This window comes from Pinus tabuliformis, chromosome Q (genome assembly GCF_031772625.1).
Source record: "Pinus tabuliformis cultivar Carrire ecotype Pingquan chromosome Q, CPIR1, whole genome shotgun sequence".
NCBI classification, from domain to species: Eukaryota; Viridiplantae; Streptophyta; class Pinopsida; order Pinales; family Pinaceae; genus Pinus; species Pinus tabuliformis.
The window spans coordinates 174,481,500-174,553,588 of NC_142296.1; positions in this window are offsets into that span (position 1 = coordinate 174,481,500).

Genomic DNA, 72,089 nt, shown 5'->3' on the forward strand with positions numbered 1-72,089 from the left:
ATCTGATGAATGTGCCATCCCATCTGCGCTGAGAGAGCAAGAATCGTCCGTATGGAAGAATACCTTGCGACAGGTGCAAAGGTCTCCTCATAATCGATCCCCTCAATCTGTGAAAAGCCTCGGGCAACAAATCTTGCCTTGTACTTCTCCACACTCCCGTCAGCTGCCTGCTTAACTTTGTAGATCCATCTCGAACCCACCACTGATTTCCCTTCCGGTCTAGGAACAATCTCCCATGCACTGTTTCTGACAATAGAATCATACTCTTCCACCATGGCGTCTACCCATGCGGGATCCTCCACAGCTTCCTCAAAAGAGGATGGCTCAGTCACAACACACTTGCTCATAAGAGCCATGTATCCAGTGTACCGATCAGGTGACTGTCTCTGCCTGCGTTGGGCTGTAGGTGGTCCTACAACTTTCTCTGCATCTTGAGCCAGTTGCTCAGCTTCTGTCAAGCGCTTTCGCCCTCTGATGGTTGGCGCTGCATGAGTGGTCTCTTCCACTCCATGAACCTCGTCCTGTGGCTGATCCACGTCCTGAAGCTCATCCTTAGGAACTAATAGCTCCTCATCTGCATGCAAGTGTAGCTCCCTCTCAAGCGAACACTTCATGGCTTTCTCCTCCTGAAATTTTATATCCCGTCGCACAACAGTTTTACCACTGTATGGCAAATACACACGATAGTTGTGGGGCGTATCAGTGTACCCCACAAATATCCCAACCTCTGCAGTCGGCTCCAACTTCTTTCTGGCATCCTTCGTCACATGCATGTAAACGTTAGCACCAAAAATCCTCAAATGAGAAAGATCAGGCTTCTTACCAGAATAAGCCTCCTCGGGTGTACTCATGCCAAGTATCCTATGAGGACAACGGTTCTGCACATAAACTGCTGTATTGCATGCTTCCGCCCACAAGTGAAGGGGTAGGCCCTGATCATGCAACATTGCCCGTGCAGCACCCACAATCGTTCTGTTCTTCCGCTCAGCTACCCCGTTCTGCTGTGGGTTATGGGGAGCTATGAGCTCTCTACGAATCCCTTCTGCCTTGCAGAAATCCTTGAACTCGTCTGAGATGTATTCACCACCATTATCGCTCCTAAGAGCCTTCACCTTCTTCCCCGACTCCTTCTCGACCAGTGCTTTGAATTCACAGAACTTTGAATATGTCTCGCTCTTCTTCTGCATGAAGAAGATCCAGCACTTACGAGAGAAATCATCAACAAAAATCACATAATACCTGTGTTTTGCTGTCGAAGCAACTGAGAAAGGTCCACACACGTCTGTGTGAATTCTCTCAAGGATCGTCGTGGCGCGACTATCCTTCTCGTGAAAGGTGGCTTTCACAAACTTCCCCAAAGTACACCCCTTGCATTGATCTGACTGCGCAAGTGTGCCTTTAGGAAGCCCTGTAGTGATCTGCTGCAGTATCTTCAAGGCTCCATGGTGAAGGTGACCCAATCTCCTGTGCCACAACTCGCCATCATCCCGGCTCACCAATCCTTCTGCCTTGCCTGCCATTGCTGCGCATCCATCTACATGCAACTGATAAAGGTTCCTCACTCGAACCCCTATCTTCCGGGTCTCACTAGTTGTCTTGCTGCGCAGGAAGGCCTTTCCCTCGCTGAAAACAACATCATACCCCTTGTCTTCTAACATCGCCACTGAGATGAGATTCTTCTTCAATCCTGGAACATGCATGACTTCCTTCAATACAAAGGGTTTACCAGACTCCCTCTCAAAGGAAATGGTACCGATACCGGTCGCACTGTATCTACCATCATCGCCCATCTCGATGTGCACTCCAAGATCTTTGTCCTCCAGATCAGAGAACAATTCTCTATCTCCCGTCATGTGAAAAGACGCACCACTGTCCAAGAACCACACTGATCCCATCACACTTGAAACCAAGCATGCGATCAATGAAAAATCAAGCTCAAACTGAGAAGCTAAGGCCTCTCCCCCTGCAGATCCAGCAGCTTGCTTGTTCTTCTTCTTCTGCGGACAATTTGTGGCATAGTGTCCATGCTGGTGACAGTGAAAACACTTCACTTTGGACATATCCTGCTTCTTGCCTTTCGCACCAGACTGAGAAGCTTTCTCGTTCTTCCCCTTCTTTGCTTTGGCAGCCAAAGCACAATTCTCTTCATCAGATACCTTTGATGAAGATCCATTCTCACCTTTATTGTTATTGAGTTTATCCTTGAGTGCCAGGTCGCTCTTGCTTTGGAATAACATTCGCAATCTGTTGAAAGACATTTCAACAACACTGTTGCAAATTCGAATTCCACCAGCAACCAACTCAACTGCTTCCAATCTAGAATTCGTGAGTAAACACTTCCTGAATAGTAGATCTGATGATCAACCCTCACTTGATATCCTGTAAAAATCTCTTCTACAAATCAAGCTGCTCTGATACCATGTAGAAATTTTTTTTCTACAATTATCTAGCTCCGATACCATGTAGAAATTTTTTCTACAAATCATCTAGCTCCGATACCATGTAGAAACTTTTTCTACAATTATCTAGCTCTGATACCATGTAGAAACTTTGAATAATTTAACACATATTCAACAGAGATTATCCTGATCGTACAATTTAAGCGGAACATGTATAATACATAATCTCCTCTACGTTGATCAAGAATATAGCAGCATCAATAACAATAAAACATCAAGAGCATTCACACATTAACACAGTATGTATCACGGGGAAAGCATCTCGCTAAAAACCCCACACTATCTGTATATTAATGATTGAGTCATGTAACATTACACAGCATAATACTTCTCACAAGTATCTCCACCTCTGTTACACACAATACAGCTCAGATCTGATCTCCAAATCTCTTCCACTGCTTGCCTGCCTCCACTGCTCAATACCTGCTCAAGAACTGATGAGAATAGCTTCCCAAACTCGATTTTCACCTGCAAAATAGTCACTCACTCTTTGTGGACGTGAGCAAAGGCTAAAATGTGGGCCAAATACGTGAGCAAACTCATTGGCATACTCAATCCCTTGATTGTGCAAGATCTGGTGCACAACTATAGTCACAACTGATAGCAATCTGATTCTCTACCACCTGTCCCTGTTGAACTGAACATGCACTGACATGCAACTGAGTTAACTGATGTATTCTTTAGTTGTATTATGAGTTAATAATTAGTTTAACAACTCATCATTAGTCTATCTGCAGTTAGACTAACTACAACCAGTTTAACTAAGTTAAACTGAACACAACTCCATCAACTGTACCTCCAGTCCACTAAACTCAACTCACTTGAGTTCTAACTGAAGTCATGCATGCAACAAATCAACTGACTCATAAGAAAAACGAATTTCCTTCTGACAGCTGCATGTGCCACTTCCGTAGCTCAAACTGAAGTGCTCCAAGAGAATAAGATTAAGTTTATAGTCCAAATATTATTGTGAGATAATAATATTTGACTTTTCTATTTTTGACAGCCAGTCTAAAAATAGACTTGATCACTCACACTGTGATCACTCACTTTCATCAAAAATAGAAGTCCATCTATTTTTCCCAACTTGATCAATCATCCATAAACATAGACATGATCCATATGTCTAAAAATAGACATAGTCTAAAAATAGACTTGCGCCAAAAATAGCCTGCGGGCCCACTTAGTGAAGGCGACTCTTTTCACTAAGCTCCATCATCTTGTTGCAATCTCAACAATATTTTCACTTTTCACTATCCTAAATGCAACTTTCTCGAAAGAAAACTGGTTTTACTTTACAAAGATGCACTTGTATGAATTATTATTTTGTTTTGAATTATTTGATGCACTTAATACAGTTGTTAGCTTTCAATCATCAAAAAATGTGATCTAGTTCCAATGATGAATATTAAAAAATAACTTTTCAATGCAACTAACCTAATGCATTTTCACGAAAACTAAATTTTGAAATACAAGCTAAAACAAATGCAAAATGAGTTTTTCAATGATTTCCACATAAAACAACACTCAATCAATTAGAAAAACAAGCATCTCCATGACACCAATAAGAAGTAAGTGATGACCAATTGACTAGAAACCCTAGAAATCTGTCAGATTTTGCTTCGAAGCCAATGAGACGAATTTTGCAAATTAACCAAGACAATCAATCAAAACATTAGCAAATCCAAGCATATAGGATGGGAAAAGACCTTAGGGGCCAAGATACACTGGATTCTTAGGACGAGACCTAAAAAATTCTCACATTCAAGGATCATTGCTACTTTACAAACCTAAACCCACGATTATCGCTACTTTGCATAGGCAAACCCACAATGGCACCACTACTTTGTATAGAAAAAGTAGTGATGATTTCAGCACGACCAAAAAATGAAGAATTTTTTTTCATTGTGACTGCAAAGGTAAAAACCGCAATCATCACAACTATAAAGGTAAAAACCATGATGCCATTGCAACTGCAAAGGGTAAACCTGTGATGGGCGAGGAATATGGGAAAAAACTAAAAATATTCCAAGAAACAATCCAAACTTAGCATTCTAAGGTAGTAATCAGTGATGGTATAACCCCAGACTAATGCAGACAAGCTGAAAAATCGACGATTGGTCAAATTAGTCGGAAGGTTAGGATGAAGGATTGGAAGGAAAGCGTCACAGGCTCCCCAGTGGAGACACCATTTTGTTGACAAGGTTAATTCTCTCTACGAACATAGATGATTCCTCTAGCCCAATGATTGGGTCTAGCAATTGAAGTGACAATCAACTAGACATTTTCCTAGATTATAATTGAAAAATGGAACAAGAGAGATGACCTACCTTGCTTTGATGCTATTCCGATTTCCTTTGTTGAGATCCTCAAACGGCTTGTGTCATGGACTTGTTCCTACTTCTTCCAATACTTATGTACCTACACAAGTGATCAAGAGACAAAAAAGCATGCCAAAACAAATAGAAAATGCAATAATAACCTACTTAGCTGATCAAGGAATGCCAAGCCAATACATACATGAACATATATATTTTGGGAAGATGAACCAATAGTTGTATTATTATTTAAAGAATAAATGGGAAGCTTACAACCGTAGCCTTGATGTTGAAAGGCTCTCCTTGAGTGGTAATCCAAGTCCAAGCCGAGAAATTCTATAAACACTCCTTCTTCAAGTCTAATGAATAACCTCTAAGCACAAGCTCAGCATAGGGGTGAAAATGGACATAGATCAACCATTTGGGAATGGGAGATGAGGAATTTATAGTCTGGGAGAGGGAGTTAGGACTTCTCCAAAGATAGGATTAGGCCCACATCTTAAGGATGTATCTCATATGGATGAGACCAAGAGGTCAAATTAAGACGATTCAACCTCATCTATGCGAAACCACCTCCAGCTCGCCACTCTGGAAGCTTCTAGATCATGAAGCTTCTCATCCTCTTTGGGAAAACTTCCTTTTTGAGACCATTGTGAGTATGAAAGAAATTAGAGCGATGCCATCACTGGCTTAAGATGGTGCAACAGGCGATCATCACGATTTTGAGCTTCATAAGGGCGATGACCCTCATTTTAGGGTTCCAAGAGCCATTTCTTCTGGGAAAGCTCTTGATATTTTCCAAGCAAAGTTAAAGGAGGGATTTGAGCTGTATACATGGATGAGTATACTGTCTAATGATCATGTTTTAGGCACTTCAGGGTATTTCACAGGGAAGTGCAGGAGGTATGAAAAAATACTGTGTAACAATAGGTTTACCCAAGTCTGAAGGAAAGAGTGTCATCATTGTGCTAGTTGATATACTTACCAAGTATGTACACTTTTGTGCATTATCTCATCCATTTAAAGTCAGTAAATTTTCTACTACATTTATGGAAGCAATTAAAAAGCTACATGGAAATCCAAAGATTATTGTAAGCAACAGATATCCTATTTTCACTAGAAATTTTTGGATGAAATTATTTTCTTGTCTGGGTACTCAGTTAGCTCATAGCTCATCTTATCATCCTCAATCTGATGGGAAAACAGAGAGCGAAAAAATGTTTGGAAGGATATCTTCGTTTCTTTGTATCTGATAAACATACACAATGGGTCAAATGGTTACCTTTGGTTGAATGGTGGTATAACACTTCCTTCCATACTATAACAAAAATGACCCCATTTATGGCACTTTATGGATATCATCCACCATTCATCACATCATATTTAAGAGAAAATTATAAGTTTCAAGCAGTGGAAGATCACATTGAGCATAACAAAAAAAGGTTCTCCAACCCTTAAAGGATAACCTCAGTTTGGCACAAAATAGAATGAAACAACAGGCATATCAACATTGCAATGAAAGAAGTTTTGATGTAGGTGATTGGGTATTTCTATGACAACAACCATACAAACAAATGTCCCTCAAGCAATATGATCTGTTGTTGAATGTTAGTTTTATTGCGCTAATTTCAACATCAGAATTAAAAACAACTGCTTATCATTTGCTTCATGTGCATAGGTTTTCTTTATGGTGTTTGTGACTGAACATGTAAATTTTCTCAAGTTTTATGTTGAATTCATGAGAAAAAGAACATGAAAGTAAAGTTCTTAACAAAAAATAACAAATGTACAACAAACCATCAAAATGAACACTTAACACAATGTTTTGATGAAGGAGTTCACCCCTCCTGGGATACATCTCCTTGGTCCAGCTTCCAAGGCTTGGGCCTCTGTATTAGATAAAAATGGAAAAATTTATGTTCGAAATGCTCTACTTCTCCTGAAACTTGCTTCAATGTGCTCGGAATATCAAAATCACCTAGGAATGCCTTTTTCTGATCCCAATTTGGTCGAATTTTGCAAAAGTTATGGCCAAATCAATTTCTCCTAGTAAAAGTCCACTAAAACTGGAGTTACCGCCGAATTTGAGGGACCGCCAAACTTTCCGCTGAACTAAAATCCACATTAATTAATGGAAAATTGTGTTTAATTATGGTTAAATGTGATTAACACATTAAGCGCATTTTATGGTAACCGTTGGCTTGGCGATTATGTGATATTAGACACATGATGGCATTAAATGTCAGTGGTTATGCTAACAATTACGGTTTTATGCTGGCCGCCAGTTCTAATATTTTGGTCACATGGGAGGGGGATGGCCTACGGGGCTGGCCCTATCCTCCCCCCAACTGCCATATGTTTAAAATTTAAATATGCGTTGTGACCATAGTATGTTAAGAACCGCAATGGTGGTGTACTAGTATGTCGTGGGCACTATGCAGGCATGGTCGTGGATTCAATTCCATTGAACTACCATAAAAATTTTACACTGCACGCCAATAAGTCTGAACTTTGGGGAGGGACACATGGCAGCCTCCGGGCTTGCCACTTGTCCCCTCCTCATTGTTCCATCCTTCACCAATGAAATCAAGCCAAATAATCAACCCATCGACCAACCATAATATGCAACTTGGAGAAACCTTACTGGCCCTTGACCATCCCGTTGACCTGCTCAGTCACTTGCCACGTCAATAGTACAGCCTGTTGACTATGTAGTGACTGTACCCTTTTTTTCAAAAATTCCTTTGTTTGGCAAAGAGGACAGAATGTGATATCTTCCTCATACAGGCTTGGTTTTGAGTGAAACGAGCTGTGTTGGGATCGTATCATCGAGACATATGTGTTCGTTTAGGTTTTGAGAAATTCTGAGAACTTTTATTTTTGAGCTAAATACTAAGCCCCTGAACATTCCTCCCCATTGGAAGCTTTTTGGACCCCAAAATATACTATCAATTGTTCAAAAGGTGAGGGTACAACTCCCTCTCCGTCTCGGTTTGAAACCATTTGGCCTTATAATGATTTTGTCCCTTCAGTCCCATGTAAAGGTATTCAACATTCCCTCTCTTCAAAGTTTTGGTTCCTCTGTCAAGTATGAGATCTTGTTGAAGTTCAACAACATATTCTAGGGAGAAACCATCTATTGATGGTAGTTGAACATGCTCTCCTTGATCATCAATCAAATTAGGCTCAAACAATCTCAAATTCTCAACATTAAAAATATAGTATATTTGCTTATAAGGAGGAAAATCTAGCTTAAATGCATTGTTACCAATCTTTTCCAAAATTTTGAAAGGACCATAATGGATTGGCTTAAGATTTTTACCTTCCCCTTGAGGTCTCTTTTTTCTAATATATAACCAAACTTTGTCTCCAACTTGAAATTTATGATTGACATGGTATTTTTCATGCCTTGCCTTGTAGCTACTTTGACTCTTTTCAAATTGTTCTTGCACAGTGTGATGTATCAATTGAATTTGCTCAATGAACTTCTTGCCTTATTAATGTCGCTATGACCATCGATGGTGACATATTTCTCAAATATGAAGTCTAATGGGGATCTTGGAAAGTACTCGAAACATGCCTCAAATGGCAACGTGTTTGTGGAAGAATGCTTTGCCTTGTTGTATGCATGTTGTATGTAATGCAACTGTTCATCCCACAACTTAGGATGGTTGCTGCAATATCCTCTAAGAAGATGAATGACTGTCATGTTGACCACCTTGGTTTGTCCATTGGTTTGCAGATGAAAGGTTGTACTCTTCTTCAACTTAGTGTCCTTCATGTCCCACAAATTTGACCAAAAATTCCCAACAAATTGAGAATATCAATCACTTACTGTTGGACACCTAATCCTCTAAGGGTTGGTGTGGAAGCCAAATAGACTAAGGAAGTCCAAGATACCTTGGGATGTGGAACCCAACGGTCACATGAATGTACTATAAATGTATATCATTGTCAAATAATAGATGTACTCTCCTACTTATCTCTAATATTCTATTGCTACCATGTGTGTGTTTGACATGGTATCAGAGCAGGCAATATCCTGCCCTGCTCAAGTGTGAGCCACCTATTTTTGTGGCCCTTGTAAACCAATGCTCTCCTCCTTGTGGATTTTATGCCTTTTGTTTAGATTTTCTGTTTGTAGCAAAATAGGAAAAATCTCAGCTGATGACAACAATAGGAATTCAGTTCCTAGATTAGCTCCAGGTTGTTGGGAGGGAGTTAATGCCTCCTATATTTGATGTGAGGGAGTTAATGAGGCTGTTAGATTCTCTATGCTATATAACAGGAAACCATTCGGATGGTTTGCTGAGAGTGTGAGAGTTTTGTGAGGCTTTCATGATGTAATCTCCTGATTTTATTAATAAATTCCTGATGCCTATGTTTGGTGGACGTAGCCTAGATTGGTTGGGTGAACCACGTTAAAAATTGTGTTTATGTGCTTGATATCCTGCTGTGTGTTTATTTATTTTTGTTTGCTGTGCCTCTGGATTCCAACAATTGGTATCAGAGGATGTTGGAGGTGCTGGTGTTGAGAGGATTCTCTGCGTGAGTGGATTGCTGGCAGTTTGTCTGCGTGAATAGCTGGAGCGCTGAGGGCGCGTGGTGATGGAGGTGATGATTTGTTTTGTTGCTGCGTGTGCGCGCTGAGCCATGGAGCTGATGTGTATTCTATAACAGCTGATGCGTATTCACACAGCTGATGCTCTTTCTGCGTATTCTATAACAGCTGATGCGTAGAGCAATAATACCTGTGCACATGGAGGTATGACTGTTTTGCGTTTTTTTAAAAACTATTCAAAACCAAAACGTAATCTGGTTATGTGAGGGTTATTTTTTTTAAAATCACTGTGCTGTGAGTTGCTGGACGTATACTGTTGTGTATACTGAAATCGCTGTGCTGTGAAATCGCTGTGCTGAAATCGCTGTGAGTTGCTGGATGTATACTGTAAAGTTTTGTTTTAAAAACCGATTTGCGTATACCAGTTCAGTTCTGTAATGTAAATGATAGAAAACCGATGCTGCGTGGCGTTATATGTTATAAACCATTGCTGCGTGGAGTTTGTGGCAGTTTTTTAAAGGGCCGGTTTTTTTTTAAAAGGTTATATAGTTTTAAAGGGCAGATTTTTAAAGTTATATAACATATATTTGTTAAAACAAAAAACAACAGAACGCATGTTGGAAAGTATACCATGGTCTTTCACATAAAAGAATTTGATTTTTCTCTTAGTGAGGAATATACAACGATGGATTTATGAGAAAGCACTTACATTGTTGCTTTAAAATATGTCTTTGACCATTACGCATGTGGACCATTAAGGAAGCACTTACATTGGTGTGTGGTTTGATTGTCGGTGCATGGTTTGATTGCGTGATTTGCATGAAAGGGATGTAATGCTTTCGAGTGTGATACTCAATGGCAGGAATTGTTTTTTTTGTAAAGCGAAGACAGCGAAGCATAGGCAATTTTTGTTTTTGTTTTTGTTGTGTGAAATGCAAAAGGGCAGTTTTTTGCTTTAAAGGCAAAGGCAAAAAAGGCATAGGCAATTTTTTTTAAATTGCTGTTTGGATATTGATTATTGTGTTTTTGTTGATACAAATGGCGAAAACTCAAAGTGCCCGGTTTGAAATTGAGAAATTTAATGGAAAGAATAATTTTGAGATCTGGAAGGTAAAGATGCACGATCTGCTGGTTCAACAAGGTGTGGCGAAAGCACTGTTGGGGAAAAACAAAAGACCTCCTTCCATGATGGAGGATGAATGGGATGAGATGGACGATAGAGCTCTGAGTGCAATTCGGTTATGTCTTGCGGACGATGTTCTGTTCAAAATTGTGTCAGAGAAAATCGCCGCAGGCTTGTGGTCGAAGCTTGAGAAGCTCTATATGACGAAATCGTTGACAAATCGGATTCTCCTGAAATGACAACTTTATGGTTTGCGGATGAAAGAAGGTACCTCAATTGTTGATCACCTGAATGTTTTTAATACCTTATTGGTGCAATTAGACAGTCTAGATGTGAAATTTGATTCAGAGGATAAGGCAATAACTCTATTATGTTCATTGCCTGAATCCTGGGATCACTTTGTTACTTCCATAAGCTTTAGTACATCAGATATCCTTGAGTTTGACGATGTTGTTGGAGCCTTGTTGGTGGAGGAGACAAGGAAGAGGTCGAATGCAGACACCTCTACATCAAAGGTAATGATGGCCAGAGGTCGCTCACAAGAGAGACACTCCGGGGGAAAGCATAGCGACTCTCGTTCAAAGTCCAAAGGAAAGAAGCCAAAGATGAAGTGCTGGCATTGTGGCAAGGCTGGACATCTGAAAAAGGATTGCTGGAAGCAAAAGCAGGCTACTAAAGAAGGCTCTTCGACAGAAAAGAAGGAAGCCAACACCACAGATACAGGTTCAGTATCAGGTTCAGGTATGAGTGATGAGGTATTGTCAGTTAATATTTCAAAACATGATCAACATTGGTTGTTAGATTCCAGGGCATCTAACCACATGTGTATTCATAAAGATTGGTTTAAAACATATAAATCAATTGATGATGGTGTTGTGTACATGGGTAATGATGTAACATGTAATATTGTGGGAATTGGGAGCATACAACTGCAAATGTTTGATGGGACAACAAAGATATTAACTGATGTGAGGCATGTACCAGATTTAAGGAAAAATTTGATTTCATTAGGAGCACTTGATTCAAATGGATATAAAACTGTAATTCAAGGTGGAGTTATGAATATCTATAAAGGTATCTTACTAGTGATGAAGGCTAAGAAAGTAGGAAATCTATTTCAGTTAGAAGGTAGAACTGGGTCAGATCATGTGTCTGTGTCTGAACATGACAGTAGTTCCATTCACTTATGGCATCAAAGATTGGGGCATATGAGTGAAAGAGGATTGAAAATTTTGGCTGACCGAAAGTTACTTCCTAATCTAAGATCTGGAAAATTGGATTTCTGTAAACATTGTCTATTTGGTAAACAAAGTAAACAAAAGTTTAAAACAGGCAAACATACTAGTAAAGGCATACTTGATTATATCCATTCAGATGTTTGGGATCCAACCCCTACAGCGTCATATGGTGGCTCGTCGTATTTTGTGTCATTTATTGATGACTTTTCTCAGAAAGTATGGGTTTACATGTTGAAAAAGAAGTCTGATGTTTTTACAGTTTTCAAGAAGTTTAGAGCATTGGGAGAAAACAGCACTGGTAGAACTATAAAATGTTTAAGAACTGACAATGGTGGTGAGTTTTCCTCCAAGGAGTTTGACAGCTATTGCAAGGATGCAGGGATCGAGAGACATAAGACCACGGTTTATACTCCTCAGTAGAATGGAGTTGCTGAACGCATGAATAGGACTCTTCTAGAGAGAGCAAGGTGTATGCTGAGTAACGCCGGGTTGCAAAAGGAGTTGTGGACGGAAGAAGTGGCAACAACTTGTTATGTGATAAACCGATCTCCATCAACGGCGATAGGCTGCAAGATTCCGCAAGAGGTATGGAAAGGACACCCTTGTGACTATTCTAAACTCAGAGTGTTTGGCTGTGATGCATATGCTCTAGTGCCTAAACATCAACGAACTAAACTAGATCCGAAATCGAAAAGGTATGTCTTTGTTGGGTATGGTAATGGAACAAAGGGATTTAGATTGTGGGATCCTATTACCTGCAAAATCATCATCAACAGAGATGTAAAGTTTAATGAATCCTCTCTTGTACAGTTAGATGTAGATAGAAGATTGAAACAGGATGATGTATCTGATTTCCAGCATATTCAGTTTGACAGCATTTCTAATGATAGTCATAACGACCATAGTTCAGATTCTAGTCATGAACAGGTTTCAGAATCAGATTATGAACAGGGTTCAGATGGAGGACATGAACAGGTCTCAGATGGCGATCATGAAGAAATTCCTACAGTTGATAGACAGCCAATTGTGGAAGCACCAGAAACATTCTTAAGGAGGTCTACAAGGATCAAACGCCCTCCGAGAAGGTATGATGATCATGTTACTTCAGTTGCTTTGATCGCTAATGATGATGAACCTTTGTGTTATCAGGAAGCTGTAGAAGGTTCAAATAGTGACAAATGGAAAGCAGTCATGAAGGAAGAAATGATGGCCTTAGGTAAGAATGGCACGTGGGATCTGGTTGAGCTTCCGAAAGGCAAGAAAACTGTGGGGTGTAAATGGGTTTTCAAGCTGAAACGGGGTGCGAATGATACGGAAGACAGATACAAAGCGAGACTGGTTGCAAAAGGGTTTTCTTAGAAAGCTGGCATAGACTTTCTTGAGATATTTTCACCAGTGGTTAAAATTGTTTCAATTAGAATTGTGTTAGCATTAGTGGCTTTGTTTGATTTAGAGTTGCAACAATTAGATGTTAAGACTTCATTTCTACATGGAGACTTAGATGAGGAAATATATATGGAACAACCGGAAGGGTTTGTTCAGCATCGCAATGAGAAATTTGTCTGCAGGCTCAAGAAGTCATTATATGGCTTGAAGCAGTCGCCTCGACAGTGGTATAATAAGTTTGATTCTTTCATGTTGATTCATAAATATGTAAGAAGTGAATATGATCATTGTGTTTACTTTAAGCAGTTAAATAATGGCATGTTCATTATCTTAGTGTTATATGTTGATGATATGCTTTTAGCAAGCAAAAGCATTGAAGAAATCAACAGGTTGAAGACTCAGATGGCAAGGACGTTTGATATGAAAGATCTAGGAGCGGCAAGACAGATTTTGGGCATGGAAATTTTCAGAGACAGGGGAAATGGTAAGCTATGGCTATCACAACAGAAGTATGTTGAGAAAATACTTTTGAGGTTTGGTATGAATAATGTGAAGCCTGTGACGATCCCTTTAGCTTCCCATTTTAAGCTTTCTTCGAGTTTATGTCCTAATACAGATGAAGAAAAGGATTATATGTCTCGAATTCCTTATGCCAATGTAGTAGGATGTTTGATGTATGCGATGGTGTGTACGCGACCAGATATTTCTCATGCAGTTGGGGTTGTCAGCAGGTACATGGCAAATCCGGGTAAAGAACACTGGTCAGCAGTGAAATGGGTGCTTCGGTATTTGAGAGGCACAAGTAGTTATTGTATTTCTTACAATAAGAGTAGTGAATTTGTTTGCGGATATGTTGATTCCGATTTTGCAGGTGATTTGGATAAGAGAAGGTCAACTTCAGGGTACGTCTTTACTCTTGCAGGTGGAGCTATCAGCTGGATGTCAAAGTTATAGAATATTGTTGCTTTGTCCACTACTGAAGCAGAATACGTTGCTGCTTCTATTGCTTGCAAAGAGGCGGTTTGGTTGAAAGGTTTGCTTGGTGAGTTTGGTAGGTTACAGGACAACATCAGGTTACTTTGTGATAGTCAAAGTGCGATACATTTGGCTAAGAATCCGGCCTATCATAGTAAATCAAAGCATATTCCAATTAAGTACCATTTTGTAAGACAGGTTATCACTGAAAGAGGAGTCTCTCTTGAAAAGGTGCATACAAAGGAGAACTGCGCAGACATGTTCACGAAACCAGTTTTGTTGGAGAAGCTACGCTGGTGTTTGGCTTCTCTTGGCTTGTAGAAAAGATAAAATAATAATAACAGGGCATCAGGGGAATTGTTGTCAAGGTGGAGATTGTTGAGATTTTCTGTTTGTAGCAAAATAGGAAAAATCTCAGCTGATGACAACAATAGGAATTCAGTTCCTAGATTAGCTCCAGGTTGTTGGGAGGGAGTTAATGCCTCCTATATTTGATGTGAGGGAGTTAATGAGGCTGTTAGATTCTCTATGCTATATAACAGGCAACCATTCGTATGGTTTGATGAGAGTGTGAGAGTTTTGTGAGGCTTTCATGATGTAATCTCCTGATTTTATTAATAAATTCCTGATGCCTATGTTTGGTGGACGTAGCCTAGATTGGTTGGGTGAACCACGTTAAAAACTGTGTTTATGTGCTTGATATCCTGCTGTGTGTTTATTTATTTTTGTTTGCTGTGCCTATGGATTCCAACACCTTTCTGAGCATTTGTTAGAATATAGGTGGTTAGCTCTATCATCTCTACCATTCCTTTGTTGTGAGTAGACCTTCCCCTGCGACTGCAAAGAGGAATATTTCTAGACCTGTCCCTCTCTACCAATGCAACGCTCTAACACTCTTTGTTAGTTTCATGCTCCCACTCAGACCTGTTCTTGCAAACCAACGGAAGCTGTGTGCTCTTTCTCCATTCCTCATTCAAAGGTTACCTCTGCATTAATTCCAAGTCCATACTTCTGGTGCATTTTTTGTGATTTTATTTGAAGTCCTGAGAAATGAATTGAAGCAGTTCCTGTGAAAGTCATTGAAGCAAAACATTAAATCTCTAGTCATGTCACTAGAATATATTAATCGCTGGTCATGCTATTTGGCTGCGTTGGAATGGAGCTCTCAGTAAGAAAGGGAGCGTCATTGACTAGAAATGGAGTGTTGAGTTTTTGAAGAGAAGTATCATATGTTGTTTCAAAGATTTACATTGAATGGTTCGAATTACATCTGCGTTGGCAAAAAATATCTCTGGGTGCATTGGGTATATGTATTCGTCTCTCTGCATTGAATTTATGATGGATATGGATTAGCATTGATCTTTTGGAACTCAACTAGTTTTCAAAGGCTCTTACAACTACTCTAGCAACCATGAATAGGGTTTTGGATTCAATGAATGTTCACGCATAGCAAGGAAATTATTTTCAAGCTTAAATCTTGGCAAATACGGGGGAACAATTCAGCAGGAAGCACAAAATGACACTTTCGCTTAAAGGACAGATTCGCTGACTGCCATTGATTTTCAAGACCAATGTGCCGAATGTCCTTCAAAATAAGGGGTAATTTTTTATTTTATATGGAAGAAAATTTAAGGTTGTAAGGATATGGCCACGGTTCCAAGAGGAGAACAAGTGTGAAGGTCCACTGTAGGAGGATAAAAGTATCAGAAATATTGCACATAGGGGGTGAAAAGTCATTTGTATCACTTAAGAACCACTGCACACAATCAACTCTCCAATTTATCTCATACTCCACAACCATGTATTTGGGTTGATTCCTTACCTATTAGAGTGATTGCTTTTATCCACTGGTAGCGTGACATTGAAGTTGTTCTATATAATGTTGTACAAGAGAATGATAGAGTTTAGGTTTCTACTTGCAACCATATTACGCACAAGCCGAATTTTCAGATTTGATACTCTGGAAAGCTTCTCTAACTAGTATAATATTGATGCTCCTCTAAGTTTCCACAAGTTTAGTAAGTATTTCAGAGTGAGATTGTTACTCCTATTAGTGATCCTAGAACCCCAGGTGTTAATGATCTTGGTGCACAACTTTCATAAGCATTAGGCACTGTTTATATTCTTTAAAGTTGCAGCAATTTGGCATTATTTAGGAGTTGAGCAGAAATTGTTTCAGGCGAAGACTATCCTTTGTGGATCGAATTGGTGTATTTTCTTAAAGGTTGTTCATATCAGAGCTTGCTATTGAACTAGATTGAAGTTGTTGCCAGGACAAGTTCTCCTGGATTCAAGGTTAGTACAGGAACATATCTTTTTGAGGCCCGAATTGCTTGTTGCCTTGTTGGAAGTTAAATTCTCAGGTTAATTGGAGAAAATTCATTTTTGCATGAGGATTCCATTTTCCAGGTATCACCATTCTTTGTGCGTTGAATCTATTGCAAGCTACCAAGATTTATTTGAAGTTTTTTCCATAAGTTTATATAAAAGAGCAATTGGGGTCCATCTTTTCCTCATTTTTTTACTATTTTTTTGAGATTGGCTTTCTAAAAAATGGCTCCAATTAGTGCAACCTTAGAGTTATTGGACAATCTAATACTCTCTACTATGGATAATACAGTCAAGATCAACAAGGATTTTCTCACGGATATTCATTGTTGTTTACAAGATGTACATGAAAAAAATGATTTTTTCAGCTTGAATCACAAGTACAACAAGAGGAGTTACAGAAATATAGTCATGATTCTGAACTTGTCTCAGTTCAAGACAATTCTTTGTTTGAGATGCACTCCCATCAACAACCAAAAATTGATCAGATAGTTAAGCCTCTCTTAGGAGAAGTTGTACATGCAGATGTAGAAATTCAGTTTTCAATTCCCAAGTCGATCATCAGACCTTGGGAAGAGCTTGTCCATAACAAGCACGTAACTGGTCTTGGATATGACAAGGACGTGTCCTTTCATATTCCAGACTACTCAAAGCCCATATAGTTTCAAAGTGTTGGATTCCTTCATGACAGTTCACCTTCAACTATTCCAGATTTTGCCCTTCCTCCACAGCAACAACATCAACAATAGATTGTGAAATTCCAACATTGTGAGCGAGTTGGCCATATGAAAGATCACTCTTTTGATCTTCATCCATGTAAGCATTGTCATAAAACTAGTCATTCTTCAAATATATGCTTTAGAAACAAACCTCCTGCAAGAACACAGATTCATCTTGGATGGATCACTTCCTGGCAATGGGCATCAACAACCAAGAAGATATTTCAGTCATATGTCTGAACTTGTTTTGGAGTATTGAATAGTCTTACAGTTGATTTTTCTCCATCATCTCACCTTGTATATGATAGGGGGGGAAATGATAGTCATCTACAAGCTTCAAAGCCACATCAAACGAGCTTGAGCCACAACCTGTTATACCAGATTCAGAGTTGTAGCCAGAGACAAAGATGCCCCTAAGCATGCCTTTAGTCGGTGATATCTCTTCAAATAATTAGGGACACTTCCTCTAGTAGAAGAATTCAGCTTCTTGCCAATTTTTGAAGAGTTCCAGGAATTGAATTAAGTATTCTAGAGTTGTTGGTCGTCCTTAAACCATCATAGGTTGAGACCTCCCTTTTCAGGTTGAGGTTCTCCCTTTTATGCAGGGTGGGACCTCCCTTTATTGGTTGAAGGTTTCTTGCTTCAAAACATTAGGAGCACTTCCTCTAGCAAAAGACCTGAGCTTCATGCCAGACTTGGAAGAGTTCTGGGAACTGCATTAAGCATTCCAGTGTTGGTGGTCATCCCTAAACCACCCCCCTTATACCAACATTTCAGAGAGCACATTCAGCCTAGTGTTGCCATGCATTTTTGCACATTTTTTATTACAACTCTCTTGTTGGACTCATACATAAACCTTCGGATTAAGGAGGGAATGTTGGAAACCTAATCCTCTAAGGGTTGGTGCAGAAGCTGAATAACCTAAGGAAGTCCAAGAGACCTTGGGATGTGGAACCCAACGGTCACACGAATGTACTATAAATGTATATCATTGTCAAATAATAGATGTACTCTCCTGCTTATCTTTAATATTCTGTTGCTACCATGTGTGTGTTTGACCAAAATGAACCCAAATATTTTGAAAGAAAAGATGAGTTGTTTGTTCAGCTACAATTTTCCTTTTACATGGTGTTAGAATACACATATTTTTGAACCTGTCTACAACTACATACAAGTAATCATGACCTTTCCTTGACAATGGAAGACCTCCTACAAAATCCATTGAGATACTCTCCCATGGACGTCAAGGTACCGGAAGTGGAGTGTACAATCCTAATTTTCTATTGCTAGGCTTACTTGTTTCACACAAAGAACATCCTCTAATGAAATGAGATACATTATCAAACATGCATGGTCAATAAAAATACCTATGGAGATTCGCTACTGTCTTGCCTACACCAAAGTGTCCAACAATCAATGAAGTGTATGCCTCCCTTATGATACTATTTCTTTCTCCCTGTGGAATACATAACTTGCCCAAGTGATACAACAAATTGTTATCTACATGGTAATCTAACTCTTCAGTTTGGTTTCTTTGCCTCAATCTTGCATACACATCTTGAAAGTCATTATCATATGCATATTTCTGAATGTAACTTTCATGGAAAAGAGAATTGTGCTTGAGTATAATAGATGAATTTACAATAGGCCTAGAAAGCATATCAACTACCTTATTATAGATTCCGTTTTTGTACTTGTTAACCAAATGAAACCGTTGTAGAAAACCCATCCATCTGAAGTGTTGTGATTGCTGCAACTTTATAACTGTAAGTACTGCAATGGCTAATGGTCGGTATGGATAATGGTCTCCTTCCCCATCAAGTAGTGTTTCCATTTTTCAACACTTTGTACCAATGTGTAAAGTTCTTTGTCATAAGTGGGATAGTTAGTCACAACTCCATTAAAATTTTTAGAATGAAATGAAATGGGCTTACCATGCTGCATAAGAACTACTCCCATGGCATAATCACTAGCATTCGTTTGAATCTAAAATGGCTATCTAAGATTTGGAAGAGCCAATGCTGTTGCTGAACTAATATTTTATTTTAAAGCATCAAATGCTTTTTGTTGTACATCTCCCCAATGGAAGACTTTCTTGACACTAGTCAATGCATGTAGTGGAGTTGCAATGGAAGAAAAATTAGTAATAAATTTCCTCCAATATTGTGTTGCCCCAAGAAAGCTTCTTACCTCTGTAACTGTATTAGGCTTGGGCCAATTCACAATGAAATCAAACTTAGAGGGGTTTATCTTTAGGTCAACACCTCCTACAATGTGTCCCAAATACACTAAAGAAGTCTTGCCAAATTTACTCTTTGAAATCTTTAAAAACAATTGTTCTTTTCTCTAGACATCAAGTACTTTGTTCACATGCATGGCATGTTCATCTTTGGATTTGCTAAATATGAGAATATCATCTAAGTAAACAATGAGAAAGTCATCTATAAATGGTCTCAATACATCATTCATAACTCTCATGAAAGTAGCTAGAGAATTTGTAAGACCGAAAGGCATAACAATCCACTCAAACAATCCTTGTTTAGTTTTACATGCAGTTTTCCAAATGTCCTCTTTAACAATTCTAACTTCATGACAACCGCTTCGTAAGTCTAAATTAGTGAAATACTTTGCATACCTCAATTGATCAAGAAAATCATCAATTCTTGGGAGTGGATAATGAATCTTTACCGTTATTTTATTCAGTGCATGGAAATCCACACACATGCTCCAAGTCCGATCCTTCTTTGGCACCAAGACAATGGGTGAACCACATGGCAAAGTAGATGGGCGTATGATACCTTTGTTCAACAATTCTTGAATTTTATTCTTGATTTCCATGCTCTCCATAATCGACGGTACATGCCAATGTTTGGAAGTGGAACATCCTGCTGCAGCTATATTTCATGTTGACTTCTCCTCTTGGGAGGTAACCCCTTTGGTTCCTGAAACATCTCGCCATGCTAGCTTACCACATCAAACAAATCCGATTTTAATTTATCATCACAACCTTCAAAATATTCACAATCAATATCATTCTTTTTCTTGATCATGAGAAGCACAAAATTTTTACTTGCATTTACTAGTCTCTTCATCTGCCTTGCATTAACCAAAGAAATGTTTCGCTTTTTGCAATTACCTCTCACAATATACTCCACCCCATCCTTGAGCAATAGACATTTTTTCTCATGGTGATAAAATACCACTTTCCTATCATACAAATTTGGACTTCCCAGAATGATTCCTGAGATATCAAGTGGAACGACATCTAACTCAATTTCATCAATGTATTTTTTAGTAGTGGAAAACCTGAATAAGCATTTCCTTGTAACCTCTAAATTTGAATTATTGACTATCCAACCCAAGGGATATGGCTTGTGATGAGGTATAGTTTCAAGATTAAGCTTTTTCACCAAGTCTTCTGAAATTAAGTTCGATTGTGACCCACTATCAAATAATGCATCAATCTTTGTATGGTTTGAAATTACCCTTACATGGAACAATTATATTCTTTATTCTTCATTTGGAGTGTTGTTGTGACTAAGTGAGGAACTAGTGCTTGCAATATATTCTTTTCCTTTTGCGACCATGGTTGAAATCTTGGTCCCATCACCAGAATCCGATCCAAGATGATGTTGTGTGCTAGTGGTTGTCTTTTGTTTTCCCTTATTGTTTGGTTTCTTAGGCCTTCGTTTGGGATGTAATTTCCAATAGTGGGTTTCATCATGCCCCACTTTGGAATAATGTTGGTATATAGTTTTTGCCCCTTCTTTCTTCACACTTTCATTATTATTTCCTTTCCATTTTCCACCCTTCTCTTTCTCATTACCCTTGAATGGCTTCTTCTTAGTACCCTCTTCCTGAATGTTCTTTACTCTTGCTTCAAGGTGCATGGCTTGCACACATACCTCATCTAATTTGCTTGGATTGAACATAAAGATAGTATGTTTTAAGTAGGAATGCAAGCCCCCAATATATTTCAAGAGTGTATCTTGGGAATTAAAGTTTACTCCTAAAAACAAAGCCCTTTTCCTAAACTCCAAGGTGTAGTCTTGAATTGTTTGGCCCTTGAGTTGCCTAAAACTTTTCCAACTCATAATGGCTTTTTGCATATAGGCTAAAGGATAAGTTGTCATTTAATTGTAGAAACAAATTCATCCCAAGAAATGGATATCTTACAATGAATTCAAATTTCCTCTTGAGTCTTTGCTTCCCACCAAACTAGTGCTGCTCCTTCTAACCTCAATGAAGCCAACTGGATTTTTATGTCATCTTCTTGAAGGTTCCAAATTATGCAATAAACCTCCAATTGTCGAATCCAATTGTCTAACTTTTTCGCATTGACCTCACCATTGTACATGGGAGGTTAAAACTTAATGTCCAATTTGAGTAAGGGAGTTTCTTCCTTTGGGGTTTTTGAATGAGTATGAACAACTTTTGTAGTGGAAGTGGAAGATGTCGTTGATTGAGATGATGAGGATGATGAAGATGATGAGGAAGATGAATATGGTGGATATGGAGAAGGAATCTCTCCATTACCCTTTGAATCCTTCTTTTGATATTTTTTATCTTCTAAGCTTCCCTCTCCATGTGGGGACTTAGAACTCTCTCCATCCATTCTAGTATTCCTCTCTTCATAGAGGACTCTAACAATGCCAGTTAAGTCATAGAAAGATTTCTTGAATGCTTCCTCTTTTGAAAGACCTTCAGTCTCTCTTGCTCTAGACATGATGGCTTTGGATTCAATCTCAGCTTCTGGTACTGCTTGTACCTCCTCAATCTCAATTGAAGGTAAAACTTGAGGTACTTCAAGTGCAATTGGGATTGGAACTTTGGGTGGAGATTGTGGCCTTGTGGATCTCCTTCTTCTGGACATTACCTCAGGAGTTGCAACGTTTAGTTTCCCTTCTCCTCTCTAAACTTTAACCTTGTAATCATCACAATTTTTCAACCATTAAAAACCTACTTGCACAAAACTCAAGAAATCAAGAAAATAACCTTTGCTCTGATACTAATTTGATCTATTATTGAATGTTAGTTTTGCTATGCTAATTTCAACTTCAAAATTAAAAACAACTTCTTATCATTTGCTTCATGTGCATAGGTTTCCTTTATAGTGTTTGTGAATGAACAGGTAAATTTTCTCAAGTTTTATGTTGAATTCATGAGAAAAATAGCATGAACATAAAGTGTTGAACAACAATAAACAAATGTATAGCAAACCATCAAAATGAACACTTAACATAATGTTTAGATGAAGGAGTTCATCCCTCCCGAGCTACATCTCCTTGGTCCAACTTCCATGGCTTAGGCCTCTATATTAGATGAAAATGTAAAAATTGTTGTTTACAATGCTCTACTACTCCTGAAACCTACTTCAATGTGCTAAGAACATCAAAATCATCTAGGAATTCCTTTTCCTGATCCCAATTTGGTCGAATTTTGCAAAAGTTATCGCCAAATCAATTTCTCCTAGTGAAAATCCACTAAATCTGGAATAACTCTAGTTAACTACACTAAAACTAGAGTTACCGCTAAATTTGGGGGATCGCCAAACTTGCCACTAAACTAAACTCTGCTTTAATTCATGGATAAAATGTGTTTAATTATGGTTAAATGTGATTAGCGCATTAAGCACATTTTATGGTAACCGTTGGCTTGGCGGTTATGTGATAGCGGACACATGATGGCATTAAATGTTAGTGGTTATGCTAACAATTATGGTTTTACGCTGGCTGCTAGTTCTAAGAATTTAGTCACATGGGAGGGGACTCACCCTCTCCTCCCCCCAACCACCATATGTTTAAAATTTAAATATGCATTGTGACCATAGTATATTAAGACCCACAGCGATGGTGTTGTGGTATGTCATGGGCACTGTGCAGACGAGGTCAGGGGTTTGACTTCACTGACCTATGATAAAAATTTTACACTGCGTGCCAATAAGTCCGACCTTTTGGGAGGGAAGCATGGCAGCCTTCGGGCTTGCCACTTGTCCCCTCCTCGTTGATCCATCCTCCACCAATGAAATCGAGCCAAATCATCAACCCGTCGACCAACCATAATATGCAACTTGGGGAAAACTTACTGGCCTTTGACCATCTTGTTGACCTACCTAGTCATCTGCCACGTTAGTAGTATAGACTGCCGACTGTGCAGCGACTGTACCCCTTTTTTAAAAAATTCCTCTATTTGGCAAAGCAGATAGAACGTGATATCTTCCTCATACGAGCTCGGTTTTGAGCAAAACAAATTGCTTTGGAATCGTATCGCCGAGATGGACAGGTTCGTTCATGTTTTGAGTAATTCTAAGAACTTTGATTTTTGAGCTAAATACTGAGCACCTGATCACAAGTTAAGAAGGATAATAGATTATCACCAAAGTATTATGGTCCATACAAGGTGTTGCAAAATATTGGTACTATGGTATACAAATTGGAAATTCTTGTGTCTTCCCGAGTGCACCTAGCTTTCCATGTTTCATGCTTAAAGAATGTTATAGGTGAAAAGCTCCCAATTCAAACAATATTGCTAGAACTTGACGAGGAAGGAAAAATCACATTGGAACCTGAAGAAGTCGTAGAAATAAGAACTCGACAACTATGAAATCGATCAATTTTAGAGTATCTCATCAAGTGGAAAAAATTACTTGCTGAAGATTCCAAATGGGAGGATGAGAATTTTAAACAGAAGCATCTAAAATTACTCAAGCATTGAGGGCAATATTTTTTGAAAGAGAGCGGCATGTTAGGTCCCTATAATACTAGTGTATTCCCTTATTATTATTTTCATTGTATCCCCTTATTGTTATTTTTTTGCCCATGTTGTCCCCATATTGTTATTATTGTGCCCCATAGAAGCCGTCTATTGTTATTGTTGTGCCCTTACATTATTATTGTTATGTCGGCTTTGAATATATTGTGACCCATTAGAATCCTATATATTGAAAGGAGGTCTTGTCATTTGTGTCATTCAAGAATTGTTCATTTGTGTAATGTAAAGGAGGTTTCCCCCTCGAAGAGGCTACTTTTGAAGTCATTGATCTATCTTTTTCTTCTATTTTGTGAGATGGTTACATAACAATTTTCATCTCTAGGATAGAGAGGTTTTGCCTTGGCTTAGAGCCAATATCTTATGTTCTTGTCTCTTTTGTTTTGGTAATTGTTTGATGAAGTAAGAGAACACACTCTTATAATAATAAGAGAAGATTGTGCTAATAAGAAAAATTAAAAAGTACCTAAAAAATAGTTATCATTGCAAGAAGAATCTCATCCTACCTAGATGCCCTAGATTTTTCAACAACAACAAGGCTGACACAGATACCTACAGGGGCTCTACAATTCAAGTTAGCATAAATTAAGCAACAGGCCAAGGAGTGGACACACATAAATATGAACATCACAACAGTGCCACTACCGAGGTTACATAAGCTACATGAAGAGATTACAGAGGAATTAAAGCTAAGGAAGAGCACACATCATAGCTCAACATACAGGTGGAAAAGGAGAGGGTTGCTCTGTCACAGAAGCTTGACCAGATAGGGATTAGACAGAAAAAGAATTTTAATAGCTAAAAAACGCAGTAGAAACAACATGTAAGGGAATTCCACACATGGAGGTCTGTGAAGAGGACTCTATTAAGAATTTTCTTCAGAACATAAATAATTACTGAGAGGAAAAGATAAAAATAACCAGAAACAAGTATTCACATAAACAATACACACAAGATTTAACCAGGAAAACCCCAAATCTAGGGGAAAACCCAAACCAATGAGATCAATCCTGTCCAAGATGGCCAAGTGAACCTTCACCACTCACCTATAGGCCTACATTACAAGGAAGTATTCCCAACCTTTTATAAGCTCTATTACATGCAATACCAGAGGCATAAAACCAATGGTGCACAATACCATGTGCCCCAAAACCATCACAGTTTAACCTGGTCAACTTTGACTCTATCTTGAGTCAGGTTTACTTAACAATTCCCCCCCTTAAACTTGACTTGAGGTTACTTGACTAAATTCAGCCAAACATGCTAAGTGAGAAAACCCCACTCATTCTAGACCTTACCCCCTTCAAAGTTTTTCTACCTGATTGATTGTTAACCTGACATCCCCCATATCACCTAGATCTAACTCAGACTTTACCAGTAATTACACAAGGGTATGCATGCCTTACCCGGTCTAAAAATAGTATGCCCATTTACATGCAATAAAATTGACTCCATAATAATTTTTGTTTACCCTTGTTGTTGTTTTGGTACATATGAAATCAATGTTCATATAAAAATAACCCATCTATCAGATTACACGGGTCACCAGCCGCTATAACTGCCAATTATCTAGGAATTCTTTTCAGGTACATGGTTCATCAATTAATTAATCCACGTGCACATCTCCTCTCTACCTCTAAACATCATGATCTCCATAAATATGTGAAATCTAGGGTTTTTGAGTGCCTTTGTAACTTCACTATTTCTTGACCCATGAGCCGACATCTGAAACATGAATTCAAGGTCCTGTCATCCATTCATAGTCGTTGTTTGACCCATGCATTTTCGAAAGCTAGGCAAGTTCTTCAAAACAACGTTTGAGTAATTATCGCTGGTTAAACTCAAATTTAAGTCCTATAAACTCTCTTCTTTGCACAAAACACCAAATTTGACAAATCCATGAACAACCTTAGCAGATTCTACTAGATTTGTACTTCAAATTGGACAATTTATGAGGATACCTTGATTAAATTTCAGCATAAATTTGACACAACAAAGAATTCATTTGCATAGAACTAACGACATTAGGTTTGAGGATCTGCATTACCTCTCCCATTTCTTCTCCACCACAACCTTCTCGAAACCACCATGGAACTTGATGACATTGAATATCTTGCATAGGTCCACCTCCCATACATAATGTCTACATCACTAGTTGATCCATCCATAATGTCCCAAAATTTTTGTCCGATACTCGCATGACATGCCCTTGCTAATCTGAACCATTTCCACTTAAACTTATCTGCCAATTGCCTAAATTACATCTACAGAATAAATCTCATCAGGCATAAAACCAAAGCTATCCTTCACCGCCATCTCTTCGACGTCCATGACCTTGACCATCAGAAAACAACATATTTCTTTCCTTCAATGCCAACTCTTCCACGTCCATGGCCTTCACTACCCTCGTTGCCATTTGCATATATGGAGTCATCATTCCCTTCTGAAATAGACCAAATAATACGATCTACTCCTCTTCCTTTAATTGATCTGGATGCATTCAACATATTGTGGCAATCCAACCCATATAAAAAGACATTCACGTGCATAAAATTAGAATCAAAAGTGTTGAGGGGTAAACCAATTGTTGTATAACATAATTTTAATGCACCATCTAAGTTTTGTCATTATTTACTAGTCCCGACAAGCCACCAATCAAACTCTCCAAACTTCCATTCAAATAATTGTGCACTGGGCCTCAACTTTAGGCATGCCTCTGACCCCCTAGTGCGTAAAACCAACATAGTGACTCTATTGGCTTTAACACATAGATCATACTTCAGATCAGGCATTTCATTCTCATGATTTATGACTAGATCTCTCGGTCATTCACATGCAACCTCGTTGCTCTGGATTGTAGATCTAGCTCCCTCAATCTCGATGAAACAAATTTACATCATTTTCTTACTCTTTGAAATTACCATGTTTTCTTACAATTTTAATTTCTAGAAGCACGCATTGACTAGATTTACCTCTTTAGCCATCAGATCTAATAGATCCAATCAAATCACTCTCTTTCCACAATTATTTAACACCGCAGAAACCTCAGACATTATGAATGATCATGGCTAATAAAACAATCAATGATCAAGAACTTCTCACACCCGCAGGTAGCCTCAAACTAGGCTCTGATACCAATTGTTACGAATTTATAGTAGAACATGAATAATTACAGAGAGGAAAAAATAAAATTAACTAGCAGCAAGTATTCCCATAAACAATACACACAAGATTTAAACAGGAAAACCCCAAATCCAGGGAAAAACCCAACCTAATGAGATCTCATTATCCTTGGCCAAAATCTTGTCCAAGATGGCCAAGTGAGCCTTCACTGCTCACCTCTAGGCCTACATTACAGTGAAGTATTCCCAACCTTTTATAGGCTCTATTACATGAAATATCGTAGGAAAAAAACCAAGGGTGCACAATACCATGTGCCCAAAAACCATCATTTTTTAACCTAGTCAAGTTTGACTCTATCCCGAGTTAAGTTCACCTAACAATTCCCCCCCTAAACTTGACTTGAGGTTCGTTGATAAACTTCAGCCAAAGATGCTAAGTGAGACAACCCCGCTCACTCTAGCCCTTACCCCCTTCAATGTTTTTTTACGCGGGGTTTTGTTAACTAGACATCTCCCTTATCACCTAGGTCTAACCGAAACTCTATCGGTAACTACACAAGAGTAAGCATGCCTTACCAGGCCTTACAATAGTATGCCCATTTACATGCAATAAAATTGACTCCATAATAATTTTTGTTTACCCTTGTTGCTATTTTTGTACATAAAAAAAGAACCCATATATTAAATCAACGTCCATATAAAAAGAACCCATCTATTGGATTACATGGGTCACCAGCTACACTAACTTTCAGTTATCTAGGCGTTCTTTTTAGGTACATGGTTCATTAATTAATTAATCCACATACACATATTGTCTCTACCTATAAGCATCATGATTTCCATAACTATGTGCAATCTATGGTTTCTCAGTGCCTTTGCAGATGATCTATTTCCTTATCCATTAGCCTACAACCGAAACATGACTTCAAGGTCCTATCATCCTTTCCTAGTCATTGTTCAACCCACGCATTTTCGAAAGATGGGAAAGTTCTTCAAAACAACTTTTGAGGAATTATCGTTGGTTAAACTCAAATTTAAGTCCTATAAACTCTCTACTTTGCACAAAATACCAGATTTGACAAATCCACAAACAACCTTAGTGGGTTCTTCCAGATTTTCACTTTGAATTGGATAGTTTTTTAGGATCCCTTGATTAAATTTCGGCATAAATTTGACACAACAAAACATTCGTTTGCGTAGAAATGACGGCATTAGGGTTGAGGATCCACATCACCTCTCCCATTTCTTCTCCTTGACAACCATCTCGAAACTTCCATGGCACTTGAAGACATTGAAGAGCTTGAACAAGTCCATCTCCCATACATAACGTCTAGGTCATGAGCCGATCCATCTACAATCTCCCAAATTTGTTGTTTGATATCTACATGACAAGCCTTTGCTAATCTAAACCATTTCCATTTAAAATTATCCACTAATTGCCTAAAACACATCTAGGGAGTAATGCTTGTTGGGCATAAAACCAAAGATATCCATCTCCACTAGCTCTCCAACATCCACAGACTTCACCGCCACAGACAAGAGATTTCTTTCCTACACCGCCAACTTTTCGACGTCCATGGATTTCACTCCCTTCGTTGCCATTTGCATATATGGAGTCATCCTTCCCTTCTAAAACAGGGAAAATAACACGGTCTACTCCTCTTCCTTTAATTGATCCAACTGCATTCAACATATTGCGGTAATCCAACCCATATACGAAGACATTCACGTGCAAAAAATTAAAATCAGAAGTTTTGAGGGATAAACCAATTGTTGTATAAAACAATTTTAATGCACCATCTAAGTTTTGTCATTATTTACTAGGCCTGACAAGCCACCAATCAAACTCCGCAAACTTCCATTCAAATAATTGTGTATTGGACCTCGCCTTCAGGCATGCCTCTGACCCCCTAGTGCGTAAAACCAACATAGTGACTCTATTGGCTTTAACACAAAGGTCATACTTGAGATCAAGCATTTCACTCTCATGATTTACGATCAGATCTCTCAGTCATTCACATGCAACCTCATTGCTCTGGATTGTAGATCCACACTAGATCTAGCCAGATCTATCTCCTTCAATCTCAACGCAACAAATCTACATCATTTTCTTACTCTTTGAGATTGCCATGTTTTCTTATGATTTTAATTTTTAGAAGCACGCATCGACTAGATTTACCTCTTCAGACATCAGATCCAATAGATCCAATGAAATCATTATATTTCCACAATGATTTAACACCACAACATCCTTAGAGATTATGAACTATCATGGCTAATAGAACAGTTAATGATCAAGAGCTTCTCACACCCGCAGGTAGCCTCAAACCATGCTTTGATACCAATTTTTAAGAATTTACTGTAGAACATAACTAATTACTGCGAGGAAAAAATAGAAACAACCAACAAAAAGTGTTCACATAAACAATACACACAATATTTAACCTGGAAAACCCCAAATATGGAGAAAAACCCAACCCAATGAGATCTCATTATCCTTGGGCAAAATCCTCGCTAAGATGGCCAAGTGAGCCTTCACCGGTCACCTATAGGACTACATTACAATGAAGTATTCTCAACCTTTTATAGGCTCTATTACATGCAATACCATAGGGAAAAAACCAAGGGTTCACAATACCATGTACCCCAAAACCATCACTGTTTAACCTGGTCAATTTTGACTCTATCTCGATTCAAGTTTATATAATAGAATGAACAGAAGAAAAGGTTGTGAAGCTCAAACTTGCAATCAAGGAGAAGAAAGACAAAGTTTCCACAGTACAGTTTGAGTATGAAGTAAAAATTAGTGAGCTGCAATTGAAGCTGCAACTAGATAGGCCACAGGATGTAAGAGACCAGAGAGAGTTTGACCTAAAGCTAGTCATGGTTAGCATCTCCGCAACAGTGGTAGACTACAACAAATTACTAGACGAGAGTATGCAGACTTGGAATTCACTGCAAGAAGATCCAATTGTTTAGAAATTTGAGGATTAGAAGTAGCAAAAGCAGCAGTGGTTAGAGGAAATTTGAGCAACAATGAAGATGTTGCCTATATCACAAAATGTCGCAAAAATCAGTGAAGCGAAGGTGTTGCAGAAGAGGATCGAAGAGCTGAAGAGGGAAGAGCAAAAATTGATGGAAAGAAATCAGCCTTGGTAGGATGAGGCCCTTCAGTTCTCGTAGACATTAGATGAGAAGCTCCAAGAGCTTCGAAAAAAATAGGCAGCATTGCTACAAAAGGATACTAAGCATGTGACATAAGAATTGTTGGAGGAAGCACACAACAAGAATAAATAGATGACAAGAGTGCTCCAATAGTTCAACTAGGCCTATAACAACATTGCAGAAATGATCAAAGGCACAATAGGTAAGTGATTTGGGATGATTCACAGGTGAATGGTTGGGGCTTGTTGGGCACAACCCAGCTTGGCCAGATTTTGGGCAAGGAAGTTGAATTTTTGGGATAAACCACACAATACAAAGTATGAAGTGGACTGTGCAACAGAGCAGTGTAACATAAAAGGACCATGCAACAAAGTCACTGTGTAGTATGGGGCTTCATGTCGAAGCCCCTCCCTTTTTGTAAAAATAATATAATATTGTAAAAGTTCATGGTTTTGGACCATAATCCATTCTATTTTGGAAACCATGGTATCTATTCCATGGTAATGTAGTGATGTACTCCCTTATGTAATAATATATATTGGGATTAATAAAAAATAAGGAAGGAATATAAGTATTGATCAAAATCTATGTTTATGGTTGTATTTTGTTGTTCTATACTTCAGAGGAAGGGGAAAGGTTCTGCATCTAAGTGTGTGGAGGTCGAGGTCTGCAGCTTAGTGCGCAGACACCCTGTAGCTATGTGTGCAGGGAAGAACTATTTATTGTACAAATTTTATATTATAAGCAATATATCTTGTGGATGTATTCCTGCATTGGGATGAACCACAATAAAATGTGTATCTACATGTGTTTATTTTCTTAATATCTACACTTTATTTCAGTACTGTAAACTTCATGAATTTTTAGGATATGTTTAAGTGATAAATGTAATTTTGTGAAGTAAAGTATAAGTGCGAAGTATTTTGTGAATACGAAGTAATAACTAAGTGTTGACGCATAAGAAAATACAAAAGTGCCACAACGCATCATCCCTCAGGCTACAGAAACCTGGTTCTACAACCTCCCATAATCACTTCAGGTGAGACTACAATTTGCTTGCAAGTCGTTCCCGAGAGGGCCAGTGGTTGAGGGTTTTGTTAGTGCGTAGTAAAATTTGAACCTGGGTGAGCCCAACCTAAGCTAATAGTATGTGCTAACGGTGTTGGACCCACCAAAATTCAAGGGGTATCCCCGATATGTTGTCCTGATTGAACCTCACATCATTTGGGATAGGAGCCCCATTGGGAATATGACCCAGTTTTAGGTTGTCTTAAAGATATGCCTTAGATCTAACTATTAGAAAGAGAGAGGAGTGAAAATGTGCCTTCGAAAAGCAAGGGGGTGTGTTTGGTTGTATTTGTATCAAAGTTATTTTACTACGGAGGGGAGGAGAAGTGAGCCTCTAAGAGAGAGGTAATAGTACCACCCTAGTAGAGACGGGCATAAACAAGAAGAGACCATTCAACGTCAAGCGGAATAGTCAACAAAGATGCAACAGTAATTGCAACCAATACAACAAGGAAAATTTGTCTAATATCCAATAGAATATTCCACAAGGATGCGACAACGATAATAACAATTACAACACATTCTCAATATGATAAGTACCAAAATAATCGAAATAGTTCAACTAGTTTACCACAGATGAAAGAAAACATGAATTACAAACATTCACATAATAGTCTTACAAATATCCATAATCCATGCATGAAGAATGTGTTGCCCATGTGGCTTCTGATATTAAGTAAAATTTCCAAGACATGTGTATACAATGAACACCACTAGCTCTAATAGTGGAGCGTTGGAGCCACTCCTTGCTCCTCAAAAGAACTAGCATGTCTCTCTAATGCTTTGCGGGAGGAGCTAAGGTGGAAATTCCTTTGCTGATACAATGAGGGTGTATATATAACCAATGAGGAGGTGATGCTTCACCTTCCTAGTGAGTCTTCATATACCCTCACGACTGCTTGACTTCCTATGACTTTTCAACTTTACATGACTCTTCATATTCCATACATGTCCTTTGGACTTCCACTTTACAATACATTTTTGAAACATAATTTACATCATCCACAATATGGTGTGGCATGTGACAACTCATGACATGACATGACATGACATTGTTGACATGGAATTCTTGATGATATGGAAATGTCAACAACTCTTGCTACTCCTTGTTATGTGTCTACTTGAGAGTGTTCTTATATCCACCTCCGTATGAATTGATAGTAAGGAGTCTTCAATGATCGCAAATCTTGAGTTGTGGTTACAAAATGATGCCCCTTTACTTTCTCTCGGTTGATCATCTTGTGTACTCAGTGACAAAGAGGTCTTTCAACATGCTTCCCTTCTTCATATCCTTCTGTTGTGGTCACCAACAACCCCCCTCTTCGTTTGATATTAGTAATAACATCAAGCAAAGGGGGACCCTTAGCCAAAAATCCAAAAAATATTTTTGTTTAAAAAATTCTTTTGTATCAGCTCCCTAAAAGCTATATCGCGTCGCAACGGAAAAAGGAGTGCTTGCCCAAAGCGCATAAATACACTAAAAAAAGAGTGACGCGAGAACCCATTGCATCGCGCGCATTAAGAGCGTTTGAAAAAGGAGAACCTAAAGAAACGCCGATGGCCGATATGCGACGTCGCACGTCGCAATGCCGCACGAACAGCACAAAATGACAAAGTGAAAACCTTGCGATGTTGCGATCTACGATCTGCGACCATGCAAAGCTGCGATCTGCGATATTAGAGATATGTGATCTGCGATATCTGCGATCTGCGACCTGCGATATCTGCGATCTACGATAACACTTAATAACGTCGCAGCCATCGATACTGTGATACCAATCGCAGAAAAAACTCATCGCAAGAATTCTCCGACATACACGGTAGATCCAAATTTGAAAGCGCGCCTTAAGGGAAATTAATGACCGCATGCTCGAATATCTAGAAATGATTACATCGCATTTATCGAAGAGTCAAGTTATGATGAATGTCATTAATTTCGCATTCATTAGAATTTAATGCTTTCATGTCAATCTTTTCGTCATTTCCCTTCTTCTTTGCGTAAACTGCAAGACATGCAACTGATATAAATCTATATGCAGGAAACATCTAAGGAGAAGGGAAGAGCGCCAATAAGACGACAGAGAGAAGATGCCTCCGCAATTGGATGTCACATGCAGCAGAACCGCGGATTCCAGAGTATCGCCCAACAGGCACTGATGAAAATAGACTGTCCAAGACTCAGAGTCAAAGGCGCACAAAAGCAGCGTTTTTACAAAAGATCCTGAAGCTCAGACTTGGTAAAGCAGAGAAAGAAGCGCAAGAGAAGAAAGACGCTCCAGAAAAGCCTGGAACAAAGAACGGAAACAGTTCTCAAAACAGGGGATTGTCCATACAGCGCGACTTCTAACTCATTGAGTCATTCGCACGACCTGAAACCGAAATAGCAACAGAAAAATCAGTTCGAAAAGAAACTGGGTTGTACTAAGTGTGCGCACAGCGAATACACCCAGCTAGAGAAAGGTTTTCGAAAATATCTTCTAATCTAACAGAAAGAGGTGCCAGCACTTGTTGTTTCTAATTTTCAAGCTCGAACAAAAGGAAAGGACAACCGGCCGACTCTTTCAGGGCGAACAGCGCATTGCTTACAACATTAAGGAGCAAATACAGAAACGGTTAGAAATTAGATTCAGTTTTTAGAAATAAATTTGTTTTTAGTAAAAGGACGGTCATTTGAAGCCATTCCCTGAATTTTTGTAAAGTAAAATTAGTCGGTTACTAGTATTTAACCCTTCTCGTTGCATTGGAGAAGGGTCCGAAATTTTGTCAAAAAACTTGTCCTCAGAACATGCACTTTTGCACCCTCGGAGGGGGTTTTTGATGAATGGACGGATCAAGATTTATTTATGTTTGCATTTTAATACCTGCTACTGATGTTGCACTTCTGTACTCTTAGTAGGCATTAGAAGCAAGTAGAAATAGATCATTATTGCTTAAGGTCTGTAAGTTTAAAATCAGTCATAAATGGTACTTTTATCTCTTGACTAGTTTCTGCTTGCATTCTTAGAGTAATATACAGTTGATGTTATTTATATGTTAATGTATGAATGAGTGCACTACCATTTGGCACTTTTGTACGGTGGAGTCATTGATTTGTGCTTAATACATGAATAGCTGATCATGCAATATGCTGTTCACAACCATTTTGCTTAACTTCTTACGCAAGATGGTTCATCTTAATTGATTTATATTCTCATAATAGCTGAATAATCTTCATTACTAGTTATTCTGTGAAATCTTTCTAGATTGCATAAATGGAAAAATTCTGTCCCGGGTTAGTGTAGATTAGATGTCTTGTTTTTGTTAGATTAAAGTAGTATAAAGTCATTTCAGAATTTAGAATTAGATTAGTTTAAGGAATAATTACAGATTTTCTACTATCATTTTCTACACACACACATCACCATTTTCTACACACACACACACCCCTTAGAACAGGAAGTTGGTCCCGTCATCCCCAGTCGGACCCGCTACACCAAACGGACACGGAGCCGCCAACCAGGTTCCCGACCGGGTGGGTATCCCCCTTGTTGTTGACCCGATTTTGGGGCCCTCAATACCTTCTTCATCATATTTCCATTTCATGATAAGGTTCCTGCATCTGCAATTCACTCATGACGAGACAACATCAGTCAACAAAAAACCCTAATCTAAAATAGTGCACGTTGATCCACTGACTGAGCTGAAACCGGGTGACAAGCTGGGGGAGGGCTCAGTGACTGCACAAGTCTGCAGTTAAAATAGTCAAGAGTGAGCGTTGAGCCTTGAGAGTGTGTGATGTAGAAGCATCTAGCACCCTTAGTCAAAGGGAGGAATCCAAAGCGGAAAAAGAAAGAGGACGTGGACAAGGGGAGAAAAACAGGGAAAAATATGTTTTAAAATAGATTTAAAGATGGAAAAAGATGGATAAAAGTCTTTCAAAGACTTGTTATTATTGTATTCTGCCATATGCATGCATTATGGAGCTTTAGGGCTTTTGTTGGAGAAAATCAAGGAGGGGATGTAATTGGATCCTTCACAGTGATCCGATCCAACAATATTTTCCATATAAATATATGTATCATGAACCTATGCGTTTAAGAAAGAGAGATAGAGAATTAGATAGATTTGTGAAATCAAAGATAGGTGTGATGTAGTCAAGAGGAGATTGCTCTGAGGCTGATATGACTTAGTTGTAATCGTGCTATGTTAATATAATACATGTGTATTTGTGGGTTTTCATGCATGCCTGTATATTTCAATTCTATTATGCGTATATGTGTGCTGAGGTTTTAATCCCAATTGTGAATGCATGTTGATTGACCATCGACCACCGTAAGGTCGATGGTGATCCAAGGAGATATATATAACTGTTATGTCATGCGTGAAGAGATATGTGGCAGAGAACTGTGTTTAAATCATAGAGTTTCCATCAAAATGGCGAGAATACACAAGAGCCGTTTGATCTTTGAGATCAATGGTCTAGATGAAGTCATAGATGAGAATAGATCCTTTATCACATCGGCAAAGGCTTAGGGTGTTGTCGAAACCTAGCCATTATCACAGAGCGATCAACGATAAGCGATGGATATTGGACCATCAGATCAGAAGCCAGATCGACGGCCTAGGTGTGATCAACATTCTCATTTGATGGAGGTCAATGGACGGGGGAGTTGAATAGTCGATAAGCGATATTGTTAGTCTCCTATACCAATAGGGTTTCATTTTTCATGATTGACAGTGGAAGTGCTAAAAATGTTCATCTTTGATGCCACAAAGGTTCCATGTTTTGTGAAAGGAGCAGAGAGTTAAAAAATGTAAAGAGGGTGCCTTAAAAGAATGATCAAAAGGCAAGAAAATGAATTGGTCAGAAAAAATAATTGAAATAAACCCCAAAGAAAGACCATGAGAGTGGCTGACCAAAATGCCACTGCTATCTTGATGGATGGCCCAACAGTTCAAACTGGACCATGCCATGTTTTAAATTGCTTGTTCTAAACTAGCGAATGAATATCTGCTCAAACAGTGCAAGCTTTGCAGACGAGTAGTTAGATAGAGAAAGGAAGGAGCCCAACTGCTTGATCTGGGCCCTTGGAAGACATAAGGGTAGATTTAGATAGGAGGGCAGCCAAAAGAAAAGAGGATTATCAGGGTTTGCAAGGCTAAGTGCACCCATCGAAAGGAAGAAAAAATGTTAGGTCTATTAGGCAGGGTAGGCAGTTGGAGGTTGCAGAAGCAAGCTATGACCACCTGATATATTGAAAATCATATCTTATCTCATCAATAAGAGAAGGGCAAGAACAATGGTCTATATGGAAAAACTATCAAAGCATGTCAAACTTCCCTCATTCCCTTCAAAAGGTTTCTTACTAATATCCCCTTGAGGACTTTAGGATCTGCCTAAAATGTCCTACTTACATTTCTCCCTTGAGAAAGTCATGTCAAGTTGTGACCTTCTTCTTCTTCCAAAAAGAAGCCACATTTCTTGTGTAAAGCCCTCACTTCATACTTCATCCATTTCTGGTTTCTAAGTTTCAGTTCTCAAGCTCAATTTCTCCCTCACACTTCACCTCACATACCCCATATTAACTCCTAAGCCTATTATATAGCTCCCTAGTTACATCCCCACCCCTATTTTCTACAAAAAAACTATATAAAATTCCCAAAAAACATATTAACTATCCCACCCCCTAGCATTATAGCTAAGTAACATAGTTATGGGAGATGTTAGTCCACTTGGGGCTATAATCAACCCTTCTGCATCCTTACCCCGGAATTAATCTAACCTCTGGTTAAGATTAATAACCTATGCCTAAACCCCCACCCACCTAAACCCTTGCAAATTTCCCCTGCAGTGAAACCCAAATGTTTAAATGTTTTTTATTAAACATTGTGCTACATTAACCCACATTAATCCTACTCGCAAAAAACCCACCGGAGCCAAAGTTTGGACCCACAGCTCTGATATATTATTTAAATACGGGCGGGATCCACTCTGAAGTTGCATGCCGCGCCAAAAGCCCCGCCAACCGTCCATCTCCCACCGCGCCAGATCCAACGATGTGCAGGTGTTTTTAGCCCACAACGCGCTGGGGTTTAACGTCTGGGGAATGGGCAATTTTGCCGCCATACCCCCTCCACGTGTCAACTGCCCGGGGTGTTCGGAGGCCTCCCCCCCCAAACCGCCTCGGCTCAAAGGCGGTGCAGGGAAACCAAAAACCGCCAACCAGAAACTGCCCTCTGTTCCATCACGTCAGCAGTCCCGTCACCATGATGTCACACCCGGTCTCCGCCACTGCCCCACGTCGCTCGCCACGTTGCCCTCCCGCAGCCACATTGTGCCACCATGTCCCGCCACATCAGCATCCGAGTCAGTGTCCACGTCACCTGTCCGTACCTGGGACCCGCTGATGACGTCATGCTGACGTCATCGCGGGAAAGCGCCAAAAGCGCGTATGCGCCAAATTTTTCGTTAAAAACACCAAAAGTGACTGTTTTCGGTCATTTTCATTGGAAAGCTTCGAGTACACCATTTTGCTGCTCACACCAAACTGCCTCCAGATTTTAAATTTGAACACTTCGAACGCCGCCACCTACAAATTCGATGTCAATCCTCGCCCTTCAATCAACTCAACCACCCTCGGTGCTAGCTAATCCAGGTATTTGCCGAATTCCACCTGTTTGCCCGTGTTCTTCCCATTCTCTGGAATTTTTTCACTAAATTGCCTACAATCTCCTAAAATTAATGGTGCTGCCCTTTAAATTTTGGCCTAAATTATCTAATGCACCCCCTATTTAAGTGAACCCCGGTCTGGTCACAATTTTACCCTGCTAGAATCCATTTTCGAGCTTGAATTTCCAATATAATTTTACACCTACACGACATTGTTCCCTTTTGCCGTGTTTCACTTCAAAATCTCAGTACATTAAGCTGTATAATCCCTTTCTCCTCTACATTTGACCCTCACTGTCTCTAAATTCAGAGAGTTTGCTAAAAAGAAACCAAAGCTCAAATCAAACTCTGCAAAGTTTATTCTTTTCACCACAGCCACAAATATTGAAGACTTTGGGTTCAGCTGAACTCATTCTGCCACTCCTCTTCAAGTCCTTACAAGCTGTCATCCTTAGTCTGTTTCTGCTCAAAACTTCACTCTAAAGATAACATCTGAAAAGTCCTGTAATGGCTACTCCATCAGCTCTTAGTGTCACTCCTATGAATCCACCAAACAAAGAGCTTGAAGCCATGCCTCTTGCTGATAGAGACTACCTTATCCAAGATCTTGTTGGTGACAGAAACCACTTGCAGACTTTCTGCCAGTTGAGAAACAACTATCTAAGCAACAGTGACATGTATGGTATATGGGAGTCCAATCTGCCTTATTACTTCCTCCCATCTGTTAATATTTTTCCAGAGATCATCCGCTTATGTGTTGAGAACTATGAGCCAACTCAGAGAGCTGTTAAGTCTCCATCTGGGAGCATACTGTTCCACATTACTCTTGACTCCATCAACCAAATGCTCAACTTCAAGCAGACTCAACTGTTGTTTCCCTTCTCCATGAACTATTTGCTGGATGCAGGCTCCAAACTCTCCAGTGGTGAGATTGAAAAAATCACCAAGACATTCATGAGGGCAGACCGCTAGCCTACAGGGCCACTGATGAGCCCCAAATTTGGTAACATTTTGGGCTCATTTGGCCTAACTACCCTTGTTCAATCCTTCATTTTTCATAACTTATGCATTATTTTCTAGTATGTTTATGTCATTTGTATGAATAAGGGTAGTCACTATTCCTAGGTGGCTAACACGTGCTCATTGCAGGATTTTTTTGACACATGTTGAAGCAAAACCGAGCAGACATGGGCTAGGAGACAGCCAAGCTTGGGTTGAGGATTCGTAGGGGGTTTGTCTATGGCATTAAATAACCTCCCTCAGGATCTTCACCCCCAACTCCGAGCTCCAAAGGCCACCAAAACCGAATCTAGAAGGCAGCCAAGCAGATTTCTTGGAAGGAGCTGTTCACTCACAGTTTGGGCAGCCAAGTCCCATAAACTTAGGAGGCCAGACAGGGCCTCGTAGGGTATAAATGATAACACTCCAGCCTTCGAAAAGGACTTTTGAAAAACTTTTTCACATTCTGCACTACGTGCTGCTAGCTCTGTTTTGTTCTTTTGTAGCCATTATTGGCATAACTCTTGACTTATGATTTTTTTTGGTAATGGGAAGCAGTCGGATTTGATATCAGCTCTGAGATTTTTATAGGAGCCATAGCTCTCAGGGTTGGGCCCAACCTGAGAGCCTTGGGTCTCCTTATTTGTATTGTTATCTTTCCTTTCAGCACTGTGATTTTCCTTTTATGCATCTGAACGAAGTTTGTTGAGCTAGGATTTAGTTGTGTTGGTTAAGTAGGATACTGTTGATGAATAGAATTACTTTGGATGTATAGAATAGATTTATAAGTCAAAGATTGATACAAGCTCCATAAAAAGGTTGCCTGCACTCTCAGTTTCACCTTTCCCTTATTGGATCAGGGGCTGGAATTGTGGAGCCAGTGCTGCTCAACAAAAACACTAGTTTGCTTGGCCATGCAATCATTGGTGTAATGTTTTTCATTCATAGAAATTAGTCATGCATTTAGACCTTTTTAGATGTTCCTTTGATTAAGTGTTGTACATGGTTTTCTTTGGGAATAAAGTTGCTATTCATGTGTTTCATTGACAGTTTTGATAAATTAGCTAAGATTTCGGTTGTATACAGGACTTGGTTGATTCAGTTAAGTGCACACCGTGCAGGGCTTATCCATGTTTCTCTCATCCACCTAAGCTTCGTCCAGGCCAGCTGCTCCATCTCCTAGTCAGCTTTCTCGTTTCACCACCCCTCTTTTGTCCACGTAACCCTACTTTCTTGCTCTTCCATTGCCTTGGTCTTCGTTAAGACAAGTTAGCTCTCTACACCCTCTCATCACTTCATCCACCAGTCGCTGGGTCATCTCAGACCCCTACCTTACCTCCTTATCCATTCATGCATCCTCTTTCACTCACCCATCCCCCAAAATCCAATTTTAAAACATCCTGTAGAAATTTCTGAACATCCTGTAGAAATTCCTTAAACATCTTGTAGAACCCCTGCAGACTTCCTGTAGAAGCTCACAAACAAGGTTTTTTTGGCACCCAAACTTTGTGAAACCCTCTGGAAGAGTGTTAGGGGCTCCTTAGGCCCTCTCTGTACCATCCCAACCTTTTCCAAGCATTTCTCCTCCTTGATCCACCCCTGCACAGTGAAAAGCCAGTTAAAAGCACATGCATGATAATTCTAATAACTTAGTCAAAAATACAAAAAGATGTTTTCTTCAAATAGAGGTAGTCTAGATACATGTATTTTACCTTCATAGAAGTAATGGAATCTTCTTCAATAGTTTGCCTCCTTTCCTTTGCATCAGTAGGACTAGCTGGTAGAATTAGGGTTTGCTAGGGTTATGGTACTCTTTGACTTTCAGTTTCTTTCTGCAAGTAGATCAGCTTCCTTTGAGTTAGCTTCCATCCATCAGGTATAAAGCTTCTTCTAAAGAGCTCATAGAAGTTGGCTTGAGCCCCTAGCAGACTTGTGCCAGCTGACCAAGTGACAGCTGCGGCAAGAGCTAGTACTTGTGCATACAACACCGTCGCTTCCAAGTTTGTTACGAACTACCGGGTTTGATAAAACTAAAGAAGGGAGTTCTAGGAGTTGTAGCATTATTGCTACAATACTGGGGCCCACCATCTTTTTGGCGCTGTTGTTAGGGAAGCGTCAGAGTATTGGTGATTGTTGCCTTTCTTCTATTTTTCCACACTCGCCTTCTGCCAAATAGTTCATTTCATTTCCATTCTGCAATTTCATTTCCGCAAAAGTAAAATAGATATTTCCTGCTTTCATAGATTAGAAATTTCAATTCTGCAAGTGTAGACTATCAATTTCAATTCTGCAAGCGTAGACTAGCAATTTCAATTCTGCAAGCATAGATTAGCATTTCAATTCTTCAAGCATAGACTAACATTTAATTCCTGCAATTTCATTTGAGAAAAATAGATTAGTCCTTTCCTGCTTTCATTTCAATTCTGTATTTTCATTTTAGCAAGATAGTTAGTTGCAATCCAATCTATTTCAGTTTTGCAGGTACAAGCAGAAAAAGAAAAAAGCAATCAAAAGCCTTTCCATTTCATGCCTCATAGGAATAGAGATAAAACTGGAAAATTCCTACCCAACACCTCCACCACTTCACTGAGTCACCCTTCTCTCTTCTTTGGTGACAATGATCCAGAAGAACTTATAGGAGAGCCTCCTGAGACATACGAAGATCCTATACCAGAAGAAGAGTTAGAAACCATCCCACCTGAAGCCATGGCTGAATATGGAAGAGAAGATGAGAGAATAGAAGGTGCCTTTCCCATCCGAGAGACCAATGGAGACATGAAAATGAAAAACATAAGCCCCTCTGCTTTACCTCACTTCCATGGATTGACTACTGAAGACCCTAATACCTTCCTGTTTGAGTTTGTTGTCCTTTGTCGAACCTATGACTATACAGAAGATGAGAAAAAACTGAAACTCTTTCCCTCTAATCTCAAGGATGCAGCATTACGCTGGTTCATGGGATTACCTGGAAACAGTATCACCACTTGGGCTCAGATGCAGCAAGCATTCAATACCAAATACCGGGATTACTGTAGGTCCAAGGAAGCCAAGGGAGAGATCTTTCGGATGACCATGGCAAATGAGGAGTCTTTAGAAGATTATGAGGAAAGATTCCAACTTAGCTATAAAAAGGCCAGGTGCACACTTGACCCTGAATCTCTCAAGTTGGTCCTGCTCCGAGGAGTCCCTGAGGACCTCCTAGATACCCTTCACATGCTAGCTGGAGGAGACATCTACCAACTACCTTACGAGGATATAAAGACTGTGTTTAGAAACCACTCTAGGTTAGCCCAGAAAAGAGGTAGGGAAAACCCTCTTTCAGCTAGTACTACTTTCTCCAAGCATGAGTTTTTTAATCAGCTGGAGGACCTCAAAAGTGAGGTGAGACAGACCATTTCCATGCAACTTGATACATTCCGTATCCAGCAAAAGAAAGAGGAAGTTGAGAGGGCTTTTGCCATCTTCTGTCCTAGGTGTACAAGGAAGCACCCTAAGAACGAGTGTCCCTTACACTCGATAGAGGTATGATTCATTTGTGAGGAGAATCACCCCACAAACCAATGCCCAACCTTACCTGGGTTTAAGGCCATGTACCAAAGAACTGAAGCACCCACTGAACCTCTCTACCTCCTCAATCAAAGAAGGCCGCATGGACCTAGACCCTACCAGCAGGGGATGCAAGGGACATCCCAAGCTTATTATAGCCCCAACCAATCTACTCCTATGCCTTCTTGGGGGCCCCCTGCTCATCCTCCCTGGTCTGTGCCTCCTCCATGGTCTTACCCACCTCAATACCATACTCAGCCCACTACTCATTCTTTTCACTCACCTGTCCAGCCACAGCATCAGTGGAATGCACCTCAACCGGGGTGGAGACCCCAGTACAACGCTCCTCCCCCCTTTTGCCTCCACCACCAGCTCAACCACAACCATTACCTCCTGCTCCTCTGAGACAACCCCAAATGCCTGCTCAACCGAACCCAAACCCCAACAACCGACATGCCCAGCAGGTATATACCAGGTAAACAACCTGCCCTACCTATGCTGTGGAGATCCAGGAGATCAACCTGCGATCCGGGAAGACTCTTCCAGATCGCCAACCTCCTCCCTTAGAGGACGAGGAAGACAAACAGGAAAGTGAACCCAAGGCCACTCCACCATTTCCTGAGAGACTAACAGTAACCACACAACCCGACCCAGAGGAGAATGAGCTTCTGGGAGAATTCAAACAGTTGTGTGTAAGAATACCACTTCTCCAAGCCATCAAAGATGTACCGATATACAACAGATTGGTTAAGGAAAAGTGTTTCAGGCACCCAGGCAGGCGAAAAAGAGATGCCTCAACCATCAATGTCATAGGACAACTGTCTGATCTTATGTTGGGGCAAGTAATTTGTCCAAAGTATTTGGATCCTGGGAGTCCTGTAGTTGATGTCCATATCGGTGGCACCATCATACCCCACACCTTGATTGATTTAGGGGCTACCATTAACGTGATGACCAGGGATACCATGCTCAAAATCAACCTTCAGGGTTCCTTAAGGAAGACCTCGACAGTCCTGCAGTTGGCAGATCACTCCACTGTGACTCCCAAAGGGATTGTAGAGGATGTCTTGGTCTCTGTTGACTGTTGGGAGTATCCTACGGACTTCTTGGTTCTTCAACCAAATGCAAAGCTTACTGGATACCCCCTTATTTTGGGAAGACCTTGGTTAGCCACTGTGGATGCTTACATAAGCTGCCGAGCAGGGAACATGACCATCAAAAATGGTCCTATGTACAAGCAGCTAGTCCTATACCCTCCTGCCCAACCTCTATTAGAGCATGACTTACCACTTTGGTTGGAAGAAGGAGAAGAGGATGAGGTGTACTCTGCACCCTTGTGCACCTTAGAGACCACCAGGGGAGGTCCCCAAACTGAGGATGATTTGATTGAGACCTTGATTCAGAATCCGCCTCCCAGTGCATTGTCCTTAGGGAAATTGGTGGAAGATAATCAAGCCAGCACCTTAGTGGACATTTGTGTGACCGATCCACTCTCTCCCAGGGTCAAAAATGTGGAGTTTGGCCCCGAGAGATCGTTAAAGATCAGCTCCTCCCTATCTCCTTCCCAGGAAAAGGAGCTATATAGTTTGTTGGCTAGTCATCTAGATGCTTTCGCTTGGAGCTATAAGGAGATGAAAGGAGTCCACCCTTCGGTCTGTACCCATCACATCTACATCAAAGAAGATTGTAAACCAGTCAGGCAACCTCAGAGGAGAATGAATCCAGCCCTTAAGGACATTGTCAAAGAAGAACTGCAAAAACTGTTGGATGCAGGATTCATCTACCCCATTTGCGTGGACTACCGAGAACTGAACAAAGCCACCAAGAAAGACCACTTTCCTCTGCCTTTCATAGATCAAGTGTTGGATGGACTAGCAGGGAAGAAGTTTTCCTCTTTCCTAGATGGGTTCAGCGGGTATAACCAGATCCAAATAAGCCCAGAAGACCAGGATAAAACCACCTTCACTTGTCCTTGGGGTACCTTTTCTTACTGAGTCCTTCCCTTTGGGCTATGCAACACTCCTGCTACTTTCCAAAGAGCAGTATTGAGCATCTTCTCTGAGCTGGTCCATGATTCGGTGGAAATCTATATGGATGACTTCACTCCCTATGGGTCCAACTTCCAAGAAGCATTGTCCAATCTGGGAAAAGTCCTAACCAAGTGCATTGAGATGAACCTGTCCCTTAGTCCGGAAAAATGTGAATTCTTGATGACTGAAGGGACCGTGCTAGGACATACCATTTCTTGCCAGGGATTGCAGGTGGATCCTGATAAAATTGCTCTCATCAAAAAGGTTCCACCTCCTCAGAAAGTAAGAGATGTTCGGAGTTTCCTAGGCTTAGCAAGATATTATAGAAGGTTTATTAAAGATTTCAGTAAGCTAGCCTCGCAACTATTTGTCCTCTTAGCAAAAGATGTTGAGTTCAAATGGACGGACGACTGTCAAAGGGCTCTAAATGAATTAAATGATAAGTTGGTGTCCGCCCCGATATTAAGAGGTCCAAACTGGGCCCTACCTTTCCACATCGACACTGATGCCTCGAACAAAGCCATAGGGGTAGCCTTAGGATAGGTTGAACAAAAACTCCCATATGCCATATACTTTGTCAGCAAAAACTTATCCAAGGTAGAACTAAACTATACTGTAGCTGAGAAAGAGTTCCTGGCTGTGGTCCATGCCCTGAACAAGTTCCGACACTACATCACAGGCTATCAAACATTTGTACATACTGATCATGCTGCAATTAGATATTTAATGAAGAAACCAGATGTGAATGCTCGTATTATTAGATGGTTACTTTTGTTGCAGAAATTTGATTTGACTATCATTGACAAACCAGGTAAAGAAAATGTTGTTGCTGACTTCTTGTCTAGATTAGATTTACCTGCAGGTGAAGATGGAACAGTGGACGACCAGATGCCAAATGAACATCTGTTTGCTATCTCAGTACTCTGCCTGTGGTTTGCTGATATAGCAAACTATCTAGTCTCAGCACAGTTCCCTCCGCATCTATCTTCCAAAGAGAAAAGCAGAATTGTAAGGAAGAGTGCCTCATTCACTTGGATCGGGGGAAACCTGTTCAAACTTGGCTCCGATCAGATCTTAAGGCGTTGTGTAAGGGAGGAGGAAGTCTTTGACATCCTCCTAACCTGTCATGACAGGCCTTGTGGAGGACATTTTGCAGCCAAGAGGACTGCCTTCAAAATTCTACAGGCAGGCTACTATTGGCCCACCCTTCATCAAGATGTCAAGAGATATATCAGCCAATGTGACCGATGCCAAAGGATGGGGAAGCCAACCCCAAGGGACGAAATGCCTCTCCAACCTCAAGTGACTCTTGAACAATTCAAGAAGTGGGCATGGATTTTGTGGGTCCTATCAATCCTCCTTCAAGGAAAAGATCTTACATCATTTTGTGCACAGACTATCTGACCAAGTGGGCGGAAACCAAGGCAATCAAAGTAGTGACGGAAGAAAAGGTGGCTGAGTTTTTAAGAGAAAACATCTTCTACAAATTTGGCTACCCAAGAGAGCTAGTCACCGATCAAGGAAGCCAGTTCACCTCCAACTTAATTGGAGATTTGCTTGCTCATCACAAGATCAAGCATAGGACTTCCACCCCCTATCATCCTCAAGCAAATGGGCAAGTGGAAGTCACCAATAGAGCATTAGAAGGGATTTTGACTAAGGTGGTGAGCAACAGCAGAAAGGATTGGGTATATCGCCTGGTTGAGGCCACCTGGGCTTACAACACCACTTGGAAGACCACAACCGGTTTCACACCTTATGAACTGGTCTATGGGAAGAGAGCTTTGCTGTCAATTGAGTTCGAGTATAACACATTGAGAATGGCAGCTCAGCTGGACATAGATTTCAGTCATGCCCAACAAGAAAGGTTATTGCAGCTGAATGGGCTAGATGAACACAGAATGCAGGCCCTTCTCCACTCAGAAGTGGTTCAACTTCAGAGGAAGATATGGCATGACAGGCACCTCAATGACAAGCAATTCCAACCGGGAGATTGGGCGCTGCTGTATGATTCCAGACACAAGGATTTCAAGGGGAAGCTGAGGACAAGATGGTTAGGGCCATATGCAGTGGAGAAGTGTAATGATAATGGGTCTGTTCTTATCTGGACCATCAATGAGGAAGCCATCCCCATGCTCGTCAACGGGCATCGACTAAAGATCTACAGGAAACCTCTTTCGAGGCAAGAATTCATCAAAACTATGAAAAAATCAGTACTGGTCATAGAGAAGGGTTCTGCCTCTGTTTTGGGCATACCTTGAGCATTCAAAAAAAAAGGAAAAAAAAGAAAGAAATAAAAAATCATAATAAAAAGATCCTTGGGTGAAAACCTTTCTGGGGCTCCCAAGGCAGATGGTAGGGGTGAAAACCTCATTGAGGCGCCCCTGCTGTCTCTCTGAAAAATTGGAATAAAAACAAAAAATATCCTTGGGTGAAAACCTCTCTGAGGCGCCCAAGGCAGATGGTAGGGGTGAAAACCTCATTGAGGCACCCCTGCTGTCTCCTCAAAAAAAAAAAAAAAAAAGAGAAAAAAGAGGCAGTAACAGAAAACAGGCTCAAGCTTTGGGAATTAATGGAGTTTGCAGGTATTCCATGCAGAAAAGGAGGCCTCTCAGCTCAAGGATGAGGGTCCCTAACATGCTACCAGGTGACCTCACCAGCACTCCCTCCAGAAACACTCATCTCTTCCAAGGTTGGGGCACGGTCTAGTCATAGTTTAGTCTCCTACAGGGAGCTACAGGACTTTCTACAGGAAGTTCTGTATTTCTATAGGAAACTTCCTGTAGAATCTTGGAATGGGCCAGGACCAACTGTGTAGGAAAATTGGAAGCCCAAAGTCCAATAAGGAGGCACGCAACCAATGTTTTCTCCAGAACCCACTACTGTCGCCTCCTTCCACCACCATGGCTGCCATACGATTGAAATACCTGCGCAGTCAAACCAGAGTGTTGGACTTTCAGAAGAAATCATTTTCAAATAAGAAACAAAACATGTAGAGGCCGCTGCGCTACCTGTCAAAGCAATTCGAAGACCCTGCAACCATGAACGTGACTCCACTGTTTCAGCATGCACCTGAGAAGGCGAAACGGCTACAAGATGTCCTACAGGAATCCTGTAGCAGTTGATCCGGCTAAAGCACATGTTATGGAGATACCTGAAACTCGTGAGCCAGCGCATGCACTATCCACAGCCGAGCAACCGGTCTCGTAACCAGCAGCAGTTAGCAAACCAGAGGTCCCGTGCCTGTGCACGAAGCGGCAGCAAGCGGATCCGTCACCCTCGTCCTGAAGCGTGAGAAAAATAACGTCACAGCCGCACAGGTAAGTGCCTCACCCTGGTTCGTCAAATCACATGAATAATACTTTAAAATGTGTGTAAATATGAAAATGAATGGGTTGAGCAAGTCGGGCAGCCATTCAACTGGCCACCACAACCAGCTCGATGGCCTCGTCTGATCCGAAAAGCTATGGGAGCATGACAAGGCAGGAAATGGACACGTGGGAAGAGTCTAGTTGGAGAGAAGCGGCGATCTAACAGGAGTGGTGGTGGTAGATATGCAAGGAATGATGCGGCGGTCAGGCAGACATTCAGTGGAATGATCACAGGTGACGTCGGCCAACGGGATGACGGGGACAGCTCACCCCCGCGCCACGAGTTCCGCAGAGATTCAAATCTACAGGCTAGATCGCGTATGGCGCACTACACTCATTTATTCCAACCGCTTTGTAGCCGAGTACACATCTGCAATTTCCTGAAGGTTGATACTCCGAGTTCTCGGCCTGCTCAGCATCATGTTGTTGCACAAAAGGCCCAGAACTGCTGAAGTGCTCCCCAGAACTCGTGCACGACTCCTACAAGAAGCTGTGCTACAGGAAGCTCAACGTCACGGAAAAATCAAATTGTTCACGTCAAAGGTGGCAAGTCTGGAACGAGGTAAGCTTGAACATAGTCCTCCCATGCAATTGGTTCGAAAGGTGGTGAAGTCGACGTACAAAAGGGGTAGAAAACTGTAAATTTTAGTATGTGCATGAATTTGCAAGTGTCTTCTTATTTCTGCATGAGAATTGTCGTCGTCGTGTATATGCGGGATTTTCTACAGGGTTTGGTTTATAATTGAGCAACTATCAAGGCTCACCTGTAGACAGTCATAAATTTTTAACTGTGTGCATGATAGAGGCGTAACTCTGCGCTCTGTCTGAGGAAATCCCAAAGGTCCATCTTTGTATACGTGCCAGCCAGCTCAGGCCACCACAGCAAGCTTTTACCATGTCAGGTGGGTTCATCAGGAAAGAGCCTACAGACTCAAAGAAACTACGGGAAACCCCTGAGGTGGTAGACCTGTTTTCTCGTGCTCGGTGGATGTCATTCTGTGACAAGCTTCAAGGTCATGACGACGAGGTTGTAGAGGAATTCTTGCGATCCTTGCAACCGAATTCCAAAACGTTGGCTGTTGTCAACTTCAGAGGTTTGACCCTCAGTCTTACCCCACAGTTCATTAGAAGGGTCACTGATCTACCGATGGGGGTACCTTGGGATAAGGAGGAGAGAAAACTAGGCCAGAAGGCTATGAAGGAATTCTTTTTGTCGGAGGAGAAATTCTCAGAAGATAAGAATGGAGTGCGAAGAACCAGCCTACAGCCGTTCTAGAGTGAGGTCAGCCTCCAAATTATGAAGTATATCACGTGCGAGGGGCGATTCAGCATCGTGTATGGATACCATTTTCGGCTGCTCACAGAACTTAGACACCAAATGGACCTACCCTCAGAGAAAAAGTTGAGCATCCCTTACTTCCTCCTGCAATCCATGACTGAGTGTGCCACTAAGCTGAAAGAGGGGACGCCAGATCAGATAGCCCATCATGGGCTCATTAAGCTCCTCGTGGAAGATGCACTTCACACGTATACCATCCCTCTCTCCTGGGAAACCTTCCGAAATTTGACTAAGGATGATGACATCCGAGTGCTAGCTGAGGAGCTCACCTCCTCCAGCAGTGAGGAGAAGGACCCAATTCAAACAGAAAAGAAAGAGAAAGGCCAAGAAAACATGGCCAGAGCACCAAAGAAAGAGAAAAATGGAAAACATGAGGAAAATAAAGAGCCCAAGGAAAAACAAGAGGAAAAACAAGCTGCCAAAACAGAGGGTGACAAAACCACATTAACCCCCAGGGAGAAACGGCTACAGAGCAGAGTGGAAAGGACTGAAAAGGTCCATGTCAGTGAGGGCACCTCTAAGTCAGCCTCAACAAAATTGAAAGAAAAATCACCCTCATCCAAGCAAGCTAAAACGGTGCCATCCGTTTCTACAGGAAAATTGAAAACAGCTTCTACAGGAAGCCAGAAATCAACCACTACAGGGCTTTCTACAGGAAGTCCTGAGAAAAGAACACAGAAGGAGAAGACGGCCGAAATTCTTGCTTGGGAGGCAGCAGCTGTGTTGGCCACCCTAAGTACCTCCCCCAAGCCAAAGGAGAAACACAAAAGGGAGATCCTCTGTATTTCAAAGCGAGGAGAAGTGTGAGAATTAAAACTGGCAGGCCCCAACCTCCATCTAAAGACCCAATTACTGTCGAAGACACCCCTACTCGCCAAGGGAGAAGTCCCCCTCCAAAGTATCAGTCACTTATGAGCGGGGGAGCCCCAAGACAACTACCTGGAGGGAGAGAATGGAAAGGTCAACGTCAAAAACCCCTCTACAGGATGCTGAAGGAGTTCTACAAGAAACTTTAGCCAAGCTCAAGGAGATCGAAAGAATGGAGGGGGAGGCACCCACCTCACCACAAAGGGAAGCAGAGGTAGAACACATCATGGAGCCTAGCCCCCAGCCCAGCTTGAGCTCCTATTATAACTTTTTGGAGGCCGGGAAAATTATCCCATAAAAATTCACAGTACCACTCTTCTTTGCATTGGAAGAAGAAAGATTACGAACCCACACATGGATGAGGATAGCTAAATATAAAGGAGTAGTGGATATAGGCCCCTTGGAGGAAAAACTCAAGGAGGCAAGAAGGGAATTAGCTATGGCCAAGCACGTGGGAAACTGCCAGCGAGTATTTCTACAGGAAGAGAATGAGAAGCTCAAACTGCAGCTACAGGAATAGAGGAAAGAAAGGGGCACAACCTCAGGAGGCACTACAGCAGAACCTCAAGGAAAAGAAGGAATGCAAGCTGGTATTGAGGAACTAAACCAGCATCTACAGGAAAGGGAACTGCAAGCAGACATAGAGATACAAGCTCTCAAACAACAGTTGCAAGAAAAAGAGGCACAACTGGCCTGCATGGCCAGTTGGGCTATGGATGCTCTACAATGTAGGTAGCTGGCCAAATATTATGGCCTATACCTACGGGACTAGTGGCTGCAATTCCAGATTAATGCATTAGCATAGAAGGGTATCTCCCAGATCCAAAACCCCCAGCAGTTCACAGATTTATGCAACAGTAGCTCCTCAGAGGACAAGGCCAAGCTATCAGAATTCTACCTCCATAATTTGGCCCTTCCTAATGTAACTTCATGGGATCCCAACACGGTTGTGGGAGATATGCAGCTAATGGCATTTACCTCATGGTTAAACCACGAAGAAAATAGAGCGTCAGAGGTCAAAGATGTTATGAACCGGGAGTTACATGAACCATTGTTAATCAGAGTAGAGCGTGGGGTCCCCACTGCATTGATATCTGCCCGCCAACACCTAACAACCAACCCGCAGGCTTTACTAAAATATGTGGATCAGCAGGCTTAGGCTATAGCACATTTCGAGGATATGGAGCGACTACTAGGGGACAATTGTGTTCATGCTTGCACCCGAAGGTGGAACACATTGTCCCACAGCCTTAAAATCAGGGATTATCACACTCCAACTAGAATGAGGGAGGGCCTAGTACGGGTACCTCTCTACAAGAAGTCCATGCAGAACCTCCAGGCCAGCTGGATCGGCCTCAAGCTAAGCCCACCTTTGCTTCTAGGATTGGTAGAAGGAAGCACCAAAAAGGAAGAACATAAGCAATGGGAAGAGGTGGAAAAGAAGGTCGGGTTCCATGACAGTGAGGAGGATACTACTTCAGAAGCCTGGGATGTGAGAGTGGCGGTTAAGGCAATGAAGGACGAGGAGATGGATTAGTTGCTCAAGGATGAGAAATCATTTTAGCAGGGTGGTGATGATGAGCCCCAAATTTGGTAACATTTTGGGCTCATTTGGCCTAACTACCCTTGTTCAATCCTTCATTTTTCATAACTTATGCATTATTTTCTAGTATGTTTATGTCATTTGTACGAATAAGGGTAGTCACTATTCCTAGGTGGCTAACACGTGCTCATTGCAGGATTTTTTGACACATGTTGAAGCAAAACCGAGCAGACATGGGCTAGGAGACAACCAAGCATGGGTTGAGGATTCGTAGGGGGTTTGTCTATGGCATTAAATAACCTCCCTTGGTATCTTCACCCCAAACTCCGAGCTCCAAAGGCCACCAAAACCGGATCTAGAAGGCAGCCAAGCAGATTTCTTGGAAGGAGCTGTTCACTCACAGTTTGGGCAGCCAAGTCCCATGAACTTAGGAGGCCAGCCAGGGCCTCGTTGGGTATAAATGATAAGGCTCTAGCCTTTGAAAAGGACTTTTGAAAAACTTTTGCACATTCAGCACTACGTTCTACTAGCTCTATTTTGTTCTCTTGTAGCCATTATTGGCATAACTCTTGACTTATGATTATTTTTTGATAATGGGAAGCAGTCGGATTTGATATCAGCTCTGAGATTTTTAAAGGAGCCATAGCTCTCGGGGTTGGGCCCAACCTGAGAGCCTTGGGTCTCCTTATTTGTATTGTTATCTTTCCTTTCAGCACTGTGATTTTCCTTTTATGCATCTGAACGAAGTTTTTTGAGCTAGGATTTAGTTGTGTAGGTTAAGTAGGATACTGTTGATGAACAAAATTACTTTGGATGTATAAAATAGATTGATAAGAAAAATATTGATAAAAGCTCCATAAAAGGGTTGCCTGCACTCTCAGTTTCACCTCTCCCTTATTGGATCAAGGGCTGGAATTGTGGAGCCAGTGCTGCTCAACAAAAACACTAGTTTGCTTGGCCATGCAATCATTGGTGTAATGTTTTTCATTCGTAGAAATTAGTCATGCGTTTAGACCTTTTTAGATGTTCCTTTGATTAAGTGTTGTACATGGTTTTCTTTGGGAATAAAGTTGTTGTTCATGCGTTTCATTGATAGTTCTGATAAATTAGCTAAGATTTCGGTTGTATACAGGACTTGGTTGATTTAGTTAAGTGCACACCGTGCAGGGCTTATCCATCTTTCTCTCATCCACCTAAGCTTCATCGAGGCCAGCTGCTCCATCTTCTAGTCCGCTTCCTCATTTCACCACCCCTCTTCTGTCCACGTAACCCTACCTTCTTTCTCTTCCATTGCCTTGGTCTTCCTTAAGACAAGTTAGCTCTCCACACCCTCTCATCACTTCATAAACCAGTCGCTGGGTCATCTCAGACCCCTACCCTACCTCCCTATCCATTCATGCATCCTCTTTCACTCACCCATCCTCCAAAATCCAATTATAAAACATCCTGTAGAAATTTCTGAACATCCTGTAGAAATTCCTGTAACATCCTGTAGAACCCGTGCAGACTTCCTGTAGAAGCTCACAAACAAGGTTTTTTTGGCACCCAAACTTTGTGAAACCCTCTGAAAGAGTGTTAGGGGCTCCTTATGCCCTCTCTGTACCATCCCAACCTTTTCCAAGCATTTCTCCTCCTTGATCCACCCCTGCACAGTGAAAAGCCAGTTAAAAGCACATGCATGATAATTCTAATAACTTAGTCAAAAATACAAAAAGATGTTTCCTTTGCATCAGTAGGACTAGCTGGTAGAATTAGGGTTTGCTAGCGTTATGGTACTCTTTGACTTTTAGTTTCTTTCTGCAAGTAGATCAGCTTCCTTTGAGTTAGCTTCCATCCATCAGGTATAAAGCTTCTTCTAAAGAGCTCATAGAAGTTGACTTGAGCCCCTAGCGGACTTGTGCCAGCTGACCAAGTGACAGCTGCGGCAAGAGCTAGTACTTGTGCATACAGCACCGTCGCTTCCAAGTTTGTTACGAACTACCGGGTTGATAATACTAAAGAAGGGAGTTCCAGGAGTTGTAGCATTATTGCTACAATACTGGGGCCCACCAGCCACCTCCTTTCTTATATGTCCATTTCAATGAGGTGGGCAAGCTTCTAGTGGATATGATCTCTTATGTGCTAGGCTTCAAAACCAGTGAGCACATTGATGAAACAGTGTTGGTATTATTAGTTGCATATAGTCCAGGCCAGCCCCCTGCTTACAAGTATAACTTTGCCAAGTTTATAGCCAATAAAATACATGACCAGCTATTGAAAGTTGATAGGGAGGGAGTATTCAAATATTCATCATATATCTACCACTTATTCATGTATTACCAGTCTGAAAGCTTCCAATGCCCTATCAAGAAATTGGATTCTAGGGGTGAAAAGAGGTCTGTCATCTTCTGGTCATCAGTTTTCCACGAAGTTCAAAACTCTCCATTTTCTTACTGTGAGTTTATTGACCAATTTGTATACCCTCTCTCTTGCCTCCTAATGAGATCCCCTCCTCCCAGATTGTCATTTGAGATTCAGAAGACCTTGCAGCTATCCAAGAGCTACAAAATAGGTGATTGGTACCTATATCAAAACCATACTATCATCAGAATCTATGGCTATGAGCTTTGTCCTTACAGGCTTCCAAGGTATGTACCTATGAGACTGTTTGCCTTGGAATACTATAGGCAACTCATTAGTTCTGATCTTACCCATTTTCATAGTGCCAAAAAGAAAGCCCACCTCAAATTAAAAGACCATCTAGGCCCCTTCATTATGAACAAGAAAGAAGGTTGGCAAGATGCTGATCAAATTCTCAGGGACAAATATAAGCTAAAGAGGAGCTTCTGGTGGGTCCCTTATGACCCGGAAGGTTTTATCAGTGCCAGAAGAGTTAAATATAGGCTGCTAGGTTATGACCACTGTAAATATCCACAAATTGAACAATATTCCAACCAAGATGAGTGGTTTCAAGGTACATTAGTTGAGGAATTGACTCAAGCGGAAATAATGGAGAAAAATGTCAAGGATTTAGAAAAAACTCTTGACTTGGATTCTGTGCAGAAAGTAACATTCAAGTTGCCACATCAAATTGGAGAAGGTACATCCGCTGCTGCAGCCACACAAGCCGCCTAGGGACCATCTACATCAGCAATAGGTACAACGAAAGGGAAGGAGATAATGGGTGCAGAAAAGGACGTGGTCACAAAACAGCCTGCCTCTTCAATGGAGCAACCTCAAGTACAGGCTCCTCTACAAGAAAAAGAAGCACCAACAGTGCCTGCCTTGCAGACTCCTGTCCATGAGGAAAGAGGCAGAAAACGAGACCGAGATGAGTCCACACCTGCTAGTGGGTCCACTCAGCAGCCCGAAGCCAAAAGGCAAAAGGTTGATTCTCTAGTTGTGGAGGAAATCAGTGAAGAGATCCTTGGAAGCCCAAGGAAAGATAGAGAAGACAGTCAACAAACAGCTACAAGCTCTTTTCAACAAGAGCAGGAAAGACAGCATGGCATGGAGGTGTCCTCCTCCACACATCAAAGAAAGAGGCCAGCTAGCACCAAGGCCACCTTTAAAGAAATTAAGGTACAAAATGAACTGCTAAGAGTGCAGTTATATGACCAATTTCTCAAGGCAACACCTGCCAAGAAAGAAAGGTTGATGGCGGCATATGACATCAAAGAGGAAAAAATGATCCTCAGCCATTTTAAACCCAACGTTCAGCAGCCTTAGTCGGCTGCAGATTATGTCAGAACAAAGTTGGAGGTTATGGAAAAAGGCATTCACCCCATGGATCAAATAGAACTGCATAAGCAAACAGGGGAAATGGTCTATGCCACATTGGTAGACAAGGCCACAATGGTCCATGAGTTAAAGGAATCTCTGAAGAACACTAATACTCAGCTTGATTTAGAAAGAATGGCCTCCACAGCCAAAGACAACAGAATCAAAACATTGGAGGACATTATTGTAGACCTGGGGCATGATCCTAAAAATCCCAAGGCTATCAAGGCTCTAATGAAGAAAAAGGAGGATGATATTGTTGCTCTAAAAAAGCAAATGAGGCTCTCCTCAACCATGCATCCACAAACGGGAGAGCTAGTAAAAGAGAAAGAAGTTGAGGATACATTGGACCTCCTAATGCAAATGAATCAAAGAATAGTCCAAATGGAAGAAGAATTGGAAAGGGCACTGCAAAACAAGCAGGGAGAGTCGACCTCCCAGCCTCCTCAAACTGCCCCTACTACTGCAGCAACTACAGAAGCAGCAGTGACCCTTCCAACAGCTACAACAACTTCAGATGATGTAGCGGCAACAATAACAGCTCCTGAGTCTAGCATAAGAATGGATGAATTGATAAAAGCTGTCAAGGAGCTAGAGCTTCAGGCAACAGAGATTAAACAAGCCAAAGAAAAATTGGCAGAGCTAGAAGCAAAATATGACAAGTCCAAAATGACAGTGGCTGAACAGACCAGAGAAATTAAGGCCCTCAAAGACAGAATAAAGGCCTTGGAGAAGGATCTGAATTTAGAAAAGACTCTGGCTGAAATAAAGAAAATTTTGTGGACCAGGATTGACCACTCTATCACCAAACAGTGGAAATCAATCAAAACAGTGCATGAGCAGATTGAGTTAATAGGCCAAGCTCAAATTGAAAGCCAAAAGGCCAGAGCAGCGCTAGGGAATATGCCTAAGCAGGCTAGCAGGATGATACATTTCCTGAACACTCACACAAAGGAGGAGTTGGCAGCCTTAGACATCAGCAACAGAACAGATACTGTTTTAACAGCCAAAAAGGTGTTGACCCTCAGAAATTTTGTACAAAATTTGGAGAGAAAATGTCAGGAAATGCAGGCTGAGGTAGATGATTATAAGCTAAGAATGGGTGCATTGCAAGGCAAAGGATTGCCCAGCCTACTAACCGGTGCTGGAAGACTGCTCACCCGTGAGCAGTATGCCACTAGGATGACCAATTTCATTTCAAATCATATCACAACATCCACAAGCACTTCAGAAGAAGCAGGACCCCCATAAGGGCAGAGCCTCTATGACTAGCTAGAAAATTTATTTTACATTGAGCATGAAATTAATCACCTGTTTGAGGTCCCACCGAATTTTTACAGGTACACATAGGCAGATGAAACTCTAATAAAAATACGCAGACACCAACTGCCTAAAGAAGATTGGTGGCCAGCAATGATGCAAATTTTGGCCCAATGATCTCAGTTTTGTCTCTTCTAGTCAGCCTCAGGTCAACGAAATTTAATGCAGCATGAATACGACAGGCAGAGCGGGTGAGAATAATGACTTAGCAAAATACTAGGACAACAAACCCAAGAAGGGAAAAACACAGATTTTGGACAGTGCAGCTCCAGCCGACTCAGTTGGTCACAAAAGTCAAAACTTTCTGACAAGATGGACAACTAATGCACTAAATATTTACTGCAGCATTTACTCTTTCAGCTATAATTCCTCAGGGGTTGGCATAGAATTTATGAGCTATTAACTCATCAGCTAGATATTTTGTAGCTGATTTTTGTATATATACCTCCCCATACAACATATTTGGGGTTGGTGATTTTCTCTCTGAGACACTGTCTTGTAAATTTTCAGACTATCTAATACAAATAGCTAGAAAAGTTCATGATCTCTGCACTGTTTGATGTCAAAATGAGGACCTGCGTTTTGCTATAGAATTCCCGTGTTGTTTGATGGAGCAATAAGTTACTCTAAACCATGTTTTGTCTTTCTATGTTTTCTTAACTCAAATATATGTTTCATTGGCTTGGCAAAAGAGAAAAAGAATAGTTGAGGAATTGTTTGAATGCACCCTCTGCTCAATCTCTGTTGTTAATTGTGTTTTCTTCAGAATTTATCATAAACATGAATTCTTAACGGCTCATGTTTGTATTCATTCTATCATTATGAATGTTGTTCAGGAATTCTTAAATACTCCTAGATAATATTCTCACTTTTCCCTCTATCAGTTCAGTGAAAGATCCTTAGCTGCCTTTCACTCCCTGATTTTGTGCCATCATATTACAGATTTAAACAATTGTTCCATGGATGCCTTTCTAGGCTCTGTAGCATAACCTGTTTTCTCGAGAAACATTTCCAACGGTTCACCATCATCAACTCCATGCCCAATGGCCTAGATCATTCTGAAAAACATACCAGTTTTGACTGAAATCATCATCCCAACAAATTCAAAACAAAATCCTGTGCATCATAACTAGCCTAAAAATACACCAAAACAAAGCTAAATCATAAAGAGAGAGCCCTCTCTGGTTGCAGGTAGGCTAGGACCTGTGGCTGAAAGATTGGTTAGTGGTTACCTCGGCCGTATTCCCTTTGGAGTCAAAGGGAACAACCTGAGTGTTAACAGATATGCTGATAGCGATATCACCGATAAGTTGATCGGCGATCGGAGCTTTGTGCAATCAGAGGTGTCAGTGATCGCAGGTCGGTCAGATCAGGGGACTGAGGAAAAATGCTTAAAGTGGCGGACCCATCGATATTTATAGAGGTGGGTCTATAATGTTTCAAATCCACCTTATATGTGCTCGAGCGGGTTTTTCCCGTTAATCCATTGTATTGCGGTTAATGTATGGCCATGAGGTTTAAGGCCTAAAAGCATACTTTTAAGCTCTCGATATGGTGGATAAGACCTGATAGTGTAATAGCTCCGAAATTTTGAATGGTCCATGGTTAAAGGCTTAAGATCTAAGAACGCTTCCGATAGGCTTTGTGGGCCATAACCCACAGGCCTCAAGATGGATTTATTTAAGGGAAAGGGATATTCATTAACCCCCAAAATCTCATGCCCATCATTTGGTATCAGAGCAGACGAAGATTCTACGTGCAAAGAGAAGGTTAAAGGATTCCATAGAGAAAGAAGAAGGAGTAGGAGGTAAGTTTGTTTAAAGCTGGAGAGTTTGTGGTCTTACTGTCGCACAGAGAACAACAATAGAAGGTGAGAAGATTGCAGAAAAACTAGAGTAAGGAGTGCTCATATGGTTCCAGAGGAGAGAACCTGAAGGATGCCAAAAGACTGAGTGAGGAGAGCTTGGTGAGGTATCATGTAGCAGAAGGAGATTGTTACTGTAGAGGTTTGGTTGTAGCTCACAGAAGACCATGAAGGCAATTCCACTGAAGGATTGAAATAGTGGGTAGAATTGCTAAGGACAAGGAGAAGCATATTACCAGGAGATCATAAATTTTGTGCCTTGGGAGTCTGATGTAGGAGCATCCAACACCCTTAGTCAAAGGGAGAAATCCAAAGCGGAAAAAGAAAGCGGATGTGGACTAGGGGAGCAAAACAGGGAAAAATCTGTTTTAAAATAGATTTAAAGATAGAAAAAGATGGATAAAAGTCTTTCGAAGACTTGTTATTATTGTATTCTACCATATGCATGCATTATGGAGATTTAGGGCTTTCGTTGGAGAAAATCAAGGAGGGGATGTGATCATATCCTTCATACTGATCCGATCCAACAATATTTTCCATATAAATATATGTATTATGAACCTGCGTGTTCAAGAAAGAGAGACAGAGAATTAGATAGATTTGTGAAATCAAAGATAGGTGCGATGTTGTCAAGAGAAGATTACTCTAATGCTGAAATGCCTTAGCTGTAATCATGCTATGTTAATATAATACACATGTGTTTGTGGGTTTTCCTGCGTGCCTGTATATTTCAATTCTGTTATGCGTATATGTTTGTTGAGGGTTTAGGGTTTAATCTCAATTGTGAATGCATGTTGATAGACCATTGACCACTGTAGGGGTGATGGTGATCCAAAGATATCTATATATATATATATATATATATATATATATATATATATATATATATATATATATATATAACTGTTATGTCATGTGTGAAGACGTATATGGCAGAGAACTGTGTTTAAAGCGCAGAGTTTCCATCAAAATGGTGAGAATACACAGGAGCTGTTTGATCCTCCAAATCAACAGTCTAGATGAATTCACAAATGAGCAGAGATCCTTTATCACATCAGCAGAGGCTGAGGGTGTTGTCAAAACCCAACCATTATTGCATAGCAATCAGTGATAAGTGATGGATCTTGGACTGTCAGATCGGAAGCTAGAACGATGGCCCAGGTGTGAACGACGATCGCATTTGATGGAGGCCAATGGACGGGGGAGTTGAATAGCCGATAAGCGATGTGCCGATAGTGATATCGCCAATAAGTTGATCGGAAATCAGAGCTTTGTGCAATCAGAGGTGTCAACAATCAGAGGTCGATCGGATCAGAGGACTAAGGAACAAAGCTTAAAGCAGTGGACCCGCTGATATTTATAGAGGCAGGTCTATAATGTTTCGAATCCGCCTTATATGTGCTCGAGTGGGCTTTTCCATTAATCCATTGTATTTCGATTAATGTATGGCCGTGAGGCTTAAGGCCTAAAAGCATATTTTTAAGCTCCCGATATGGTGGATAAGACCCAATAGTGTAATAGCTCTAAAATATTGAATGGTCCATGGTTAAAGGCTTAAGGCCTAAGAATGCTTCCAATAGGCTTTGTGGGCCATAACCCATAGGCCTCAAGATCAATTTCTTTAAGGTAAAGGGATTTTTATTAAGCCCCAAAATCTCATTCCCATTAGTGCGCAATCTGTAGTCTGAGCTGGGCTGAGGGAGGAAACTGCGCAGTTTTGAAGGTCACGATGACATGCTAAGGGGATGGGCGTTGGATCAGCCCATTACGTAGTTCTGGGAGAAAGAGGAGGCTATTCCATTGAGAAATTGCACAACTCAGGGACTCGAGGGTTGAGCTTGATGCTAGGGATTGCGCAATGCACAGTCGATCCCAAGCTGAGAAGATGGACTACGTAATTTTGGGAGCAAAGGTTCGAGCTTGAGCACTAGAACTGCATAGTGCAGAAATATTGAGAGGCAGGAAATGTGAATTGTGTAGTTTGAAGAGGCAAGGTAATAGCTAGAGGGTTGAGACTACACAATGCGTAGTTCAAGAAGGTTGGATGAGGCTGCATTTCTTGGTCATAAATTTACCAAGTGTCAGATTAGGGAGGCTGATGTGAATAGTGCTAAGAATTTGACTGTGATCACACTCTATGAATACTTGATGACATAACAACATAGATCATCCAAGACACATGAACAACAAAATTCCCTTAGTGAAACAACTTTTGACAACTTACGACAAGTGTGACACTAAATATACACTTTACGACGACCGTGACAACACTTGTGCGACAGTGCTTAAAACTTGGGAAATGAGTGCGAAATATGTTTGCACGGTTAGATAAACTCATTTAAACAAACATTACCCCTTGAAACTACCAAGAAATGCTTATCTTGCAAAAGGAACTGAAACTCTTTAAGAAAACATATGGAATGAGTTTGAATTTTTGCGAAGACAATGAATAAGACTAATCTAAACTTAAATAGGAATGCAACAACTTACATATATAATCATAAACATGGATATGCGGCATAAAAACACTTCATTTCATTAATAGAATAATACTGAACTATGCTTACAAATAGAATGGAAATAAGATAGCTCGGGTGATGGTAGCTTATCTCTGAGGAGAGATGTGGCGGCTACATGCCTCTAAACTGAGTTACAATGAGGCTCAAGGGAATTTTTATTATTGAAGAATAAGGGAAAGCCATAAACAACGAAAACCCTAACCTAAGGAGATATAACACCAAGAGTTTATGTGCCTCGTTGGGGTTAGTTGGGTAGCCAACTTCCCGGGGTTGTAACTTGGTCATCTTATCTCTATTTGATGCGTATGATATCTCGCTGGAAATATATATCCAAGGAATAAAACTGTTGATGCGATTTCCTTAGTAATAACCCAAGGAATGTTTCCAAAAGAAAACATCGTTTAGGGCCTCAAAACGACTCCGGATGTTCAGGACTCGAAAACTGCCAAAAATAGTAAACTATGCTACAATTAAGGAAACAAATGAAACTAACTGGGGGGTCTAGGTGGAATAGGTGGGTGGCCACCAATATCCAACTGGATAATTCATCCCCCCTTACGAAGAAATGGCCCCATTATGTGTAGAGCCTCCATGAGGTGAGGAAATTTATGTTGAACCTGGTCCCTGGTGAACCACTTGTCATGGTGACGGAGTTGACCTGCTTTGACAAATCAATATAGTTGTATCTTCTATGTTCTTGATCTTTGATTCCATGATCTAATTAGTTGTGGCCTATTCCATGCAGTTCAGGTTGAGCTCTATTGGTGTGAGCTGTTTTGCAATGTCATATGTGTCCAACACTGGTGGGAATTATGGCCAAAGATGATCTACATTGAACATTGGGGGTAGACCAAGGAACGGTGGGATTATGAGCTCAAAGGCATTGTCACCGAAGGCCTTGGTGATGGTGTATAGCCCATATCAGAGTAGGAAAAGCTTACGGTGGGTCCAACAAGGCGCTCTTTCTACAAATGAAGCCAAAATTTGTCGCCCACTTGGAACTTGTGTGGCACTCGATGCTAATCATGGAGATGCTTGTACTTAGCATTGGATCTGTCCAATATATCATGGACCTATTGGCAGATGTGTTGAGTGCACTCAATGAAGTTGTTAGCCCTTTCAGCTTCAGACTGCATGTGAACTGAATGTACTTGAGTGGCTGCAAATGGTATGGCCACATCAATGGGGCATAATGGCTGAAATCCTAGCCCTACGTGAAAGGGGCTATGGAATATTGAGTTGTGGAGAGCTCTATTGTAACTGTGTTGGACATAGGGGAGACTTTTATCCCATGTGCATGGATGCTTTGAGTTGTACATGCATAGAATGTGTACGACCATCTTGTTCACAACCTTTGTTTGTCCATCAGTTTGGGGATGGAAAGTCGTGGACTTAGTGAGTTTTGCATCCAACATCGATTAGAGACTTGACCAAAATGCACTCAAGAATTTGATGTCCTGATCTGACATAATGGACTGTGGGATCGCAAAGTGTACCACAGTCGCTCAAAGAAGATATTAGCAGTGGCCTCTGTTGAAATACTCTTATTATAGGCCGCCATGATGGCCATATTAGAGAATTTGTCGATGACCACGAAAATTCAATCATTGTCTTGCTTAGTATAAGGAAGGCTCGACATATAATCCATGGAGACATATTCCCAAGGTTGACTAGGAGTAGGCAGAGGAGTATACAGGCCTTGCTTCTTGATGGTTGGTTTGGCAATGGTGCACATGGTGCAGGATCTAATGTACTTCCCAACATCTTGACGAAGTTTCGGCCAATAAAAATAATTCTCGAATATGACCACTATTTTCTCTACTCCAAAATGTCCAATGACCCAACTGTAATGTGCTTCCCAAATCATCTTGGCACACTCACTTGAAGGAACACATATGTGTCCCAAGTGGCATAACAGTGCATCCTAAATGTGAAAATTTGGAACTTCCCTTCCAAGAGTGTGTGGTATATGCTTCCGAATTCTAGATCGCTCTTGTAAACATGCAGCCACCCTAATGTCTCGTGCCCTGTTGGGTAGCAAATCCCCCCACAGCATGTTTTTGGGGCTTAAAGCCCAAATTTTGGTCAATGTAATGTAAAGACCTTGGGAAGTATGGGTACGAAGTGTGAAAGTCTAGGACGAGTCATAGGGTTGTCTGCCCTAAGATTTGTAAAATAATGTAAAGATGTGACGGCCTACACATGGTCCGCGAACCATCGGATTGTATAAATAGACTGAGGCTCTAAGTGTAAGGAGAGTACTTTTTGGTAAGAAAGTAAGAGATAGATGCGAAGGCATGGTTAGAGGATAGAAGTGCATTTGAAGTGTATTAGGTCGTAGTAGTAGGAAGAGGCTCTGCAGCTGAGTGTGTAGAGGCCTAGTAGAGTCCGTAGCTAAGTGCATGGACCCCTGCAGCTGAGTGCGCAGGGTGGAGTTGGGTCTGTAATTGAATTAAACTTGAAAAGGGTTATTAATAAATATAAGTTTGATTCAGAATATTATGAATCTATGATTCTATTTATCTTTATGCATTTATATTGTTTTTGATTACGCGCACTTACTTGAAAGTTGAATAAGTAATATACTAGGTCAAAGCACTAATATAATAGCGCAGTAAGAATCAAGACCTGGATAGTACCGTATTTGCGCCCCTTACAGTGGTATGCATAGGCTATTGCGTGGAGCAGCACAAGTGTATAGGTTCAGACTGCCAACCTTTAGGACCTTCATCAAGAGATCGTTAGGGTGCAGAAACATGGTTCCAGCACCCTCCCATACTACTTCAGGTGAGACCTCGGTCCGCGCTCCGCGGATTGTTGCCGAAAGGGCTAGTAGTACCGAGATTTGCTTGGCTAAATCACTTATGAAGCTGGGTCAGGCCCCACGTAGCCAAAAAATGGTTCCATTGCCTGGACTGGGATCTGCCTAAGGGATGTCTGATGTCATGCCACTAGAACCCAACAACGAAGGAAATTGAAGAGTGGTGGGACAAGAATATTCACGAGTTCGTGACACACGAAAACAAAACTCTGCAAGTATCTGAGAAAAAGTGGCTGGACCGCTATGTGTATAGGGAAACTGATGAGATTTTCTTTGCATCATTTCCTTCTAAACTATATGAGTAGATTGCGAGGTTAGCCGACAGCTAGGGAAGGTGTAGGCTTGGCCAACCGATAGTGTGGACTCTAGAATTAGTACGCAGACTAGAGGCATCAGAAGATAAGATTGCACGAGCTGTGGACCATTGGCTCAACTAGATAATAGGGGGATTTATCGCTGAGTTTTTAGTAGACACGACCATGAGTTACAGCGAAGCAGAATGACGCTTCCTCAAAGAACCACGAGGTAAGCATATTAAGTCTTTACATACTTGGATTAAGATGCTATTGTGTGAAAAGAGGGTCATGTGAATACATTAATGTTTGGGACAATGCGGAGCAGAAAGATATAGAAAAGCAACGAAGAATTAGGAACCAGTCCCTTAATTTAACCTTCGTGAGAAAGCAAGGAAGAGCTCACTAAGGTCTTTCCGAGAAGCGCTGTCAGTTTGATAAGGTAGCGCATTCCGCAGTTACGACTTCCACGCATGCCACCACTCGCTTCACCTCCCTCACCCCCCTCTCCACCCACTCCACTTCCACCACCTCCACAGTTCAGTATGGCGAGCGTGATCAAACTACTAGTATTTAGAGGGGTAGGGAATGAAGATCCAGACCAATTCTGATTCGTGGTAAGAGCAGTATGGGAGGAAAAAGGTTTACGGATGAAAATATTAAGAAGGCTACATTGGTGAGCATGCTGCAAGGTTGTGCATTGACATGGTATATCAAGCACTCTAATGACCACCCAAATGTAGGGATAGCAGAGATCTAGAATGCCTTGAACTGAGAATTTAGCGGGCCGAAATCAGAGACACAGTCAATCATCGGGTTTAAAGAGATCACGATGCTTCCAGGCGAGACCCCCCGGGATCTAGACCAAAGGTTGAAGAGTATGATCCATGAAGCCAGTATGACGCTAACGGATGCACAACATGGCACATGGTTTGTGGCATCTCTGACACCGCACTTGGGGACGATGTTGTCACAACAGAAAATTTCCACCCAGGATGAAGCATTGGAAATGGCGATGAGGTTGCATGAGACCCTGATAGAAGACCCTGGGTTGGGAGTTCAACAAATCCACGTGCAACTACAAAATCTATACCTAGAAATGCAAAGCTTGAAGTAGGATAGGGCACCGCGGTTAGAGGTGCTTGACGAAGTATGGTGCATAAAATGCAAAGGCTAGGGCCATGACAAGGATCATTGTATAGTGTTTGCGAACTACTTGGCAGGAAGGGGGCCAATGTCATTGAGACTAGAGGCACAGGCAGGGCCAAGTGCGACACTCGCATTATGGTGTGCGATCTGTTAGATAGGAGGAAAACACACGACATATAATTGTGATTTATTGCAGAAGTATACACCGACACCCCAACAACTGTTTTGTAATTTCTGTAGGTCGGTAGGCCATGACGAGCGCACTTCTCGTAGCTACGAGCTAATGATGGATCAGACCTGAGCCTATAGGATGCAGACAAAATCGTGAGACGTTGACCTAGCTGTGGGGATGGCGCATTGGATTTTAGGGGTGAGGTCGAGGACGAGGAGGAATGGGACCAGGAAGGGGCCGTAGACAGTTAATTTGTTACAATTGCAGAGGACCAGGGCATTATGCCGATGATTGTACCAAACTGACAAGGATATCATGTTCATACTGTGCTCAGTTTGATCATGAAACAATAGATTGTCCTACGTTGATCACACAGATGCGCGAAAAAGTTGCATTCCAACCTCCTCCGACTCAGACACAAATGATGAGCTCTGAATTACATGAAGAAGATCTGAATGTGAACATGATGCTTAGAAGTGGTGCAACCACAAGGGAGGATACGGGGAAGCAGCTCGAGGAAGATACATGGGTTCGTAAGGCTCCTATAAAGGAACCTGAGTTTGACTTAGAACGCGCAAACGAGACGTTCATGGAAGCTAAGAAGAGCTTCACGGAGGCCTCCACTTCAAGTAATAAGGATCAACCAAAGCCAGGAATGGATCCTTCAATGCTCACTACCTTTCTAGAGACATGCATGAAGCTACTGTGCCACAACAAGGTAGTTAAGGGACTACAGGAGCTGATCACTAGGTGCATGGGGTCAGGAGAACCACGCGTAGTCTGGAAATTGGGAAAGCATGCATTACAGACTGGGAGCGAAATGAGATTGACTGCATAGATTGGTGAGTATGAAATGGATTAGGTAATCCTAGATCTGGGTTCGAAAGCGAATGTGTTACCGAAGAAAACATGGGAATGCATGGGCAGCCCCATGTTATAGTGGTCCCCTATTCAATTACGAATGGAAAACTAACAGAATATTTTTCCTATGGGGAGCTTGCAAGGGGTAATTGTTGATATTGAAGGTGTGAGCACACAGATTGATTTTGAAATGATAGAGATTGTCAATGACAACGATGCCTATCCTGTGCTATTAGGAATAGACTGGGCCACTGATATGAATGGAGTCATCAACTTGAAGAAGCGGAAGATGATATTCGAGAAAAAGTCACTATGCATAGTAGTCCCACTGGAGCCAGCCGAAGGAGTGCACTACACTGAACTAGTGCGCGATGATGAGTTGGATTGTATTTACAAGGTAACTGCGCAAGACCAGGATTGGGTGAATCCGACTGAAGATGGTAGAATCTGGTGGGAGCGCGAAAGCTCCTTCACTTCGGATTCAGATGAAGAAGTAGAATGATGGCATAATCGGTTGAACGAAGTGACGATGGTGAATTGCAACATGATGATTAGATCATTGCGTTGCGTAAAAACAGAGGCCCAAGAGCTGCAGACATATGATGGATTGACAGCGGTGGATGAATTCTTGAGAAAGTTTGAAAGTGAAGTACCAGAACAACAGCGGTTCGGTGCTTTGAAGTGGGTTTTGATCGCAACACCTGCGCGCTGGTGGGGAACACATCAAGGAAGTTTTGAGGATTGGCGCAGATGTAGAAGAATGATGTGCCTACGACTTGGGAAACCACAACTACGGTTAGAAGACAAATACGATGGACGAGATGACCCGCGCACGCACCTCACATAATAGGCCAAGGCATATGGGGAAGAACCACAACCTGAATGGGTACATTTATTCTACCATACCCTGTATGTCATACTAATGAACTCATATACTAAGACGAACTCCGACATGGTACGGGTGAATGGGATGTCTTGCTTGAGGGATTTTTGTTAAAATTCACATTCGAAGACCGGTGATCAGATACTCTTGACGATGCACTGCAAGTAGTGAAAGTTACCATCTTCAAAATACCACAGGAGCCACTAGAAATGCTTCAACTAGCATTGGTGACCCAACTAAACAGTGCCCTAGAATGTTATAGCATGCAGGTAGAGGAGGATGATGACGACCCCCAAAATATTAATTTTCCAAAAACTGAAGGCTGTCGCGAGGTTCGAGGACCATCAATTAAGGATCCTGACATCACCGCACCGCTAAAAACAAAGCAGATAAACATTTGCACAGAAGAGGATTCGAAGTACGTGACGTTTGAGGACTATTAGGATGATGCTACAGTAGAAAAGGTCGCTAAGTTACTCCACGAATATCAAGACTTGTTCCCGACCAAAATCATGGACTTAAAGGGGATCATTGGCGACTTAGGGATGATGAAGATCACTCTGAAACCATACGTGAAGCCAGTTAAGCAATGACCTTACTGCTTGAATCCAAAGTACAAAGAAAAGGTCTGTGACGAATTAGACAAAATGCTTGCAGCTGGAATTATCAAACCAGTGGAAGAATCCGACTGGGTGAGTCCTATGGTAGTGCAGGAGAAAAAATAGAAGGGCGAAATAAGAATATGAGTGGACGTGAGGAATCTTAACAACGCCTGTGTTCACGATCCATTCTCGACACCATTCATAGATGAAGTATTGGAGAATGTTGGCGGTCAGGAAGCTTACTCATTCACGGATGGCTTCTCAGGGTACCATAAGATCAAGATCACGCTGGAAGATAGGAGCAAAACAACCTTCACAATAGAATGGGGCTGCTGTTAATACACTGTTATTCCCTTTGTACTAAAGAACACGCTAGTGATATTTTCACACGTAGTGGTGGCGAGGTTCAAGGAATACATCCACAAGTTCTTGGAGGTCTATCTGGATGATTGGATTTTTTTTGGGTTACTTAAATACCATGTAGCGAGCTTACATTTGATGTTGGATACTTGTTGTCGACACTAGATTGCGTTGAACCTTAAAAAGTGCACGTTCCTTGTTCCCTTTGGAAACCTGCTACGCCATGTGGTTTGTAAACAAGGCTTGATGGTGGACCCTATGAAGATTGTTGTTATTTTGAATCTGGAAGCACTGTGAAGTGTCAAACAACTAAGCGCTACTTTGGGGCGAACTGGTTACTATCGAAAGTTTATCAAGAGTTATGCCCAAATAACAATGACAATGGAAAAACTATTGAAAAGGGATGCTACATATTGTTGGAATGATGATTGTATGAAAAGTTTCGATGTTCTCAAAGAGAAACTAGCATCCGCTCCCATCCCGGTCTTCCCAAAATGGGATGTGGAATTTCATGTACATGTTGATGCGTTGTGTATTACACTAGGAGCTATATTCACGCAGGAAGGCACGGAAGGCATGGATCACCCAATCATGTTCGCAAGTCGGCATCTGTCCAAAGCCGGAAAGAACTACACTACTACTGTGTGTGAAGGGTTGGCAATGGTTTATGAACTCCAGAAATATCGACACTATTTACTTGGCGGGCACTTCAAGATGTATACTAATCATTCCATGTTGAAATACCTGGTGAACAAGATTTTTTGGGGGGGTGCATATGCAGATGGCTTTTACTGTTTCAAGAATATGACTTTGAGGCCATTGCCAACATGGGACGCCTAAATGCAAGACTAGATCACTTATCACAAATTGAGATAGGAGAGGAGCCAACAAATTTGGAGGAGGGAATACTTGATGCACAACTCTTCGCAGTACGCGTTGTGAACGGCCAGTTCAAAGATATAATCCATTTTTAAACTACAGGGACTGTGCCGAAGGAGTACTTAGTCTAATAGAAGAAGGAATTAGTGGTGCACGCGATGGACTTTTCTGTCGTCACGGGGCACCTTTACAAAATGAGAAACTATGAGATATTGTGAAGATATGTACCTAAATTTGAGCGAGGATAGATCCTTGTAGAAGCACATGGGGGTGCTGCAAGAGGACACTATGCAGGACATGCAATTGCATAGAGGATTCTTCACACTGGGATATGGTGGCCAACCCTGCACCAAGATTCGAAAGCACACTGTCGGGCCTAAGACATATGTCAAAGGACAAGAAAACCATCATGAAGGGACGAGATTCCACTCAATCCACAAATGACACTGCAGCCGTTCGAAAAATAGGCAAACGACTTTATGGGGCTGTTCAAACCTCAAGGAAAGACTTGTGCATGCTACATCATCACTGTGATGGAGTACTTGACTCAATGGGTGGAAGCACAACAGGTTAAGGACTGGACGACCACTATGGCTGTGAATTTTTTGTTCGACAATGTGTTGACACTATTTGGTTGCCTGAAAATCTTAATGAATGATAGTGGAATGCAATTTCTTAATGAAACCATCAGCGTGCTCACCAAGGAGTTCCAGGCATATCATCAGCAAAGTACACCGTACCACCCACAAGCTAATGGGATAGTAGAAGCATTCAACAAAATATTGGAGACTGTGCTGACCAAAGCATGTAATGTGCAGTGAAACAACTGGGACTTGTGCATACTTGTCGTATTATTGGAATACATAACCACATGCAAAAAATTGACAGGTTAGACACCATTTCGGTTAGTCTATGGCATAGAAGTTGTCATGTCGATGGAATACATCGTACCTAGTTTGCGAATAGCAGCACTTACAAGCATGTCGGACCACGAAGCCTTGGAAGAGAGGCTCATGCAATTAGAAGAACTTGAGGAAGAACGATTTCTGGTGGGATTCCATCAACAGGTACAAAAACAACATGAGAAAGCCTGGCACAACCGCCATATCAAGTTGCACACCTTCAAGGTAAACGATTTACTGCTGTTATATGACAACAAGTTCGAAAAATTTCGTGAAAAATTCGGAATGCACTGGTTGGGACCATATGTGGTAAAAGAGGTCACAGACGGAGGCGTGGTCCAGCTAGTCAAACTTAATGGAGAACCCTTCTGAGGAAAAGTAAATGGCAGTCGCCTGAAGCCCTACATGGTTGGGCCGACTGTCTGGCTAATCAACTAAAGCACAATCTTCGTGACCCAAGAAGCCAGATAGGGGTGCACGAGTACTAGAAATTGGCACCAAAGAAGAGAGTCAAGTTAGATGCAAATGATTCAGAATTTGAAATGGAGCAAATCCACCAGAACGATGCGTTGTGCGCCTTCACACAGCACAGGCACATTTGGATGGACCTCGTGCAAAGATCACCACACTAGTACAATGACTCGGGACGAGTCATGATGAATGTGTTGGGGGCCTGTTGGGCACCAGATCCCCCACAACATGTTTTTGGGGCTTAAAGCCCGAATTTTGGTCGATCTAATGTAAAGACCCCACAAAGTATGGGCGCAAAGTGCAAAATTCTAGGATGAGTCATAGGGTGTTCCACCTAAGAATTATGAAATAATTGTAAAGATGTGTCGGCCTACCCATGGTCTACGGACCATGGGATTGTATAAATAGAGCGAAGCTCTAAGTGTAAGGAGAGTAGTTTTTGGTAAGCAAGTAATAGATAGATGCGAAGGCATGGTTAGAGGATAGAAGTGGATCTGAACTGTATTAGGTCGTAGTAGTAGGAAGAGGCTCTACAGTTGAGTGCACAGAGGCCTAGTAGATTCCACAGTTGAGTGCGCGGACCCCTCTAGGTGAGTGCGTAGGGCGGAGTCGGGTTTGTAGTTGAACTGAACTTGAAAAGCGTTATTAATAAAGATAAGTTTAATTTGGAATATTGTGCATCTATGGTTCTATTAATCTTTATGCATTTATATTATTTTTGATTACACGCATTTACATGAAAGTTGAATAAGTAATAAGAACATTGGGCCTGCACGAACTAGGTCAAAGCACTAATATAATAGCACAGTAAGGATCGAGACCTACATAGTACTGTATTCACGCCCCTTACAGAGGTACGCACAGGCTGTTGTGTGGAGCAACGCAAGCGCACAGGTTCAGACCGTGAACCTCTAGGACCTTCATCAAGACATCCCTAGGGTGCGGAAACCTGGTTCCAGCACTCTCCCATACTACTTTGGATGATACCTCAATCCGTGCTCCGTGGACTGTTATCAAAAGAGCCAGTAGTATCAGGATTTTCTTGGCTAAATCAATTCTGAACTTGGGTTAGGCCCCACATAGCCAACATGCACACAGGAGCCAAGCATATTGATTAGCACCATGATCAGTGGTCTACTGAGTCAATCAACGACATTATTGGTGTTTCCCTTCTTATACTTCACGTTCAAATGGAATTGTTGTAGATAGGTGGACCATTTCTGATGATGATCGTTCTACAACTTTCGTTGCGTCTGTATCAATTGTAGAGGCTGGTTTTCTATGTGGATGACCGTTTCCTACCCCATAATGTAATGCTTCCATTGATGATAGACTTGCACATTGGAATACATTTCTTTGTCGTAAGTGGGTTACTTTCAGACTATGTCTAAAAGTGTCTCACTGTGGTAAGCCACTGGATGTCCATGTTAAGTAAGAACTGCCCCAATAACATAGTCGAAGGCATCTATCTCAATCTCAAATGGTTGTTGTAGGTCTAGTAATGTAAGCACTCGTGCAAAACATAGGTGATGCTTCAACTCAAAATACACTCGTTGTTGGGTTTCTGACCAAAAGAATTTTTCTTTTGCTCTGACCTTGGTGACTTGACTTAAAGGCCAAGTGATATGAGAGAACCCAAACATGAACCTATGGCAGAAAT